General features: G+C 35.3%; 2 protein-coding genes and 1 non-coding gene across 10 annotated transcripts; 2 read left to right on the forward strand and 1 right to left on the reverse strand.

The window, feature by feature from the left end:
- Positions 1–12,033: 12,033 nt before the first annotated feature.
- LOC112742846 (uncharacterized) lies at positions 12,034–12,712 on the forward strand. The gene is made up of 2 exons (XM_025792085.1): positions 12,034–12,523; positions 12,672–12,712. Exons 1-2 carry the CDS (start codon positions 12,034–12,036, stop codon positions 12,710–12,712), a joined length of 531 nt encoding a protein of 176 aa, XP_025647870.1.
- Positions 12,713–17,867: 5,155 nt separating this feature from the next.
- LOC112743609 (uncharacterized) lies at positions 17,868–23,873 on the reverse strand. Of its 8 annotated transcripts, none has more exons than XM_025792885.3 (8): positions 23,585–23,726; positions 22,948–23,097; positions 22,216–22,245; positions 22,022–22,105; positions 20,631–20,839; positions 19,405–19,458; positions 18,466–19,233; positions 17,868–18,119 (listed from the first exon to the last, which is right to left on the reverse strand). In XM_025792885.3, exons 7-8 carry the CDS (start codon positions 19,219–19,221, stop codon positions 18,039–18,041), a joined length of 837 nt encoding a protein of 278 aa, XP_025648670.1. In that variant the 5' UTR covers positions 19,222–19,233; positions 19,405–19,458; positions 20,631–20,839; positions 22,022–22,105; positions 22,216–22,245; positions 22,948–23,097; positions 23,585–23,726; the 3' UTR covers positions 17,868–18,038. The 8 variants fall into 8 exon arrangements, 4 of the variants coding, with proteins under 4 accessions (XP_025648670.1, XP_072070476.1, XP_072070474.1 ...); XM_072214375.1 differs by having other exon boundaries at positions 19,405–19,493; XM_072214373.1 differs by having other exon boundaries at positions 20,631–20,845.
- Positions 23,874–47,328: 23,455 nt separating this feature from the next.
- LOC112746243 (small nucleolar RNA R71) lies at positions 47,329–47,436 on the forward strand. Its single transcript, XR_003174137.1, has one exon. It is a non-coding gene; the product is annotated as a small nucleolar RNA R71 (small nucleolar RNA).
- Positions 47,437–72,089: the final 24,653 nt, after the last annotated feature.

Consider the following 72,089-nt stretch of genomic DNA (forward strand, 5'->3'; position numbering starts at 1 on the left):
TTTTTGAAAAATCCTTTATAAACCTCCTATAGAATCCTGCATGCCCCAGAAAGCTTCTGATTGCCTTAACATTGGCAGGTGGTGGTAATTTTTCAATTACCTCTATTTTTGCTTGATCCACCTCTATTCCCTTGTTTGAGATTTTATGCCCAAGAACAATTCCTTCAGTCACCATGAAGTGACACTTTTCCCAGTTTAAAACTAGGTTGGTTTCTTGGCATCTTTTCAGAACAAGTTTCAGGTGATCAAGACAGGAGATGAATGAGTCTCCATATACTGAGAAGTCATCCATGAAGACTTCCAGAAATTTTTCCACCATATCAGAGAAAATAGAGAGCATGCATCTCTGGAAGGTTGCAGGCGCATTGCATAGCCCAAAGGGCATCCTTCTATAAGCAAACACTCCGGATGGACATGTGAATGCTGTTTTCTCTTGATCCTGGGGATCTACTGCAATCTGGTTATAGCCTGAGTAGCCATCCAAAAAGCAGTAATAATCATGACCTGCTAGTCTTTCTAGCATCTGGTCTATGAATGGTAAAGGAAAATGATCCTTTCTGGTGGCTGTATTGAGCCTTCTGTAGTCAATACACATGCGCCACCCTGTAACTGTTCTTGTAGGAACCAGTTCATTTTTTTCATTATGAATCACTGTCATGCCTCCCTTCTTTGGGACGACTTGAACAGGGCTCACCCAGGGGCTATCAGAAATGGGATAAATAATCCCAGCCTCTAGTAATTTGGTGACCTCTTTCTGCACCACTTCCTTCATGGCTGGATTTAGCCGCCTCTGTGGTTGAACCACTGGTTTGGCATTATCCTCCAATAGGATTTTGTGCATACATCTAGCTGGGCTTATGCCCTTAAGGTCACCTATGGACCACCCAAGAGCTGCCTTGTGTGTCCTTAGCACTTGAATAAGTGCTTCCTCTTCCTGTGAATTTAAAGCAGAGCTTATGATCACTGGAAAAGTGTCACCTTCTCCCAGAAATGCATATTTCAAGGATGGTGGTAGTGGCTTGAGCTCGGGTTTATGAGGTTTTTCCTTTTTCAGAAGAAAGTTCAGAGGCTCTTTTATGTCCTCTGAATCCTCCAATTCAGGCTGAACATCTTTAAAGATGTCTTCCAACTCTGATTCGAGACTCTCAGCCATGTTGATCTCTTCTACCAAAGAGTCAATGAGATCAACTTTCATGCAGTCTGTTGATGTGTCTGGATGCTGCATGGCTTTGACAGTGTTCAACTTAAACTCATCATCATTGACTCTCAGAGTTATTTCCCCCTGTTGAACGTCAATGAGGGATCGTCCAGTTGCTAGGAAGGGTCTTCCTAGAATGAGAGTGGCACGCTTGTGCTCCTCCATTTCCAGCACAACAAAGTCAGTGGGAAAGGCGAATGGCCCAACTCTGACAATCATGTCCTCAATCACGCCTGATGGGTATTTAGTGGAACCATCAGCAAGTTGGAGACATATCCGGGTTGGTTTAACTTCTTCAGTTAAGCCAAGCTTCCTGATGGTGGATGCAGGTATCAGGTTGATGCTTGCCCCAAGATCGCATAAAGCTGTCTTGGTGCAATCACCTTCTAATATGCATGGTATCAGAAAACTCCCAGGGTCTTTAAGCTTTTCAGGAAAGCTTTTCAGAATGACTGCACTGCATTCTTCAGTGAGGAGAACTCTTTCTGTTTCTCTCCACTCCTTTTTATGACTCAAGATCTCTTTCATGAACTTGGCATAAGAAGGTATTTGCTCAAGTGCCTCTGCAAATGGAATCTTCATTTCAAGAGTCCTTAGATAATCTGCAAAGCGAGCAAATTGCTTATCCTGCTCCTCTTTCCGGAGTTTTTGAGGATAAGGTATCTTGGCTTTATATTCCTCAACCTTAGTGGTTAAAGAAGCCTTTTTAGAGGGGTTGTTATTAGCACTTGTGTGTGTCTGATCCCTCACTGGCAATTGAGTGCCAGAGCCAGAAGCTGGAGTGACGTTAGACGCCAGCTCACTGTCTGTTCCTGGCGCCTGAACGCCAGAAATGTGCCCATTTTGGGCGTTCAACGCTGGATTCTGCCCCATTTGGGCGTTCAACGCCAGATTCTTGCCCATTTCTGGCGTTGAACGCCAATCCTGCCTTGTTTCTGGCGCTGAACACCAGTTTTGGGCATGGTCTGGGCGTTCAGCGCCAGCCTTCCACCCATTTTCTGGCGTTTTAGTGCCAGAATTATTTTTCCCTGGGCTCTTACTGTCCTCAGGTGAATCTTTGGTGGGTTGCTCATTTCTTGAATTTTTGATCCCTTGAGGTGGGGTATTTAATGTTTTCCCACTTCTTAATTGAACTGCTTGGCATTCTTCTGCTATTTGCCTTGATAGCTGCTGCTTTGTTTGCTTAAACTGTTCGTCCATCTGTATATTAGCTATCCTTGTCTCTTGTAGCCTGTCCTTGAATTCAGCTAGCTGCTTTGTTAGAAAATCCAATTGCTGATTGAATTCAGCAGCTTGTTTTACAGTACTGAATTCAGCAGTTACTGTTTTAACCTCTTCATTCATGGAAGGGTTGCTGCTTAGATACAGATGCTGATTCCTGGCAACTGTATCAATGAGCTCTTGAGCCTCTTCAATTGTCTTTCTCATATGGATAGATCCACCAGCTAAGTAATCTAGAGACATCTGAGCTCCTTCTGCAAGCCCATAGTAGAAGATGTCTAACTGAACCCACTCTGAAAACATTTCAGAGGGGCATTTTTGTAGCATCTCTCTGTATCTCTCCCAGGCATCATAAAGAGATTCATTATCTCCTTGTTTAAAGCCTTGGATGTCCAGCCTTAGTTGTGTCATCCTTTTTGGGGGAAAATACTGATTCAGGAATTTTTCTGTCAGCTGTTTCCATGTTCTTATGCTGGCCTTAGGTTGGTTATTTAACCACCTCTTAGCTTGATCTTTTACAGCAAATGGAAACAGTAATAGTCTGTAGACATCCTGATCTATTTCCTTATCATGTACTGTGTCAGCAATTTGTAAAAATTGTGCCAGAAACTCTGTAGGTTCTTCCTGTGGAAGACCGGAATACTGACAACTTTGCTGCACCATGATAATGAGCTGAGGATTCAACTCAAAGCTACTAACTCCAATGGAGGGTATGCAGATGCTACTCCCATATGAAGCAGTAGAGGGGTTAGAATATGACCCCAAAGTCCTCCTGGACTGTCCATCTCCACTTATGTCCATGATGGATATATGGATATAACTTGGACTGATTTACCTTTTTATTTATTTTATTTTATAGGAAGTAAATACTTAAATAAAATAAAATAACTAAAAAGAATTTGAATTTTGAAGTTAAAATTTTTTTTTCGAAAGTAAAATAAATTAAAATAAAATAAATAAAAATAGGTGAAGATTTTCGAAAATTAGAGAGAGAGAGAGTTAGTTAGGTAGTTTTGAAAGAGTTAAGAAACAAACAAAAAGTTAGTTAGTTAGTTGAAACAAATTTTGAAAAGATAAGAAGTTAGGAAGTTAGAAAAGATATTTTGAAAAGATATTTTTGAATTTAGTGAGGAGAGAGAAAAACAATAAGATAGTACAAGATTTAAAATTTTTTAGATCTAATGCTCCTTGTTTTTGAAAATTTTGGAGGGAAAACACCAAGGAACACCAAACTTAAAAATTTTAAGATCAAGACACAAGGAAAACTCAAGAACACTTTGAAGACTCACAAGAACACAAGAACATGAAGAAAGAACACCAAACTTAAAATTTTTAGAAAATCAAACCAAAATTTTCGAAAACCAAAGGGAAATCAACAAGAAAACACCAAACTTAAAGTTTGGCACAGGATTTAATAGAAAAATTAATTTTGAAAAAGGTTTTAAAAAATATGATAGCCAATTACCAAGAACATAAACACCACGTTCTAAATAACTGAGCTATAAGTTTAAAGTATTTTAACAAGGGATAAATAATAAAAGACTCTAAACCAAAATGAAAGATTTTTTTCCTAATCTAAGCAACAAAATAATCCGTCAGTTGTTCAAACATGAACAATCCCCGGCAACGGCACCAAAAACTTGGTGCACAAATTGTGAATCACACTTTTCACAACTCGTACCACTGACCAGCAAGTGCACTGGGTCGTCCAAGTAATACCTCACGTGAGTAAGGGTCGAATCCCACGGAGATTGTTGGTTTGAAGCAATCTATGGTTACCTTGTAAATCTTAGTCAGGAAGTCAATTATGTTTATCAGTTGAATTGCAAATAAACAATAGAGCATGGATTAAAGGTTACTTGTTATGCAGTAGTGGAGAATATGTTGGAGTTTTTGGAGATGCTTTGTCTTCTGAATCTCTGCTTTCTTCTGTCTTCTTGTTCACGCACGCACGTCCTCCTATGGCAAGCTGTGTGTTGGTGGATCACCGTTGTCAATGGCTACCTTCCATCCTTCCAGTGAAAACTATGCTCATGCGCTCTGTCACAGCACGGCTAATCACCGGTTGGTTCTCGATCCGGTTGGAATAGGATTTACTATCCTTTTGCGTCTGTCACTAACGCCCAGCCTTCAGGAGTTTGAAGCTCGTCACAGTCATTCAATCCTTGAATCCTACTCGGAATACCACAGACAAGGTTTAGACTTTCCGGATTCTCATGAATGCCGCCATCAGTTCTAGCTTATACCACGGAGATTCTGATTAAGGAATCTAAGAGATACTCATTCAATCGGATATAGAACGGAGGTGGTTGTCAGGCACACGTTCGTGGTTTGAGGAAGGTGATGAATGTCACAGATCATCACCTTCATCACAGTTAAGCGCGAATGAACATCTTAGATAGGAACAAGCGTGTTTGAATGGAAAACAGAAATACTTGCATTAATTCATCGAGACACAGCAGAGCTCCTCACCCCCAACAATGGGGTTTAGAGACTCATGCCGTCAGAGAATACAAAGTTTAGATCTGAAATGTCATGAGATACAAAATAAGTCTCTAAAAGTTGTTTAAATACTAAACTAGTAGCCTAGGTTTACAAAAATTGGATAAACTATGATGGATGATGCAGAAATTCACTTCTGGGGCCCACTTCTGTGTGCTGGGGCCCACTTGGTGTGTGCTGGGGCTGAGACTTAAGCAGTTCACGTGCAGAGGCCATTTGTGGAGTTGAACGCCAGTTTTTATGCCAGTTTGGGCGTTCAACTCCAGCTTTTGATCCTTTTCTGGCACTGGACGCCAGAATTGGGCAAGGGACTGGCGTTGAACGCTAGTTTACGTCATCTATCCTTGTGCAAAGTATGAACTATTATATATTGCTGGAAAGCCCTGGATGTCTACTTTCCAACGCAATTGAAATCACGCCATTTCGAGTTCTGTAGCTCCAGAAAATCCACTTTGAGTGCAGGGAGGTCAGAATCCAACAGCATCAGCAGTCCTTTTTCAGCCTGAATCGGATTTTTGCTCAGCTCCTTTAATTTCAGCCAGAAAAATACCTGAAATTACAGAAAAACACACAACTCATAGTAAAGTCCAGAAATATGAATTTTTCCTAAAAACTAATAGAAATAGACTAAAAACTAACTAAAACATACTCAAAACTATATGAAATTATCCCCAAAAAGCGTATAAAATATCCGCTCATCAACTGCCCTAGTGCTAGTCTTACCTAACCCTGATGTAGTTTTTGAGGTTTATTTTGATGCCTCGAGACAAGGACTGGGTTGCATTTTAATGTAAGACAAGAAGGTAGTGGCATATGCGTCAAGGCAACTAAAGACCCATGAATTCAACTATCCAACCCACAACCTTGAGCTAGCTATGGTAGTATTTGCACTGAAGACATGGAGGCACCACTTGTATGGGGTTGGGTTCCAGGTTTTCTCTGACCATAAAAATTTAAAGTATTTGTTCGACCAGAAGGAACTCAAAATTCGGCAAAGGAGATGGATAGAGTTTCTTAAAGACTATGACTTTGTCCTAGACTATCACATGGGAAAAGGGAACATGGTGGCCGACGCCCTGAGCCGAAAAGTGCTCAAGGCATCATGGTTGGTGATAAAAGAGGCAGAGTTAGTAAAGAACTTCAAAGACATGAACTTACAAGTCACCTTCCCCCCAAGAGGCATACACTTGAGCCACCTGACAATGACAAGTCAATTCAAGGAACAAATAGCCAAAGCGCAGGACTCCGACCCAGGCTTTCAAAAAACCCTACACCTTGTCAAGGAATGGAAGTTGAAAGGCTTCGCCAAAGGAGAAGACGATATGTGGAGATACCAAGGTCGAATCTGTGTCCTAAAGGAAGGCTACCATCAGGAGAAGATTGTGGAAGAAGGCCATAAAGGAGATTTTACCATCCATCCTGGCATGACAAAAATGTACCATGATTTGAAAAAGATATTCTGGTTACTAGGGATGAAGAAGGATTTGGCTATAGTAGTAAATAAATGTCTGGTTTGTCAGAAGGTAAAAATTGAGCACCAGAAACCTCTAAGAGTATTGCAACCCCTTGGCATTCCAGAGTAGAAGTGGGAGGGCATATCGATGGACTTCGTCATAGGACTGCCTCGTACTCAAGCCGGACGTTATGCCATTTGGGTTATTATGGACCGGCTAACAAAGACTGCCCATTTTCCACCAGTCAAGGCGATCGACTCATTGGAAAAACTAGCCATGCTATATATCAAAGAGATTGTAAGTTTTCATGGGGTGCCATCCATCATAGTCTCAGAAAGAGATCCAAGGTTCACATCTAGGTTTTAGAATGCATTACAGAAGGTGTTCGGGACAAGACTGTGCTTAAGCACATCATATCACCCCCAAACGGATGGACAAACAGAAAGGACCATCCAGGCATTGGAAGAGATGTTAAGAGCTTGTGTCCTAAAACAGACCGGAGAAGTGAAAAGGTCACCTACCACAGATCTAGTTTGCTTATAACAATAGTTATCATGCTAGCATCGGGATGGCACCATATGAAGCCCATTACGGGCGAAAATGCCAATCTCCTTTATGTTTGTATGGACTAGAAAAAAGTGAATACTTAAGAGCAAAATTAATAAGACAAACCACAAAGGATATCAAGAAGATAAGGGAAAGAATACGTACCGCCCAAAGTCAACAAAAGAGTATGTAGATAAACGAAGGAAGCCTCTCGAGTATCAAGAGGGTGATCACGTGTTCCTAAAAATCACCCCCACCACCGGGGTAAGAAGGTCTCTTAAGTGAAAAAATTAAGCCTATGGTACCTAGGTCCATTTCAAATCCTTTGACGTATAGGGAAGTCGGCATATCAGATTGTCCTACCTCCAAATATGTCATGATTACACAACGTGTTCAACGTGTCTCAACTCCGAAAATACCAGCACGATCCAAGCCATGTATTGCGATAAGAGGATGTAGCACTTAAGGATGACCTAACTTTTGATCTACCAGCCGTGGAGATCGTAGACAAAAGCGTGAAGCAACTAAGGAACTAGACGATACAGTTGGTAAAAGTGGCAAGGGGTAATGGCAACTCAGAGGCTACACATGGGAAATAGAAGCGGATATAAAACTGAAATTTTCGAACTTGTTTACAGGTAACAATCATTGAGGAGATTTTCTTTCCTTCCCAATAGGAGAGATTTTCCAACAAAACACCTAAGCTATCTAATGACCCTCATCGATCAATTCAAGACGTGGAATTTGGGGACAAATTTTTTTCTTACATGGGTGGTAATGTAACAACCGCCCTTCACCCTTTCTGGAAAATTAAATGTAAAATTTAAAAAAGATAGGCTTAGAATTTTAAATTACGGATAGGAATCTAACAACTGCCCTTCTTTTGAATTTAAAATACTCCAGTCACACCTATCATTAGAAGTATATAAATAGGAGTACACCAATAGGTAGAAGATCACCCCTCTCAAATACTAATCATCTCTCCTCTTTCTACAAAAAATATTCTGTGTACAAACACAAGAGTCAATCTCATAGTCAATAAAGAGGCATTAGAAAAAAAATAAGGAATTATGTTTGTTTAATTTTATGCTTGGCATGTGTTATGTTCTATTTTATTAATTATCATTTATATTGCTGCTATGTGATGCTCTTATACTGTTATCATTATGCATTTTATGGCATTATTTTTCCTTTTCCTTTTCTTTACACGCATGCATCATGTCCATCATCAAAGTTTCTCCCATACGCAAACCCATCATTGTTTAAAACTTTTTTTTATCAAGAGTGCATGCATACTTTTGTAGTTTTGTGATGAATGCTATTCCTATAATTGTTACTACTACCTTATAACAATTTAAGTCAAGAGTACATGTCTTTTTATAAACTTTGTTCGATTATTTAATATGCCCTATTTTTATTATGTGCATTAAAAATATGATACTACATGATCCTTTAGCTTATGTTATTATGTTATTAATATCTGTTTAATTAGAGAGTACATGGCTATCCTGTGCCATATAACTATAGTATCATGAATATGGAATCATTATTTCACATGTCCCTTTTGTCGTTATATGTGTCTATCTTCTTGCATGATTTTCTTCTTGTGTATATCTAAACAACTATATTTATAAATTGAACTGAGGGAATAATCTTTAGGAAAGGTGACCCCAAAGACAAGATATCGATATGATCCTTCAGTAAGAGAAGTTGATCGATCGAGATGATCCTTCGATAAGGGAAGGTGATTGCCAAAATACTTGGGATAAGAACCTTCGGTAAGGAAAGGAGACTCTCATCTTTTATACTAGTTTGAGCTCAATACCTTTCATCAAATCTACAAGTTCAGAAAGGAAAAAGTATAAAGGAAAAAGTATAAAGGAAAATTTTGCTTGTGTTATTAATTTCGAAGTTGCATTCATCTTAAGTTATTATGTTGAGCGTCTATAAGCTATGATTCTTCTGTTTGGCTTGTCAATGTTGATTATGTTATTATTTTTCTTTATATATGCATACCATGCCATATTTTTAAAATGCTATAAGTAGACTGTGGATAGATAGATATGGAGGTGTCACATAGCACTCTACTGAAATTTTTAAGTTCTCACCCTTTCTCTTTCCCATTCGGCCATACTATCTCCAAGAGGAGCATGACACAGTGGATAGAGACGACGAAGCACCTCCTGAGGGTGACGACTTCTGAGTATGATCCCTCAAAGCACGTGGGGTAGTTACGACCACTACTACCATGCTCCAAAATATCTACTTAGGTCGAGATTTTGTAGGAGAAGACCCGCAACTGCCTGTGATAACCTTTCTAGATATGAACACTTTAGCACCCAAGAAACGGTCACCTGAGGTGGTCTACCTCGAATCAATTCTAAGATAGAGAAAAAGGATTCCAACAGCCCTAATGATGGAGGACCCAGAGGAGAAATTAACCTTTAGCGAAAGTCCAAAGGTGGAGTACGTTCTTTATTCTCCCACTTCAGCATCCTATCAGATCTTAGTTCACCCCCACACAGTAAAACCGGATCTTCACTCTGCCAAAAAGTGTTGAAAGAGAATTGCCGGTACCCCGATTCATTGATGAATGAAGGGTCCGACGAAGGATGGGAGTTTCTCGATAAACTTAGTTAGGACGCGTCGGGTTTTTGTTATATATATTTTTGTTAAGCATCTGTATTGTTAAGAACCGTACTCATGGAAACCTTGTTATTTTGTTTGTTTGCTCGAATCTGCTTATGTGTGTCTAATTCCGTCTTTTAATCGCTTATTTATTTTATCCAAATTATCATGCGTATTTCTTTTTTTTCTTACACAATGATTAAGGGATAGCTTGCTTCCCTAAAGAATGATACCCTATTCAAAATCCTCAAAGATAAGATTTTGTCTAGGGTGTTACATAATGTAATTAAAAATTTTAAAATCTCATATTTTTAGTAAACAATCTTTCTTTTTTAAAATTTTTAACTTATATATAAGTCACATATTTTAAGAATACAGAATAGGAGCCATTAAATATGATCAAATTCTGATAAAAACACAGATGATGATGATGATGTAATTGATGACATTATTATAACAGCTTAATGTATCAAAAAGTGAACATATATGTTTATAAAATACATGTGCTTTAATTTTATATATGTACTCAAGTAGATAAATTAATACAAAGATGGAAGTTGATTAGAATTAGAATCGTTCTAACCAAAATTAATTGTTTACGTTGTTATTATATATTAAGTAGAATAGTTGCTAACAATGTAAAATTAATTATAAAAATAATATTTCATATATTTAATATAATTAAAAATTTTAAAATATTATATTTTTAATAAATAATCTTTTTTATAATTTTTTTTAACTTATATATAAAGCCACATATTTTAAGGATACAGAGAAGTCATTAAACATAGTCAAACTCTAATAAAAATTGAGAAAATAATGATAATGTAATTGATGACATTATTATAATAACGCAAGTTAATGTATCTAAAAGAGTACACAAGTTAAGGGATTGAGGTATGAATGCATTAATTATTTTATGATCTCACTCACATCACATATAGGTAAGTGTATTGTTAGCTAGTGGAACAAAACATGGGAAGTGAATTAAAGAGAAAACAAGTGGCAAGTGATAGCAAAGTTATAAGGTGATACTGATATTTATGATATTTTTTGACCCTCTTAAAATTTCACTAGTGTAAACGAAACAAGTCTAGGTGAGATCGAAATCGTTTATTAAAAAAATTGTAAGTTGTTAAATAAAAATATCTGAATAATCATTTATTTTATATAATCTTTTATATAAAACTTTTTTGTTGGTTTATGTAACTTTTTACATAGAATTTTATGATTGTTTTTCGTGGTGGTGAATTTTCTTTTTTAAAATAATAAAATAAAAAACTAGACCCTTTTGTAGAAACTTTATATAAATTAATTATAAAAATAATATTTCATATATTTAATGTAATTAAAAATTTTAAAATCTCATATTTTTAGTAAATAACTTTTTTTTAATTTTTAACTTATATATAAGTCACATATTTTAAGAATAACGAAATAGTAGAGTCATTGAACATGATCAAATTCTGATAAGAACACAAGAGCTAACGATGATGATGATGTGATTAATGACATTATTAAAATAATGTAAGTTAATGTATCTAAAAGAGTGAACAGATATTTCTATAAAATACATGTACTTTAATTTGATATATGTACTCAAGGAGATAAATTAATATATAGAATTTAGTTAGAATTAAAATCATTCTAACCAAAATTAATGGTTTACATTGTTATTATATATTATGTAGAATACTTGCTAACAATGTAAAATTAATTATGCCAATGAGTAATAGCTCAAATGGCATAGTCTCCTCATACTCAATTAAGAAGTTGCGAGTTCGAGTCTCATATCTTTGATAAAAAAAAATGTAAAATTAATTATAAAACTAATATTTCATATATTTAATGTAATTAAAAATTTTAAAATTTTAAATTTTCATATTTTTAGAAAATAACCTTTTCTTTTTATTTTTTAAATTATTAACTTATATATAAGTCATATATTTTAAGGATATATAAACAGTGGAGCCATTGAATATAATCAAACTTTAATAACAATAAAGGAGATAATGATGATGATATAATTGATGATATTATTACAAAAACGCAAATTAATATATCTAAAAGAGTGAACAGGTTAAGGGACTGGCGCATGAATGCATTAATTATTTTATAATCTCACTCACATGATCACAAACATGTAAGTGTATTGTTAGTTAGTGGAACAAAACAAAAAAAAAAAGTGAATTGAAGAGAAAGCAAGTGACAAGTGATGGAAAAGTTATAAAGTGATATTGATATTGATGATATTTTTTAGCACTATCAGAATTTTAGTAGTGCAAATAAAATAAGTTTAGATGGGATCGAAATTGTTTATTTAAAAAAATGTAAGTTGTTAAATAAAATTTATTTGTAAAAAAGTGCCTTAGGGTTTTTTCGTGTGCCTCAGGGTTTTCTCTGCTAGGGTTTATCATTAGCAATCCTTATTTTTCAAAGTCAACGTGTCCACGACAACTCTGTGACAAAGGAGGTTAACACAGCATGGTAGCCAATGCTGCCCCAAATGGAGAACGACAACGGAAGTTCCTAGAGGAAGAAGAGATCATCATAACAGTAGGAGGCGAAGACATCCAAGATGGGATAAGTAGGTGCGAGAAGAGTTTAATTGGGAGATTACTTGCAGACCGGCTGTTTTCAGGAGGCACAGTGGAGGTGGCACTACAAGCAATCTGGAGGCATCCTAAAGGATTTAGAGTGACGGATCATGGAGGTAATCTCTTTCAATTTTACTTTGATGACGAGATGGATGTAACACGAATAGAGAGAGGGGCTCCATGGTTATTCAAAAACTTCATTCTAAATCTTAAAAGGTGGAATGTGCATGATCCAATAACAGATGCTGATTTCACTTATGTGCCAATATGGATACAATTTTGGGGGTTGCCAGAACACTACAAAACAAGAGAATTGGGTAGAAAAATTAGGAGTGCAATGGGAGAAGTATTGGATGTAAACCTTTTCCAAGTTAGAGGTAGAGAAAACTGAATTGTTAAAGCAAGGATCAATCTTGATATAACAAAACCGCTGCGGCGTCTCACACAAATAGTAGGCCCCAATAACAAAGTCATTGAGGTGGCACTCAAATACGAACGTATTGGAACTTTTTGCAATTATTGCAGATACTTGGGACATGAAACAAGGAACTGCAGAAAACAGTTGAACAATTCCTTACGGGGAGATGTGGGAGAAGAAGGTCGGGGGAGTGGCTAAAATCAGAACAGGTTGGTAGGAGAGAGCAAGGTTCAAAAGAAAATGATAATTCTAAAACCTTCTCAGCTGATGAAAGGAGTCAAAGGAAGGAGAAACTACCCACCCCAGTGAGCCTACTTAAGGAGATGACAGAATTATCAATGGATGAGATCAGAGGTAAAAAGGCTGAGGATGACATCAAAGAGGGCTCAAACCAAAACAAGGAAAAAGCCACCCAAAGTGGAGCCGTGCTAGAAATCTCGGATGAAAACAGTAGTGCAGGGAATCACTGCCAAAAAAAGAGGATTGACGGAGGAGCAGTCGAAGGCTTGGAAGGGATGGAAAATTGGGAATTCTGTGAAGGTAGCAATCAAAGCGAACAGCCAAGCATGAGAAAGACTAAGCTGAAACAATTAGCAAGAAAGCAGCTGATAAATGTCACAGGCAAGAAGCGAAGAAATCAGGAGTATAAAGGGAGTGAAAGCAAGAAGAAAGTGTGCCAGGAGGAATCAAAAGATGCTGCCAATGGGGAGGGTGCCACCCAACAAAAGGCGCCCGAAGACCTATCAAGATGATGATGCGGAACTGTCGGGGTATGGGAAATCCCCTGACAGTTCACAGCATGCAAGGGATTCGCAAATCCCATTCTCCCGAGGTAATGTTCTTATGTGAGACAAAAAATATTGCCTCGACGGTCACAGAAAAGTGTAAGAAGGTGGGCTTTCAGAAGTTTTTTTGTGTGAATCCCAGAGGCACTGCAGGGGATTAGCATTGGCTTGGAAAAATGAAGCAGATATCGTGGTTCAGCACAGTGAAAAATTCCTAATTCATTTTCTATGGACTGACCGGTCACTTAAAAAATAATGGGAAGTGGCTTCAGTTCACCTTCACAGTGATGATAATCGTAGGACTGCTCAGTACGAAGTGATTATGGAGAAGGTCAGAAGAGGAAGTCCTTATTTCATGGTCATAGGTGACTTTAATGCAATAATAGCTCATCATGAAAAAGAGAGGGGGGGGGGAGAATGAAATCGGCATCTTCTATTGAGGCGTTTAACAATTTTATTAGTGGTGGAAATTTGGTGAATTTAGGATATGTGGGGAGCAAATTCACTTGGAGCAATAAGCAATATGATGGAGAACTTATTCGAGAAAGATTAAATAGATGCTTAACTTCAACTCAGATGAGACTAGACTACCCAAATGCACAAATCACCCATCTAGAAGATACAGGATCAGACCACCGCCCTCTTTTGCTTCAGTCAGACAGCGAAGAGAGAAGAGCTAAAAGAAGGTTTCATTTTCAAGAAAGGTGGTGCGAGTAGAAAGAAGTTATAAGGATTGTAAAGGAAGCATGGTAGCTGCAAACAGATGGCTTACCAATGTATAAGTTAAGTTGCAAACTAAAAAAATGCAGACATTTGCTTGTTGAGTGGCAGCGGAGTAATAACCACAATTCACAAAAAAGAATTACTGAGATAAGAGAACAGCTGGAAGTGGAGAAGGCTAAAGGGGAGTCGGCAGAGAAGAGGAGAATTCAACTTTTAGAGGCCGAATTAACAGATACCTACAAACTAGAGGAGAGATACTGGAAGGAGAAATCTAGGGTACAATGGCTACAATGGGGGGACCAGAATACAAAATTTTTGATGCAAAATTTCAGAACAGAAACCGAAAAAATAAGATACATAGACTCCGAGACAACTCAGGTTCCTACAAAGCTGATCCGGAAGGCATGGCACATATTGCTCAAGTATACTTCAGTGAGCTTTTCTCCACTTCTAATCCAAGAAGGGCTACAGAGGAATTGGAGGAGATGGGAAGGATAGTGGATGAGGGGACTCACAGGAGGCTTACAAAGAGGGTCACAGAAGAGGAAATCAAGAAAGCTACCTTCTCAATCAACCCTTTTTCAGCCCCGGGTGATGATGGTTTCACAGGTAAATTCTTCCAGTTCTTTTGGAATATCATAAAAAAAGATGTGGTAGATGCGGTTTCAAGTTTCTTTTGTGGTGGGATAATGTTAAGGAGTTTCAATCATACCCATATCTGTTTAATTCCTAAGATTTCACATGCAGACACTATGTCACAGATTAAACCAATCAGTTTGAGCAGTATTTTTTATAAAATTATTTCGAAAGTACTGGTTCACCGTATGCAAGGAGTTTTAAACAGGGTGATTAGTGAAAATCAAAATGCTTTTGTTAAAGGTCGACTAATTAGTGATAATACCCTAATTGCTCATGAGCTGATGTATTTTTTAAAAAATAAGAGAGGCGGTGATTATAAAGTAGCTTTGAAGATTGATATGAGCAAAGCGTATGATAGGGTAGAGTGGTTCTTTATTTGGGAAGTAATGAATAAGTTGGGTTTCTACAATCAGTGGATTAGGTGGATGAAGAAGTGTGTAACTACTGTATCCTACTCTGTTACTGTGGATGGTCAACCACATGGTTTTTTCAAACCATGCAGGGGGTTGCGACAAGGCGACCCTCTTTCTCCCTATCTTTTTCTTATTTGTGCAGAAGGGCTCTCCTATCTGCTCCACAGAGGAGAACAGAGATTAGAAATCTCAGGATTGAGGATTAACAGTAGATGCCCGGCAATCAGCCACCTGTTATTCGCGGACGACTCGATTCTATTTTGCAAAGCAAACGAAAATGCATGCCAAAATCTGATTCAAGTGCTACAAAATTACAATGAGCTAAGTGGACAGCAAATAAATCTTAATAAATCATCCTGTTTTTTCAGCAAAAACACCCCCGCAAGTCAGAGACGATCTAGCGCAGAGAATGGATATTCCCCATGTTGGTGTCTAAGACAAATATTTGGGATTGCTTGCGGTTATACAACGGTCTAAGAAGAGCACCTTCAACTATATCAAAGATAAAGTAGAAAAAAGATTGCAAAACTGGAAAAGATCATTGCTCTCGATAAGCAGAAGAGAAGTACTTGTCAAGGCAGTAGCAACAGCTGTTCCACTTTATACTTTGAGTTGTTTCAGATTACATGATTCCTTATTAGAGGAAGTTCAAAGGAAGATAATAAATTTTTGGTGGGGGCAAAAGGGTTCAGAAAGAAAACAGTGGTGGATTAAATGGGATGTTATTAGTAGAGAGAAGAACCAAGGAGGTCTGGGATTTAAGGATTTAAAAGCATTTAATTTAGCCATGCTAGCCAAACAAGGATGGAGAATAGCCACTAAACCTGATTCACTAGTCAGTAAGCTTTACAAAGGAAGATATTTTAGGTATTATATTTTCTTGAAAGCTGAGACAGGTCACAATTCATCCTGGGCTTGGAGGAGCCTACTTGAAGGGAAGAAGGTTTTGGAGAAAGATTTGCTATGGAAAATTGGTCGGGGGAACTCAGTGCGAATTCTTGAAGACCCTTGGATCAAAAATTCATTACCTATTTCTATTATACAAAATCAGATCCCTAATACTCAACTAGAATGGGTCAATCAACTCATTAACAACAACAGGCAATGGGATGAACACACAATAACAGCAAACTTTGATCCAGATATTGCAATTAGAATATTACAGACAGAAATCGAATAAGGAGAGGATAGACTAACCTGGGCCAGAGAAGCATTCGGGATATACTCAGTAGCCACGGGCTACAAAATTGTGTACTACATTTTTCACCCACCCATGGAGCCATTACCAGAAGTGTGCAGAGATAGAAGATGTGGAAAGCCCTTTGGAGCCTGCGATGCGCCCCAAAAATAAAATTTTTTATTTGGAAAGCTTGCCATGATGGAATTGCTGTGAGAGGAAGACTGAATCAAAGATTCCACAGCATTCCAAATGTCTGCCCTAGGTGTGAGGAAGAGGGAGAATCAGTCAATCATTGCTTAATCCAGTGCCACCTCGCAAACCAAACATGGCAGCTTTCACTGGTTAGCCACTTAGGCCAAGCATTAGGAACTCAGCCGTTCTGGAAGTGGTGGTCCCATGTGGTACACCAGTCGAACCAAACGACACAGGGGATTAAGAATGTGGTGCTCGCAGCAGTTTTGTGCTGGGTGAACTGGAGAGCCAGGAACTTAAAGATCTTTGAGAACAATATTGTTTCTCCTCAACGAGTCCTCGAACAAGCCATGAAGTTGTCACTGGAGGTCCAAACAAGAACAAGGATTTAGCGTGGATTTTCCTTTCTTTCTTCTCTTTCTTATTTCCTTTCTTTCTCTTCAAGTATTTTATTAAAATCTTTCCTTAGTTATAAAGATTTTTTGGGAGGCCCCCAATTCAAAAATTGACTTTTAATGTCCAAGATAGGACCGAATAACTCTTTGTATTCATTTTGCTAGTTTAATGAATATCTTTTTACTTTTGAAAAAAAATATATGAACAATCATTTATCTTATATAATCTTTTATATAAAACTTTTTTGTTGGTTTATGTAACTTTTTTACATAGGATTTTATGATTTTTTTTTGTGTGCTGAATTTTCTTTTTTAAATTAATAAAATAAAAAACTAGACCCTTTTATATAAATTTTATATAAAATTAATTATAAAAATAATATTTCATATATTTAATGTAATTAAAACACTACAAAAAAAAGGGGTTAAAACGGCGGTTATTTTGGGGAATTATGGCGGTTTGAACCGCCATTATTACCGAAACTGGCGCCCCAAAAAAACGCCGTTATTCTGGGCGCCATTCTGGTTATTACGGCGGTTTTTAGAAAACCGCCACAATTACCTGAGGATAATACGGCGGTTCTCTGAGGGTTAAAATGGTGGTTTTTAACCGCCATTATTTCCGTATAAAATGGCAGTTTCTAAATTGTTTAAAATGGCGGCTATAACCGCCGTTTTTCCCAGGATGTTGTGGCATCATTTCTGTTTAAAATTGCGGTTTTTAACCGCCGTTTTTACCATTATAATCGCCATTTTTACCAGATTATAATGGCATCTTGTGTTTAAAATGGCAGTTTTGAACCGCCATTTTTACCAGCGTATAATGGCATTGTTTTCATTTAAAATGGGGGTTTCTAACCGCCGTTTGTACCTAATTATGATGACAATTTTATGCTTTTTAAAATAAGATTGAAACTACCAATTTAAAGTGATATTTTCGAAACTCACTTAAAAATCTCGTAATAACCAAAAGGCATAATTATAAATCAAACATCAATAGATGATTTTTAATTCATACATGATCCCAAAGTCATAATCCAAGTCATAATTGAAATGTCATAATCCAAAAACAAAGTATCAAAGTAACATTTTTCAATTACGTCTTAACATATAATTCTTAATATATGTCTTAACATATCAAGTAAGGTCATGCTTCCTTATTGCTTGCTCCAGAAGACCTACTTCCTAACTCTTTTGGTGATGGAATCTCACTCTCCTGATCCAATCCCTACAACAAAAATATAACTATTATGAGCACAAGAAATGCAAGAAAATGGCATATATTGATATATATATTTATCATGTCTAATTACATAGCATTGATACAATAATGAAACCAATTTAAAATTATAGAGCCAACTAACCACTTGAAAACATTTAAAATACAAGGCCAGTCCAATCATTCAGAAATTCAGTCTTTAATTGATGCTCTAAATCTCTAATACATAAATTGATGCTCTAAATCTCTAATACATAAAGTAAGGTTACATTTGTAAAACAATCCATTATGTTTACTTTTCAATAATATATCAGAGATCATCTAGGGAGTAAAAAAAATCATATCAATTTCTCACCACAAATTTAGATGTCTTGCATCTTTTGCATTCTTGCAAATCTTCATCCTCCCCCCAATATAACATGCAATCATTAGGGCAAGCAGGTATCTTGGTATAATTAAGCCCTAGTTTGTTTATGGTTTTCTTGGCCTCATAGAATGTATTTGAAATCTTCGCATTTCCAAAAGCATCTTTTATTAACTTAAGAATTTCGGTCATGGCTTTGTCGCTTATTCTGTATAAGCACTTTATGTGATACAGACTAATCAAGAAAGACAATTTTGAATACTTTGTGCACCCTTCATACAATTGTTCACTACCATCTTTCAACAACTTGTAAAATTCTACATTTTCTCCATTGTACTCTTCATTTTCTGCATCTTCTATGTTGTCTTCATCTCCATCTCCATCTTCAATCAAGTCAGGTCCAGCAACTCCAAACGCGTCATTGAGCATTGTTACCATTGGATGTTGAGATGTCGAATCATCTTGTACAATTTGACTAGTTTGATGAGCTTGTGACCCAACTCCAACTGCTTCTTCACCATGCCAATACCAAACTTTGTAGTTTTCTGGAAATGGCTTGACTATTAAATGTTCAAAAACTTTCTCTCTTGTTTGCCACTTGCCAAAACCACACACCGGACAAGGGCATTTAATCTGACAACCCCTGAGAGATCGATGCTCAAAAGCGAAATCCAAAAACTTGTTTAAACCATCTTTATACTCGTGCGTGTTTCGTGGTTTTCCAATCCATGACTTATCGATTGACATGACTAAGAGGGACTACAAAGAAGAATTTTAAAAAATCTATTCATTAAAAATCTCTCTCTCTCTCTCTCTCTCACATATTAACTAGGCAACTAACTAGTATATATCAGTAAGCGCTACTATAAAAAGAAATTATTGTATATACAAATTAGATATCAAACAAATACTTAAAGAAATTATAATTACCTCTTTCAAATGATGATTTTGTTGCTGTAACAGTGGCTTTGTGAACTTTTCCTTCTGAAATAGTTGTATATATGCAAATTAATTTTTTTCTACAAGATAAAAAGAAACAAAAAATAAATAGAGCAAATATATTATTCTCAAATTATAATTTATAAAAAAAATTCATATAAAACGTGTATTATATTAACTAACTAATTAGTTTTACATTTCATGCTTGATTACAATCCAGCGACATACAAATAGATATAGGCCCCACCTATATATATTTACATGATTTGGATAACATCACATACGTATACATTACAAATAGAGCTATATTCCATCCCTAATATGAATAAGAAATTAAAGGACACACTCTTATATAACTCCAAGACCAATTATGCACCTTGATACATATCTTCAATAATGACAAACAGCTACAAATAATAATAATAATAAATAGTAATAATAAAACAGAAAAAGACTCAAATGCACTAATAAAGTATATGTGTCGGCTAAAATAACTTACTAAATATATGGTAATTAATTTTAGTGTACACTTAATATTTTTGGTCAAATTTATTTTGTCAAAAAGATATAAAAATATTAAGTGTATATTAAAATTAACCACTATATATATATATATATATATATATATATATACTTACTAAAAAAAATTGTTTGGGAAAAAATGAATTTTGTCAAAATTTTTCACAATAATATGGCATAGCATTTACTCTAAAATGAAAATGTAAATTCTTCAATTTCTCCTCTTAAATGAATTTGTAAATTCTTCTATTTCTCCTCTTGCAATTGCAATGTGTAAATTAATATGGCGAAATGTCTAAACCAATAATCATGTGAAAAGCTACCTATATTAATATGGTGAACATACACTAATTACTTGAAAGAATAATGACAGAACTTTAAAAAAAAGCTTTGATCTATCTAGAACTAATTTTTTTTCCCTTAAAGTTAAAACTAACAATTGTATATGAGCTAGCACTTTAATGCGAAATAAAATACAATAATACTATCATGAATATAACTCCACTGATGCTGCATCTGATGCCTATGCATGATGATAGTCAAATGAGTTATTTTACTCTGTTACACATAAAATTATATTTCCACAGAGTGAAGGATTCTCTAGTATGGAAAGAACACTCTTATGTATCTTGCATGCATCCAATGTGGTAAATACATCCCCATTCTAAAATGATAAAATACAACACCAGAAAAGTAACCTGATGTGGCCTGCTAGTTGCAGCTGCTAGGCGAGTTATGGAAATGGAACTTGTGTTGGACGCGAAAATTGCAGAACTCTTGGCAATCTTTTCTAATGGAAGTAATAATCTTTTCTTTATATCTTCAGATTCCACAATGGCTTCTATGATAAAATCAGCCTGATGGAAGTCTTCCAAATTTGATGTAAAGCACAGCCTTTACAAAGCATCTGCACCTTCAGACCGTACATAAGGAGTACTTAAACTATTATGCGGATCAAGGCATTTGAAGGACAAAAAGTTCTTAATTTTTCAAGAAATTTGACAAAAACATCACAATTAAATAGAAATCAATTTTGAACCAAAAAAAAAAATCCTAAATTGGTCTGTAAATTGATTATTTTAGTCTCAAGTCTTTGTTTATCAGTTGTTAGTACATAAATCTTCAAATTATGAGAAAAATCGATTCATAAACATTGAAAAAAAAAAAGAAAGAAAACATAATCCCACTCCAAACCACCAAAATTTAAATTAAGAGTTACCTCACGATTTAAAAGTTTTAGGACTAAGCACTAATCAGGACCAAAGTGACCATTCAACAGAACCATAAAATATTATCATTAACTACACACAAATTCTCTTCAAGTAATTTAATATAATCACCAACAATATTATTCAAGAAGCTTGCGGTCAGCCAATTTGAGGGACCACTTAGGTTTAAATACCAAAGTGTGGGTTATTTCATATCACTTTCTTGGGATTTTTTATGGAAAAAGAGAGGAATCTAAGTTTACAATTTTTTTACAGAATATGCAGAGAAAATAAAGAACAAAATAGCTGCAATCCACAAAAAAGCTATCATTGTAGGTAGTATATAATTAATTAGGTTATAGCTAAATAATTAGACTCTTCATAATTAGTTGTACAATGAAATTGTGTGAGGCAATACAATCATTTATACAATTCTGCATAGTATTAGTTGACAGGTACATGCCGTGCAGCAGTAACCAATCTTTCAAAATGTACACAATGATCTAGGACTAGAACATTAACAAAAAGAAGTGAAAACCAGCAATACCAATTATCAAGTTTTTATTTTCCAGAACCACAGTCCACGAATTATTAGAAGCAATAGCAAAAGGAAAAAAGAGTAAGTCACATAAAAAAATTTTTGGATGACTAGACTAGTAGTTTTTCTTTGTTTTTACTTTATATTTGAATTAATATTAGCCAATTATCTTCTATTTTACACTAAAAGAAGAAACCTTCACACGAGAAACAATAAGAAAGCATTAACAGCATAGAAAACCAGCAATTCAATTATCACATAGCAAATGAATTGTAAAAACAAAGTTGAATATGGAATTAACGGAAATATATTGATGAAAGTAGAATCAGATTGAAAATATTACCCTAAGCGACCAGAATTCAAAAGAGAATAAGTTTCCAGATCTGGGAATCACTGAAGCCCCCCTCCAGTCTTCGAGACTAACGACCTATGAAGAAGAAAACCCACGGAACAGGAAGAAAGAAGATTACAGAGAGATAAAGCTATAATTAGTTTTATAAAATTGAAGATAAATGTGATTAAGAAATTCTTCCATACCCCTTTTAATTCAATTTCAAATGCTTGCACCTGATATCAATACAAAATTAGTCATATAATTAGTCATATCAAAATCCTAGTAAACAACAGAGTCTAGAGTATACATATTGTGAACAGCTCAATCAATCACTATATATATATATATATATATATATATATATATATAGGTGGATCAATTTACACTTGCCACAAATGCCATAAAATTCAAAAAGGATTAAAAAAAATAAAAGATTATGGGGCATAGTGAAATTCATTTCAAATCAACTCAAAGTAAAAAAATGATAATCTCTCTTATCCTAACAGATGCATTTAGATACAGAACAAAAAATGCAGTAGTTACTTAAATACTAAGGAAAAGACAAACAAACAAATAAAATTAGTCATTTTCTAATTCCTTCTCAGAAAAGATAATATGAGCTTAATTACTATGCAGGGACTGTGAATTTTACACTACCATCCGATAACATGTTTGCAATTTTTATACTTCAACCGAAATTGCATGCAAAATTAAATCCAATCCCATTCAAACAGTATATAACTTGAAAATTGAATCAAAATATTCAGAAGCTGAAAATTATATAACATCTAACGGCTACATATTCAAACTTCAAGGCATAAATGAACGAGAACAAGGAAGAGATATAATTATTATTAATACCATTATCAAACAGCAGAAACAAAAGAAGAGTATGTGAAGAAATTATACTTTTAAATGTAGTTTACTTTTAATACCTATCAAACGTCAATAGAATGCTTCAACACAAGACCTGATTGCGGAGCTGCAGAGAAACAAAAATCCCCAAAAAAGAGAGGTCAAACAGTGACTTGAGCGATCTGACTATCTAGCTTTCACGGCCTCTCTGGTACCATGTTTTTGATTTTCTACAAACAAACAAAAAAGAGAGGTCAAACAGTGACAATAATTAATTAATTAATAATTATTAATTGTTGTGAATAAATAACTAGCATGGAAATTGGAAAATCAGGATTTGACGAAACTTCAAATAATTAGGGATTTTAAATTACAATTTTAAATAATTAGGGATTTTAAAAAATGACAATGATTAACCGACACAAGATATCGGTGAAAACGACGACGATTGCAAAAACTGCGCAACACAGTGAAAATTCAAACGAAAAGAAGAAGAAGAAGAAAAGTTGCACTAGTGGATCTGGACTGAGTTAGGTTGCATGGAGGTGAAGGATGAGAGAAATGGAGAAAGGAAACTGGGTGTGCAGTGTAGAGATCTATGACTGACTCATGCCTTGATCGAAGAAACCAAAAATTTCAGTTTCGATTTCGCCTTCTCTAAAGAATTTGAGAGGGAGCTGCAGAGAAACAAATCAATAACTTGAGAGGGAGAGGTACCTAGATCAGAGAAATGGTAACTGGCGGAGAGAGGAGAAGCCAGAGAGGGAACAACGGCGTTGTCGGAGAGCTTCTTTACACGGAGGAGACGAAGGAGAGAAAAGGGAGATCGAGAGCGCCGTTACTGTGTTTCGTTTAATGAAGCTAGGGTTGCAATGCTTTTGTTTTATATATGTGTGAAAATGACGGTTCAAAACCGCCATAATCACCTGAACCGCCACCAAAATACAAAGTTAATTATGGCAGCAACTAATAATGCCATAATAACCGGGTATTATGGCGGTTCTTTAAAACCGCCGTAATGTCAATGCCATTTTAAACTCTTTTTTTTTGTAGTGAAGTTTTAAAATTTTATATTTTTAGTAAACGGCTTTTTTTTTTTTAATTTTTAACTTATATATAAGTCACATATTTTAAGAATACAAAAATAGTAGAGTCATTAAACATGATCAAACTCTGGTAAGAACACAAGAGTTAATGATGATGATGATGTAATTAATGACATTATTATAACCATGTAAGTTAATATATCTAAAAAAATGAAATGGTATGTGTATAAAATACAGGTACTTTAATTTGATATATGTACTCAAGTAGATAAATAATATATAGATAAAATTTAATTAAAATCGTTCTAACCAAAATTAATGGTTTATATTGTTATTATATATTAAGTAGAATACTTGTTAACAATGTAAAATTAATTATAAAACTAATATTTTATATATTTAATGTAATTAAAAATTTTAAAATTTTAAAATTTTATATTTTTAGTAAATAACCTTTTTTTTAATTATTAACTTATATATAAGTCATATATTTTAAGGATATATAAACAGTGGAGCCATTAAATATGATCAAATTCTAATAACAATAAAAAAGATGACGGTAATGATATAATTGATGATATTATTATAAAAACGCAAATTAATATATCTAAAAGAGTGAACAGGTTGAGAGACTGGCGCATGAATGCATTAATTATTTTATAATCTCACTCACATGATCACAAATATGTAAGTGTATTGTTAGTTAGTGGAACAAAACAAAAAAAGTGAATTGAAGAGAAAGCAAGTGACAAGTGATGGAAAAGTTATAGGGTGATATTGATATTGATGATATTTTTTAGCCCTATCAGAATTTTAGTAGTACAAACAAAACAAGTTTAGATGGATCGAAATCGTTTATTTAAAAAAATGTAAGTTGTTAAATAAAAATATATGAACAATCATTTATCTTATATAATCTTTTATATAAAACTTTTTTGTTGGTTTATGTAACTTTTTTACATAGGATTTTATGATTTTTTTTGGTGTGCTGAATTTTCTTTTTTAAATTAATAAAATAAAAAACTAGACCTTTTTATAGAAATTTTATATAAAATTAATTATAAAAATAATATTTCATATATTTAATGTAATTAAAAATTTTAAAATTTTATATTTTTAGTAAACAACTTTTTTTTTAATTTTTAACTTATATATAAGTATATAAGTCACATATTTTAAGAATACAAAATAGTAAAATTATTGAACATGATCAAACTCTGGTAAGAACACAAGAGTTAATGATGATGATGATGTAATTAATGACATTATTATAACAATGTAAGTTAATATATCTAAAAAATAAAATGGTATGTGTATAAAATACATGTACTTTAATTTGATATATGTACTCAAGTAGACAAATTAATATATAGATAAAATTTAATTAGAATCGTTCTAACCAAAATTAATGCTTTGTTATTATTATATATTAAGTAGAATACTTGCTAATAATGTAAAATTATTTATAAAAAATAAGAGAAAGTACAGGGAGTCAATAAAATATTTCATATAATGTATCTAAAAGAGTGAATAGGTTAAGGGACTGGGGTATGAGTGCATTAATTATTATATGATCTCACTTACATAGTCAGATACATATAAGTGTATTGTTAGACAGTAGAGGTGGAACAAAACAAGAGAAGTGAATTGAAGAGAAAGCAAGTGGCAAGTGATGGCAAAGTTATAAGATGATATTAATATTGATGATATTTTTTTACCCTCTCAGAATTTCAGTAGTGCAAACAAAACAAGTTTAGGTGGGATAGAAATCGTTTATTTAAAAAAAACGTAAGTTGTTAAATAAAAATATATAAATAATCATTTAGTTTATATAATCTTTTATATAAATATTTTTTTGTTTATATAAGGATTTTATGATTTTTTTCTCATGCTGAATTTTCTTTTTTAAATTAATATATATATATATATATATATATATATATATATATATATATATATATAGCTTCCCTTTTAGGGTTTATTTAGGAATCCTTCTGTACCTTTAATATATTTCTCCCCTCCTCACTAACTCGTACTATAATTGTAAAGTAAAGGGTATTCAGCCGGGTAGAAATCCAAAACTAATACTTTTTATTAAAAGGACTATTTTGAAAATTTATTATAATATTGAAGATGATTTTAAAAATAAAAAAATTAACGATTTTAAATTTTTGTAAAAATTTTGAGGCAAAATAATACTTATCTATCTTATAAATTTCAAGCTTATTTAATTTCAATTTCATTTTTTTTTGTGGACCGCTAATCGCTAATACACAATTTCAATATTAAAAGTATATATGAAAATAATGACTAAATATTCTAGACGGGCTTAAAGAATATGATTAGTTTCTTCAGCTAGCGTGAACGCAATCATGTCTTTTTGTGTTTCCATTGCTTAGAAATTATTCGATAACATTCAATTGGAGCATAAATTAAAGACCCACTAATAAGTTGTTGCATAAGAAAGTGTAGAACATGCAATATGTAATAATGGTGGAAGGTTTGAATGGAAGCACCATTGATATTATAATGATCACTTCATACACTTCACATTAAAGTGATACTTTGATATTGCTTCCTATCTAATTCGGCTACCGATTAGGACATCCCGGCCGGCCATTGTGGAATCATATATCCCTTTGGGCCCTATGCATCTTACGTGAGAGTTCGTGACACATTTCTTGACCCAATAACATGATACTTCATATGTGACATAAAATTGTTTATAAATTCAATTTAATTTTGGAAAAGTTTCACAGAGCGGTCCTCAAAGAGCATATGAATGTTTTACGGTTTTTTTTTTTTTTTAAACAAAAAACAAAACACAACAAGATGGAGCAGATAGAAAGTATAAAGTTATTAGGTAATAAAATAAAAAATTAAATTACAGTTATTTCTGACATTGCCATCAACAACTAGAAGAATCAAAATTAGTCCACCCTTTGTAACTCCGAATCGACTTGTTAATAACCTCCACAACACCTGCTTCTTAATTCTTGAATATCTTGTCATTCCTTTCTAGTCAAGTATTCCAGATAATAGCACAAAAACCGATCAACCACCTATCGCGTTCATCCTTCCTAGCTGGAGCCCTATCCAACTCTTGATGAAGTGTTGCTTAATTGTTCTTGGAACAGACCATAGTTTTTTATAGGCGAACAACCAAGTACACTATGCCAAGTAAACTCACAACCCAGAAACAAATGGTAATCATGCTCAGAATCCTTTTTACACAACACACAATCAGTATCGTTTTGACCAACAATACCAAATCTACTTAATCTGTCCTTAGTATTAACCCTGCCAACTAACACAAACTAGGTGAACAACTCCATTCTTGGTGGAACCAACCTCCTCCAAATGGAACAAGTGAAGCGATAGCTGAAAATGTCCTCCTGGAATGTTTCAGCCTGCAAAACCTGCACAAAAAAGTTAGTAGAATAAATGCCCGATCTATCAAATTTTCACACTATATCATGTCCTCTTTCTCGGATGCTAAATTGATGATTGTAGCACCCCATAAAGCTGATTCACTAATTCCAACTCCCATTAGAATAGTTCCCTTCTCCATTGAAAATTCCATATCCACTCGAACCCATCCCAGAATCCACAATCCCTAATGATAGATCCGGTTTGGTTTGAAACCGAGAAAAGCCATGGAAAGATGTCCTTTAGCACACCACAAGCCAACCAATTATCCTCCCAGAATCGAATTCTTCTTCCATCCCCTACTTCTAAAGACAATCCTCTGACCATCTTATTCCTCACCTGCTGATCTTTTATTTGTAGCAGACAAACATTCCTCCATAGACCTCTTCTTTCAGGTATAGGCTGACTAGAGAGTGGAATATTTGAGTTCATGTCATTGCAAGAGCACATAATTTTCTTCCATAATGGACAATTTTCTTTCAAAAACCGCCACCACCACTTAAATAATAGTGTTGCATTCTGAACAACTGCATCACCCACTCCCAAACCTCCTAGCCATTTTGGAGCTTGCATAATTTTCCACTTTACCAAAGGTACCCCGTGCTTGCCATCCTCTCTACTCCACAAGAACTTCCTCTGCAAGGAGATCAACTTCTCTACTACTGCTCTGGGCATCTTAGATAAGCTGAGGTAGTAAACTGATAGGCTATTAAGCACGTATTTGATAAGGATTAGTTTACCAGCTTTATTGAGCATTTTGGCTTTCCACAAACCGAGCTTCTCTTTTACTTTGTCAATTATTGGCTTCCAAGTCTTGACTAATCTCGGATTCACTTTTAGAGAAAAACCTAGATATTTGACTGGTAGCGAAGCTTCGTTGCACATTAGCACTCTACACATCCTTTGTCACCACTTCTGCTCATAATTAACCGAAATCAAGCTAGATTTATCAAAATTAATACTCAGGCCGGACATTATCTCAAAACACCACAGCAGCCGCTTGTAGTTCCTGACAGCCTCCTCTTGTGGAAAAAATAATATGGTGTCGTCCACAGTCAATAAATCAATTTTTAATTAAAAAAATTATAAATTTAAATCTAATATTAAAATAAGATAGAACACTTCAAAAACAAGAATTTTGACACTAATTTTAAAGAATTTGGCCCAAAATTTGACCGTACGGGCCAAATCGATTGGACCGGGCCCGTGGGCCCAACCGAACCCATAACATAAATGGACAGAAGCCCATCTCCTTCCCCATTCAGCAAAGAAACACGCTGAACAACCTTGGAGAGAGGAGAGCTTCCTAACCCTCACCACCACTTTAATCCACCATAACTTCTTCGTTCGAGCTCCGATCGCCGCACCGTTTGCGGCCATGCATCCAGCGCGTCGAGCTCTATGTTTCTATCGGATCAATTTCATGGGTAAGCCAGAATTTCACCTCATATTCTCTAACCCCTTTTGATCTTCAAAAATTGAGTCTTTATAATGAGATTTTGTCGAATTTGGTAGTTTAGGTTCGATTTAGCTTGCGGAGCTTATCGGACTTGAGTTGTTTTATTTGTGGGTGCGGTAAGGATCACTAACCTTAGCCCATTCTTAATTTTATTATGTGAATTCTGAATTTTGAATGTATATATTTATAATATGTGTGAACTAGGTATATATATATGTATTGGAATTGAATTGTGGACATTTGGAGGCTTGGTGGAGGATTGGTGCTAAGGTTTTGGTGATTTTTGAAACTTGTGAGGCTGTTTGTGTGGCTTAAGTGGCTGCCTTGGACCAAACGTGGAAATCGGTCAAGGTATGGTTTAGGTTTCGTGCATTTAATATGTAATGCTCTGTGAAAACTTAGGCTATACAACCTTAGGATAAGTTTGAATGTAAAGGAGTGTTTAATGCTTAGTATCCTTGTTGTTGAATTGCATTATGAGTTGTGTTTTGGGTTGAGTAATTATTTTGGATGATTGTAATAGGATGTGAATTAATGAGTTTATGATTATGAACTTGTTGAAAGGAATACATGAATGTCTTGGATAGATGGATGACAAATTTGTTGATATATTTGCAAAGTTGATATATGATATTGTGGAGTTGAATTATGGTAGTTATGGGAGGATTATTGTGGTAATGGTAATGTGATGTTGAGCTGATTTTAGTGCATGAAACATTAGGTTGAAACTGAATTTTTAAGGAAATGAGGTTTTGAAGCTTTTGTGAAATTTGATTTTTGGCCAAACTTCGACGACTCATAACTTGGCTTCCGGATCCCTAAATGGTTTCAAACTGGTTTTGTATGAAAATTGTGTCCGTGAAGTTTACACCGTTCAAAGAACAAAGGAAAAATATTTTAAGACGAAAAAGTTATGCGTACCGGAAGTTTAGGGTTTAAAATGGCAAAGCTACAGTTCAGACTTCGTAAATTTTTTTGGAAAATCGTGCATCCACGCGTACGCGTGGAATGAGGGCTTATATGCGTACGCGTAACCAGGGGATGTGTACACGTCCTGAGCTAAACGCCTACCCACGCGTACGCGTGGCCTTGTTTTCTACGAAACTAGATTTTGAATTTTTAAACCAAATTTTAAACTTCTAAATCTCTATTTTTATCCTTTTAGTCTCAAATCATAGTATGAGGTCTAATATTAGGATGGAGATAGGAAATCGGGATAACTTGGTGGTGAAGTAAAATAGGAAAATTGATGAAGCAAATATGAAAATGGGTATTATTGGAGTATATATGATATTATGGCATGTATGATATGCTTTTGCAAAGTTTATAATGGTTATGAATATTATTGTGGCATTATATACTCATTTGATCTGAGATATGAGTTTCTCTGGGTAAAGTACCATGGCCTGTCACCACGTGTTCCAGGTTGATACTCGATACTCTGTTGACCCTACGACGTAAGATGTGATCGGGCACTCTAAATTCCCAGGAAGGTTGACCCCATTGAACAATTTATAACATGAGAAAAAGCTATGCATAGACTCTTGGGGATGCGCGTCGGGGGACAGTCCAAAGGTTTAGCAAACTGGACTTGTCGGGTTGGCTTAATAACCGACAGATAAGACTCATCAGCCATAGGACAGGCATACATCATGTGCATTTGATTTGTTTTGTTTGCTATGCATTAATTGAGATTGCTTAACTGGATATATATTATGCTAATTGTATACTTGTTACTTGCACTACCTGCTTTCTACTTGTGCTTGAACTTGTCTGTTTGTTTGTCTTTGCTAAAACATTGGTGATGGAGGAACGGAGGAGAGGTGGATAGGTTTAAAGTTGAAGTTAGGCTTAGGTTGGGTTTGGAGTTCCTTAGAACACCTACCCCTTTATGGTTTCTGTTTAAAACTTTAAGGCTTTAATCTGAATGTTGGCATTCTAGGATTGCCTCTGATATTCCCAGGACCTTATATATTATATGCGTGACACCTCTACCATACTGAGAACCTCTGGTTCTCACCCCATACTGTGTTGTTATTTTCAGATGCAGGTCGAGAGGCTCCTCACTAGGCATTTGGACTCTGAAGCGGAGTAATCTCTGGGTTTATTTTGTTGTATAACTTTATTAATATGTACTTAGCTTTCTCTCCAAGAAACTTGTTTATTTTGTCCCTCTTAGAGGTTTAAGGAGAGTTAAGGCTTTATTCTGTATGTTGGGTATTTTGGGATACTTGTATATGTATGTAAATATTCTCTGGCCAGCCTTAGCTTCGTAGGCTGAGTCAGGGGCTAGTTATGCTGTATTCTTGGCTCTCTATTCACTCTTTTGCTTATTCATATCTATGATCTTTAGGTTTCTTAGCACGCAAGTAATTCTGTATCCTGAGCGTTGTGCTTCTTATTTTGCGATTTCGCTTTACCCATTTTTCAAGGCTCCTAGTATATTATATTTTCCACTATTATACATATTTTAGTTTACTGATTAGAGGCCTGTAACACCACACTACCTCTGTTCTACGACTTAAGTGTAAAGCTCTGTGTAGTAGGGTGTTACATTATAGTATCAGAGCAGTTCGTTCCTATAGAGCTTGATGACAGACTGACTATGCTTTTGTGCATTCTCTGTGTATGTGTCTATATGCTACTAGGATATCTAACTGATATATGTGGCATAAACGTTCATGAGCATGCATTTGGAGCTTAAAGCACTAGACTTGCTATATTGAGACTTATCAACTTGATATCACTTGTTTGGTATGTATAGGGACCAGATGTCGACTCGCGGATGCGGTTGCGGGGGAGGTAGAGGCAGATTAGGAAATGCTACTCCTGAAGGAACAGGGAATAATCCTAAACCTGTAGACTTTATGGCTGCCTGGGAACAATGGCCCAGCTATGCAGGCGACAGCCGAAGCTCTGAGAAACCAGATAAACAATGGGAACTATGGGAATAACAATGAAGATGGTCCTATGACACTTGCCACATTCCTGAAGGTTCATCCTCTGACCTTCAGAGGAACCTCGAACCCTACTGATGCAGACAACTGGATTCAAGCCATAGAGCGAGCATTACAGGCTCAGCAGATTCCTGAAGAATAGTGGGTTGAATTTGGAACCTATCAGCTGCAAGGTGAGGCTCAGCATTGGTGGCAGGGCACGCGGCATATTCTACAACCTGATGGGGTTGTAATTTCTTGGGAATTATTCCGAGTAGAGTTCTACAAGAAGTATTTTCCCAATTCAGTTAGAAATGCCAAGGAACTTGAATTGATGCAATTGGAGCAAAGGCAGATGACTGTTACAGAGTGCACCAGTAAGTTTGAGGAATTATGTCGGTTCTCTCGCATCTGTCAAGGTGCCCCAAAGGATTTTGCTGAATGGAAGTGCATCAAGTATGAGGGAGATCTCCGGAGTGATATTCTGAGCTCCGTTGCACCCATGGAGATCAGAGTGTTCTCCGAACTTGTAAATGAAAGTAGGGTGGCTGAAGAATGTGTAAGGAAAGCGGCAACAGAGAAAAGGATGCATGAGAATGCCTTTCCCAAGGACTCAGGGGAGAAACTTTGCACCTAGAGGCAGGAATTTCAAGCGTGAAGGCTTTGTTCCACGACAGAATCAAGGTCAGGGTAACTTCAGGAAGCTGAATAATAATGCTAATCAGAGAAGAAGGTATGGAAAGCAGCCACAGTAGGATTTGAGTTGTCAGAGGTGCGAAAAGCATCATCAAGGAGTTCCATGCAGATTGGGTATAGGAGTGTGCTACTTTTGCGGACAACCCGGGCACCTAGCTTGGAGTTGCCCAGAAAAGAAAAAGTATGAGACTGGCAGAGTGCAGCAACCAGGGATAGTATATACTACTTCTACAGCAGGCGCTGAGGGGTTAGAGACACTGATTAGAGGTAATTGTGAGATGGCTGGTAATGTTTTAAATGCCTTATTCGATTCGGAAGCAACACATTCGTTTATTGCATTTGAGAAGGCTGATGAGTTAGGATTGAAAATAGTGGTCCTGTGGTATGATTTAAAGGTGTATAATGCTACCCATGAAGCTATGGTGACTAGGTTAGAATGTCCACAAGTTCCGTTTCGAATACAACAACGTGAATTCGTACATCATCTAATTTGTCTGCCGATGACTGGTCTTGATCTCATTCTTGGGTTGGACTGGTTATCCAAGAATCATGTTCTGCTTGGCTGTTCTAAAAAAATCAGTATGCTTTATGCCAGAAGACACAGAAGGGCCGGTTGTGGCGAATAGCTATTACCTGAATTCTATGATGGTGAATTGTTCTGGGGCTGAATGTCAGGGTATTATGTTGTTAACTGCGGGTGTTTTGCATGATGATCAAAGATTGGAGCAAATTTCAGTTGTGTGTGAGTTCCCAGAGGTGTTTCTGGACGATATTGCCGAATTTTCACCCAACCGAGAGGTTGAATTCGCTATTGAGTTGGTGCCTGGAGCCGGTCCAATCTTGAGTGCTCCTTATAGGATGTCACCTCTAGAAATGGCCGAGCTGAAGTCTTAGCTAGAAGATCTGTTGGGTAAAAACTTTATCCGGCCGAGTGTTTCTCCGTGGGGAGCGCCAGTGTTACTGGTGAAGAAGAAAGACGGGAGTATGCGCTTATGTGTTGATTATCGGCAGCTGAATAAGATTACTGTGAAGAATAAATACCCGTTGCCAAGAATTGACGACCTGATGGACCAGTTACAGGGAGTCGGTGTGTTCTCTAAGATTGATTTATGATCCGGATACCACCAGATAAGGGTCAGAGATGAGGATATTCCCAAAACTGCTTTCAGAACACGCTATGGTCACTATGAATACACAGTGATGTCCTTCGGATTGACTAATTCTCCGGCGATATTCATGGATTACATAAATAGAATTTTCCAACCATATCTGGATAAGTTTGTTGTTGTATTCATCAATGACATTCTTATTTACTCTAAGACAAAAGATGAGCATACGGATCACTTACGAACTGTGCTGCAAATCTTGAAAGATAGGAAGTTGTATGCCAAGTTAGCTAAGTGTGAGTTTTGGAAAGCTAAAGTAAAATTTCTAGGCCACGTGGTGAGTAAGCAAGGAATAGCAGTAGATCCTACTAAGGTTGAAGCAGTGATGAATTGGGAGCAACCAACTTCAGTGACGGAGATCAAGAGTTTCCTAGGTTTGGCGGGTTATTATCAGAGATTCATTAAAGGGTTTTCACAGCTCGCTTTGCCTTTGACCAAGCTGACTTGGGGCGCGTGGAAGTCCCATTTTTTTAATGAGATTGGAAGCGTGTTAGTTGTTTTGGGTTTGGGCAACTTGGTTACATGGTTACATGAATGTGTAGCAGGCCCGTTAGACATACCCCTATTTGGTAGTAGCAAATTATTCTTCGTATAGTCATGATACTTTCTTTTTTTATTTAATAGCAACAAATATTTCTATATTTTATTCATATTTTGTTCTTGATAGTTGATTCTTTCTAAACATAACCAAATCAGCATTAAACACCATTAATGGTCCTAAAACTTTAAAGTTCTTTCAATCGAATCACAAATTGAGATCAATTCTTAATCAATCAACTAAATGTTTGTCATCACAATAAATAATATAATCTTTTTCCAAACTCAAAACTCATATATATTATTAATTGAGCAATAATATAGCCCGCTTAGCACTTTTGTTTCGAACATAGTGCTATGCAAGCATGGATATTACAAACTGCATTATTTCCTAAAATAAAAATGCCATCAACAAAAATAAGTATATATAGATTCTCAAATTATCATTTTTTTTATAAATAAAGAATGATCAAACCTTGTGTTATAGGAGCTCCCAAAAGTAGCAAGAGTTGAAGAAAGATTTATAAACCATGTTTTAGGAGCTTATTTTAGTCTATAAAGTGACTTATGTAACTTGTGAGTCTAAGTCCCATCAATTTGATGAAATTCAGGAATCTAATATAAATTACTTTATGTAGTTATGCAGATTACCAATAAAGAATACATTGTTAAAATTAAACCGAAGAATCTACCACTTATGTCAAAGGAATAGTTAAAACAACACAAATCGTAGTAGAATTAATAATAGGAGCAAAACCTGTCAAAATCAATCCCTTCTATGTGATGATTTCTTGCTTTTGAAACCAATCTAGCCTTGTACTAATTTAGCCTTTGTCCACGATAATAATTTTGTTCAACCCATTTTATTGTTAATGAATTGCAGGACATTTAGTTGTATGTTGCTTTTTTTTCCATAGATGTTGGGTACTTTTCAACAGTCAATTATTCCGCTTTTTATTTTTAATATGTTGATTAGATTGGTGTAATATGAGAAAATGAGTGTTTGAACGTGTAATGCACAGATTTGGGATTTGTAACAATTTTTTCAAAGAAATCATGACATATGATTTAAGTAAAATCATTAATAATGATGTCATTGAAGTGGAGGAGAGAGAGAAGTTCTAGGAATCGTTGGATCTCTAATCAACGGCGGAGAGGAGATGAAGAAGTTGGTAGTACTGATATGGTGTGGGAACCACACACCATCAATGGAGAGAGACACAGATAGCCCAAAAACTGTTGGATTATTCATCAACGGCTGAGACCTCTTTAATAAATCAGCAGTGCCGATTTGATAGAAGTAGCCAAGTGTCGCGCATGCAACAGATTGTTGTGTGGTCCGTGACCTCAAACACTACCAAAAAAAACTTGTATAAAACGACATAAATAAAATTGCAGTTGTATAAATTCCCCATAATATTTGTCAATCAAGTCTGTTTTTTTGGCTACCATAATTTATCTGATGGCTAATGGCGATTTTGGTGATATTGGCGGTTTTAACCGCTATTAACTATTCACTAATTAAAAACATTAACTCTTTTCCAAAATTTTTAAACACCAAGCTAAGTGTGAGCGACATTTGTGACAATGACATCAACAATGCTTCTCCTCTAGTTGCAATCTTCTTCGGCAACAATATTTTCTAGCGGTGATCTCTTCCACCAACGATTCTCTTCCATTAATGAGATCTGTTTTGTAAGTATTTCCTACGGCATCGAGTTGTGTTCTATGACCTCTTTATCTCCATCGAGCTTCTTTGAGCATTTAAGTTAGTATACAAATTTGCATTATTTTCTTCTGTTTACTCATGTTTAGTAAATATGCCATGTTCTATGCTAACAATAGGTTTTTGATTTTGTTGATTGTTAAAAAAAAATTGGAGGTCAGATATTCACTAAATTTATTCTAATTTTGTGTATATGTTTGTTATATAACATTATGTTTGAGCTCCCTCCTCTGTTCTATTCTTTTTCCTTCTTTTTATTGAAAGAAAACAATGAACAAATGAAATTTTGGCTTCAATTGATTTTATTTTTCATTTTCTCAAATTCTTGATGGACCTACATAGTTTGATTGAATTTCAATTTTGTTTTGGTTTCGATTGAATTTCAATGCTGTTATTGTTATTGTCTTTGAACTTAATTTCTGCTATCAATTTCTATAAATGACCGCATCTTTATTCATTATTATTTTTTGGTTTTGAAATGTGAATTAATGAAAGCTTTGTTTAGTTTTGAAATGTTTAATGATAGATGTGTGGTGCCTGTTTTATGTAATGTAATATATTAGTAAGTATGTGGCTTGGAAAGAGGGATGGGATTTTCATTGTTCAATTTAGTTATGTTGATATTAAGTATTATCCTTGTCAAAGAAAAAGTACTCTACAAGTTAAGAAAAAAATCCGAGGTCAACTTTTTGGCATAAATTTTGGGTGAAAAAATTGTTCTCTCTTCTCTTTTGTCTGAGTGGTACTGAACTGTGAAAACATTATGTTGATCTCCATGTTTAATAGTTTGGGGGATCCCGAATCCCAACTTGATCTTGTGAGGATCTTAATCTAGATCAAAATAACTTATTTTGACTTGTCATTTTCCATAGCTAAAACCGAACAAGTACAACACTTCATAGCAAGGAAAATTTAATAGCAACCATATGATTTATCTGATCCATATTTCACTACTAGAAATAGGGCTTTTTCAGACGAAAATTTTGACAAAATTTATTCCGTCTGAATGATTTTTTAATTTCGGACAAATTTTGGACAAATTTGAGACAAATGTTGAACAACTTTTAGTGGAGGTTTTGGAATAATATATTCTATCCTAAATTTATTTGAATTTTGTCCCAAATTTTGGCACCAAATTTTTTTTGGATGGCGCCAAAATTTTTATACAGGTTAGCAACAAATTTTGGACAAAAACTATAATTTGTCCGTATTCCATTTGAATATGCGCAATAATTATAACTTCAGATGGATTTGGAACACATTTTGATAAATGTTAATTCTATTCTAAATTTTTCTATAATTAGTGTTAAATGCTTTTACTATAGCTAACTCTTCGAAGTAGCCAAAATTTTTTCCCACAAATTTGGGACGAAAATAACATCATTTGTAAATTCCGTTTGAAAGTGCATCAGTTTTCAAACGGATTTCAAATGTTTATTAAAAAATTTTAACATTTAGTATAAAAATATTGTTTATATTTTAAATTCGTCTATGATTTGTCCGAAATATTTTTACTATTCTAATATAAAGTTTCTTTTTCCTAAAATAACCTTAATTATATGTAACTTATAAAAGGTACATTCTTTTGTTCCTAAGACTCAATTCTAAAACCTTTTGATCAAAATATGAAATAATCATCATACTAATTAACATCTCATTTATTATTGATTCAGGCAAGCACGTATGCCCAACATGCAGTCTTTCTTCTTCTTTGTCTTTTGTTGATAGAAGCTTCCCCACTTAAGGAGATTGAGGTGCAAGCTTCCTCTAGTACAAGCTCGATCGGATTCGATTTTCTATCTCTTCAAGCCCGAATGTAGAAAGTTAGTCAAGTATGAAATTAGACTTAGTAGTTATAGGAGACTGAAGCCTAAGAGAAGAGGAAGTCAGAAATTGATAGTCTTTTCTCTTAGAGCAAAAGTTCGTACTTGAGAATCAAAGTCAGACTCAGTCTTTGGAATCCCTTAAAGCAAGTTTAAAGGCTTACATACAGCTCTATTATTTGATGAAGTTGAAATTGAGCTTTGCCTGTCTATTCACTGATCAGGGGACTATCAATGAAGATTCTCCTTTAGCACCTAGAGGAAATTCCATAGGCTAGACTTTCCATTTGTGAGATTGAGTCATGTTAGTATTCAAAGAAGAAGTAGAAAGATGTAGGGAAAATAATCCATATCTTTATTAACTTCTCTGAATGTAAGGCTTGTAGTTGAAAAAAGTACCTCTAACTATCACTTTAAGCTGTCAATATTAACTAAATTTGGATTAATAGGTACATTAGTGCTTATCGTCTTTTATAGCAACTAAATTTTTTTGCCTTTACAAAATTAGTTTAATATGTTTTAACATTATTCATATATTAGTAACATTATTTTTTGATCCACACAAAAATATAGAATAAAATAAAATAAAAATAAAACCAAATAAAATTCGATAGAATACATATACGCTAGATAACACTCATATTTTTTGTTATTTTGAAGAACATTTTTGTTTTCAAATTTATCCTTTCATTTTTTTGTTAGATTTAATCATATTTATGAGTATTTTTTTATTCTTTTATTTTTATTATATTTAATATTAAATTTCTGATACAAATTGTTATATACCATGGTATATACTATATTAAGATTTTATATATACATGTAAGTGCAGCTTCATATATTAATTTATCTATTGATTAAATAATTGTGTCACACATATAAGAATTATATAAACACCGTAAAGAATTTGGAAAAAATTTTACTGGGGATCTTAATTGGAACCTATCGACATGTGTACTAGAAGTCTCTGGTACGTGTTGTAAGATGGATAAGGGACTTGTGAGTCAAGATGGTTGTTAGATTGTCTGACTGGAGCAATGGAGGGTGGGTACTTACAAAAATATTCTGACGCTCAAGTTAGAATAAATCTAGGAAGTATATGTGTGTAGAATGAGTAACGTAACTGAAGTGTCTCTGGCTCCACTTTATATAGTTCGAGATAGCTTCTTATTTTATCCTTTAATATAAAAAGGATATTTGGTTTTGAATGTTAATTTTACTAAATATTTATCTTTTAAGATTATTATGTACAAAAATTTTAAGAAAATAATTTAATTCAAATATTTTAAAATTAATATTAGATATAATATTTTTAAGTATCTATCTTTTAGATATAATACTCCATAACATATTAAGTATGTTTTAGTTGTAACCCTATCTTTTTTTTTAATTTGTTAGTAAAAATAAGATATAATTTTAATTTTAAAATTTTTCTATGTAGTTTACAGCCACTTATTTATTTTGCACCAAACATCCAAACTTTATTCAAAACTACCCGTTTTGTTTAAGAGAATTTCAATTTTTTATCTCCCTCTCCCTATTCCTATCACAGCTAGGTTACAGAGCCAAAAATCCGACCTTTTTTTAGAACCGCTTTTTGGTTTAAAAGTTAGTTCTTGATCTCCTTCTCCCTCCTATCACAGCTAGGTTACAGAGGCTCTAACCCAACTTTTTATTCAGAACCGCCTTTTGGTTTCAAGGTCAGTTCTTGATCTCCTTCTCCCTCCTTTTGCGTGCTCTGCCCCCTGCCTGTGGCCACCACTGATCTTTCAGGTCGAACTCTAGTCAGCCTCCGACCTCACACCTCAGGCAACCTCTACACTCGTGCTTCCCGCTGAAGGCTACAACCCTTACTCGCTCACATTGCATTACTTTCTGTCTATGGCCACCTTTAAACCTCTGGTCTCAGACCTCCACCACTCCAGCCTCCAATCTCGCACCTTAGACAACCTCCACCATCGTGATTCGCACTCCTAGATAACAGCTCTCACTCGCTCACACTGCTTTGCCTCCTGCATGTGGCCGCCTCCTCCGGTCTCAGAACTCACACCACCACCAGCCTCAGACGACACCTTACCTAAGGCAACTTCCACCCTCGTGCTTCGCTAGATTACTATTGCCTCCTTCTTCTCTTTGTGCGTTCTCTGCCAGGTTCTAATTTTTGTGAGTAGTGATTGTTACTCAACTTTGTTCATTGTTAATTTGCTTGTTAATTTTTGTGCGACCTCTGCCAGCTTTTTTTTTTCAAATAAAAATTTTGGACCAAAATAAACTTTATGACAAGGCATTCTAGTTTCAACATGGTGTTTTTTCTTGGGCCATATCACTATCCTTAATTAAGGTAGGGAACCATGGATGAAAAAGAGAAAGTTGCATTGTGTGATTGGAATGATATAGATATGATTTTTAGAGACAAACAAGATTTTTCAAGTCTTAAACTATGCATGCTTGTGTTGTATCTATCGGAATCAAGAAACAACATGGATATCCATTTTGCCTGCAAAAGTTGGTAGCATGCTATGCTGTTTAATTTTGTTGGTGATGCAAGTGCCCTTCAATTCTCAAATTGAATCTTAAATCTATCAAAAAATCTCCCTTTGTTAAAATTGCATTACGGTGATTTATTTCCGCTGCTGTCTTTTGCTACATTAGAGTCACAAGAAGAAAGGGACATGGTGATGATGATGACTATTGTACTGATAGCAGCAAGTGAAAATAAATATATAGTGAGTGAATTTTATTTTCAGAGATTTATAGGACAAGCTAATAAGTTGGTTTGAACTTTGAACTTTCAAGTTATATCCCTACATAGTATATAGTATTATTGATTAGCTAGTGTGATATAGTTCAATATACATACTTAATATATATATGCATTATTGTCGTTGTGAATATAATATTCCTAACAACTCTTCTTCTCTCTACCACTACTAATTATTAGTTTAAGAGCTTGAATATTAAGATTTGTTAGTTTATAATTGATAACACTCTTCTTATCGGTTTGATTTGTGTTTTTTTTTTCTTTTTATTTATGCATGCTTTCCTGTTTTTAATGTCAATTTCAATATTTCAATATTTATTTGCAAGTAACCAAATAATTCAATGTGTGTATATGCTGAGACTGAGATTGAGAAGATGCATCTATGTAGATTGTGTATCATTCATCATTTATATAAAAAAATAAAAACTAAAGATGTTGCTATATCTAGATATATGGATCCGTATGTAAATGATGTTGCTAGATATATTGTGCTATTCAATATTCATTTGGTAATTGATGCACGAAATTGTGATCTCAGGCAACGGCGTCAAAAACTCTGTACGCACGTCTTAATAAATTGTTTTTCATTCACAACTTCGATACAACTAACCAGCAAGTACACTGAGTCGTCCAAGTAATAAACCTTACGTGAGTAAGGGTCGATCCCACGGAGATTGTTGGTATGAAGCAAGCTATGGTCACCTTGTAAATCTCAGTCAGGCGGATATCAAAAGGTTATGGAGTTTTCGAAATTAAATAATAAGTAAACATAAAATAAGGATAGAAACACTTATGTAATTCATTGGTGAGAATTTCAGATAAGCGTATAGAGATGCTTTCGTTCCTCTGAATCTCTGCTTTTCCGCTGTCTTCATCCAATCAGTCTTACTCCTTTCCATGGCTGGCTTTATGTAAGGGCATCACCGTTGTCAATGGCTACATCCCATCCTCTTGTGAAAATGGTCCAAATGCTCTGTCACAGCACGGCTAATCATCTGAGGTTCTCGATCATACTGGAATAGGATTCACCCTCCTTTTGCGTCTGTCACTACGCCCAGCACTCGCGAGTTTGAAGCTCGTCACAGTCATTTAATCCCAGAATCCTACTCGGAATACCACAGACAAGGTTTAGACTTTTCGGATTCTCATGAATGCCGCCATCAATCTAGCTTACACCACGAAGATTCTGATTAAGAGATCTAAGAGATAATCATTCAATCGAAGGTAGAACGGAAGTGGTTGTCAGGCACGCGTTCATGGGGAATGATGATGATTGTCACGTTCATCACATTCAGGTTGAAGTGCGAATGAATATCTTAGAAGCGGAATAAGTTGAATTTTATAGAAAAACAGTAGTACTTTGCATTAATTTTTGAGGAACAGCAGAGCTCCACACCTTAATCTATGGAGTGTAGAAACTCTACCGTTAAAAATACATAAGTGAATAGAGGGTAAGCATGGCCGAGTGGCCAGCCTCCCATGGAGGTCTAGAGATCTAAAAATGATCAAAAGATGATCAAAAGATGTCTAATACAATAATAAAAAGTCCTATTTATAATAAACTAGCTACTAGGGTTTACAGAAGTAAGTAATTGATGCATAAATCCACTTCTGGGGCCCACTTGGTGTGTGCTTGGGCTGAGCTTGAAGTCTACACGTGGAGAGGTCATTCGTGGAGTTGAACGCCAGCTTTTGTGCCATTTTGGGCGTTGAACTCCGCTTTGCAACTTGTTTCTGGCGCTGGATGCCAGAATTGGGCAGAGAGCTGGCGTTGAACGCCAGTTTGCATTGTCTAAACTTGAGAAAAGTATAGACTATTATATATTTCTGGAAATCCCTGGATGTCTACTTTCCAACTCAATTGGAAGTGCGCCATTTTGAGTTCTTTAGCTCCAGAAAATCCACTTTGAGTGCAGGAAGGTCAGAATCCAACAGCATCAGCAGTCCTTCTTCAACCTCTGAATCTGATTTTTGCTCAAGTCCCTCAATTTCAGCCAGAAAATACCTGAAATCACAGAAAAACACACAAACTCATAGTAAAGTCCAGAAATGTGAATTTAACATAAAAACTAATGAAAACATCCCTAAAAGTAACTAGATTCTACTAAAAACATACTAAAAACAATGCCAAAAAGCGTATAAATTATCCGCTCATCACAACACCAAACTTAAATTGTTGCTTGTCCCCAAGCAACTGAAAATCAAATAGGATAAAAAGAAGAGAATATACTATAAATTCCAAACTATCAATGAAACATAGCTCCAATAAGATGAGCGGGACTTGTAGCTTTTTGCCTCTTGAATAGTTTTGGCATCTCACTTTATCCATTGAGGTTCAGAATGATTGGCATCTATAGGAACTCAGAGTTCAGATAGTGTTATTGATTCTCCTAGTTCAGTATGATGATTCTTGAACACAACTATTTTATGAGTCTTGGCCGTGGCCCTAAGCACTTTGTTTTCCAGTATTACCACCAGATACATAAATGCCACAGACACATAATTGGGTGAACCTTTTCAGATTGTGACTCAGCTTTGCTAAAGTCCCCAATTAGAGGTGTCCAGGGTTCTTAAGCACACTCTTTTTTTGCTTTGGACCTTGACTTTAACCGCTCAGTCTCAAGTTTTCACTTGACACCTTCACGCCACAAGCACATGGTTAGGGACAGCTTGGTTTAGCCGCTTAGGCCAGGATTGTATTCCTTTAGGCCCTCCTATCCACTGATGCTCAAAGCCTTGGGATCCTTTTTATTTACCCTTGCCTTTTGGTTTTAAGGGTTACTGGCTTTTTGCTCTTGCCTCTTGGTTTTAAGAGCTTTTGGCTTTTTCTGCTTGCGTTTTCTTTCTATTTTTTTTTTCGCTTATATTTTTTTTCTTCTTTTTTTTTTCTGCAAGCTTTGTTCTTTGCTGCTTTTTCTTGCTTCAAGAATCATTTTTATGATTTTTCAGATTATCAAATAACATGTCTCCTTGTCATCATTCTTTCAAGAGCCAACATATTTAACATTCATGAACAACAACTTCAAAACATATATGCACTGTTCAAGCATTCATTCAGAAAACAAGAAGCGTTGTCACCACATCAATATAACTAAACTAAGTTCAAGGATAAATTCGAAACTCATGTACTTCTTGTTCTTTTGAATTAAAACATTTTTCATTTAAGAGAGGTGATGGATTCATAGGACATTCATAACTTTAAGACAAAGTTACTAACTACTAATGATCATGTAATGAAGACACAAACATAGATAAGCACTTTAACATAGAGAAAATGAAAACAGAGAATGTAAGAACAAGGAATGAGTCCACCTTAGTGATGGTGGCATTTTCTTCTTGAGGAACCAATGATGTCCTTGAGCTCTTCTATGTCTCTTCCTTGTCTTTGTTGCTCCTCCCTCATTACTTTTTGATCTTCTCTGATTTCATGAAGGATGATGGAGTGCTCTTGATGTTCCACCCTTAGTTGTCCCATGTTGGAACTTAATTCTCCTAGGGAGGTGTTGATTTGCTCCCAATAGTTTTGTGGAGGAAAATGCATTTGAGGCATCTCTGGGATCTCATGGTGATGAGCTTCCTGTGCCTCTTGAGCTCCATGAATGGGCTCTCTTGCTTGCTCCATCTTTTTCTTAGTGATGGGCTTCTCTTCCTCAATGTGAATGTCTCCTTCTATGAAAGCTCCAGCTGAGTAACATAGATGGCAAATAAGATGAGGAAAAGAAAGCCTTGCTCCAGGGGAGGGCTTTTCGGCTATTTTGTAGAGTTCAAGGGAGATGACTTCATGAACTTCTACTTCCTCTCCAATCATGATGCTATGGATCATGATGGCCCGATCCACAGTAACTTCAGATCGGTTGCTAGTGGGGATGATGGAGTGTTGGATGAACTCCAACCATCCTCTAGCCACAGGCTTGAGGTCCAGTCTTCTTAGCCGAACCGGATTGCCTTTGGAGTCAATCTTCCATTGAGCTCCTTCCACACATGTGTCCATGAGGACTTGGTTCAACCTTTGATTAAAGTTGACCCTTCTAGTGTAGGGGCGTTCATCTCCTTGCATCATAGGCAAGTTAAACGCCAACCTCACATTTTTCGGACTAAAATCTAAGTATTTCCCCCGAACCATTGTAATATAATTCTTTGGATTCGGGTTCTTACTTTGATCATGGTTCCTAGTGATCCATGCATTGGCATAGAACTCTTGAACCATTAGGATGCCGACTTATTGGATGGGGTTTGTTAGAACTTCCCAACCTCTTCTTTGGATTTCATGTCGGATCTCCGGATACTCATTTCTCTTGAGTTTAAAAGGGACCTCGGGGATCACCTTCTTCTTGGCCACAACATCATAGAAGTGGTCTTGATGGGCTTTGGAGATAAATCTTTCCATCTTCCATGACTCGGAGGTGGAAGCTTTTGTCTTCCCTTTCCCTTTTCTAGAGGATTCTCCGGTCTTAGGTGCCATCAATGGTAATGGAAAAACAAAAAGCTTATGCTTGGGTGGGAAATTGATTTTGAATTTTGAAGGGAGGTGGAGTTTATGAGGTAGGTTTACGGGGAAGAGTGGATGGATGTGAGTGGTGATGGGTTTTGGGGAAGAGTGTTTATTGGGAAGAGAGGATGATTGAGAAGAGAGAAGAGAGTGAGTGGAGGTAGGTGGGGATCCTGTGGGGTCCACAGATCCTGAGGTGTTCAAGGATTTACAACCTTGCACCAAATTAGGCATGCAAAATGCCCTTGCACACAACTCTGGGTGTTCAGCGCCAGATTGGTGCTTGTTCTGGGCGTTGAACGCCCATTTGTTGCCCATTTCTGGCGTTGAATGCCAAAACCATGCTTGTTCTGGGCGTTCAGCGCCAGCTCTTCTCCAGGGTGCATTTCTGGCGTTCAAACGCCCAGATGCTGCCCATTTCTGGCGTTCAGCGCCAGAACCATGCTCTGTTCTGGCGTTGAACGCCCAAAACATGCTTCTTACTGGTGTTTAAACGCCAGTAAGGTCTTCCTCCAGGGTGTGATTTTTCTTCTGCTGTTTTTGATTCTGTTTTCAATTTTTATATTTATTTTGTGACTCCACATGATCATGAACCTAATAAAACATGAAAAACAATGAAAATTAGATAAATAAACATTGGGTTGCCTCCCAACAAGTGCTTCTTTAATGTCAATAGCTTGACAGTGGGCTCTCATGGAGCCTCACAGATGTGCAGAGCTTTGTTGAGACCTCCCAACACCAAACTTAGAGTTTGGATATGGGGGTTTGACACCAAACTTAGAGTTTGGTTGTGGCCTCCCAACACCAAACTTAGAGTTTGACTGTGGGGGCTTTGTTTGACTCTGCTTTGAGAGAAGCTTTTTATGCTTCCTCTCCATGGATGCAGAGAGAGATCCTTGAGTTGTAAACACAAGGTTGTCCTTATTTATTTGAAGGATCAATTCTCCTCTGTCCACATCAATCACAGCTCTTGCTATGGCTAGGAAAGGTCTTCCAAGGATGATGAATTCATCCTCATCCTTCCCAGTATCTAGGACTATGAAATCAGCAGGGATGTAAAGGCCTTCAACCTTTACTAACACGTCCTCTACTTGTCCATAGGCCTGTTTTCTTGAATTTTCTGCCATCTCTAACGAGATTTTAGTGGCTTGCACCCAAAAGATTCCCAGTTTCTTTATTACAGAGAGGGGCATGAGGTTTATCCCTGAACCAAGGTCACATAGAGCCTTTTCAAAGATCATGTTGCCTATGGTACAAGGTATTACGAACTTTCCAGGATCCTGTTTCTTTTGAGGCAATCTCAGTTGATCCAGATCACTCAGTTCATTGGTGAACAAGGGAGGTTCATCTTCCCAAGTCTCAATACCAAATAATTTGGCATTCAGCTTCATGATTGCACCAAGAAACTTGGCAGCTTGCTCTTCAGTAACATCCTCATTCTCTTCAGAAGAGGAATACTCATCAGAGCTCATGAATGGCATAAGGAGGTTTAATGGAATCTCTATGGTCTCTAGATGAGCCTCAGATTCCTTTGGTTCCTCAGAGGGAAACTCCTTATTGATCACTGGACGTCCTAGGAGGTCTTCCTCCTTGGGATTCACGTCCTCTCCTTCCCTTACAGGTTCGGCCATGGTGATTAATTCAATGGCCTTGCACTCTCCTTTTGGATTTTCTTCTGTATTGCTTGGGAGAGTACTAGGAGGGATTTCAGTGATCCTTTTACTCAGCTGGCCCACTTGTGCTTCCAAATTTCTAATGGAAGACATTGTTTCATTCATGAAACTCACTGTGGCCTTAGATAGATCAGAGACTAAGTTTGCTAAATTAGAGGTATTTTGTTCAGAGTTCTCTGTCTGTTGCTGAGTGGATGATGGAAAAGGCTTGCTATTGCTAAACATGTATCTTCCACCATTATTAAAGCCTTGTTGAGGCTTTTGTTGATCCTTCCATGAGAGATTTGGATGATTTCTCCATGATGGATTATAGGTGTTTCCATAAGGTTCACCTAAGTAATTTACCTCTGCTATTGCAGGGTTCTCAGGATCATAAGCTTCTTCTTTAGAAGATGCCTCTTGAGTACTGTTGGATGTAGCTTGCATTCCATTCAGACTCTGAGAAATCATATTGACTTGCTGAGTCAATATTTTGTTCTGAGCCAATATGGCATTCAGAGTATCAATTTCAAGAACTCCCTTCTTCATAGGCGTCCCATTACTTACAGGATTCCTCTCAGAAGTGTACATGAACTGGTTATTAGCAACCATGTCGATGAGTTCTTGAGCTTCTGCAGGCGTTTTCTTTAGGTGAATGGATCCACCTGCAGAAGTATCCAATGACATCTTTGATAGCTCAGATAAACCATCATAGAATATATCCAGGATGGTCCATTCTGAAAGCATGTCAGAAGGACACTTTTTGGTCAGCTGCTTGTATCTTTCCCAAGCTTCATAGAGGGATTCACCTTCCTTCTGTCTGAAGGTCTGAACATCCACTCTAAGCTTGCTCAGCTTTTGAGGAGGAAAGAACTTGGCTAAGAAAGCCGTGACCAGCTTGTCCCAATAGTTCAGGCTATCTCTGGGTTGAGAATCCAACCACACTCTAGCTCTGTCTCTTACAGCAAAAGGGAAAAGCATGAGCCTGTAGACTTCAGGATCTACTCCATTAGTCTTAACAGTATCACATATCTGCAAGAATTCAGTTAAGAACTGAAAAAGGATCTTCAGATGGAAGTCCATGAAACTTGCAGTTCTGCTGCATCAGAGAAACTAATTGAGGTTTCAGCTCAAAGTTGTTTGCTCCAATGGCAGGAATGGAGATACTTCTTCCATGTAAATTGGAATTTGGTGCAATAAAGTCACCAAGCATCCTCCTTGCATTATTATTATTTTCAGCTGCCATCTCCTCTTCCTGTTCGAAAATTTCTATAAGGTTGTCTCTGGATTGTTGTAATTTAGCTTCTCTTAGTTTTCTCCTCAGAGTCCTTTCAAGTTCTGGATCAGCTTCAACAAGAATGCCTTTTTCCTTGTTCCTGCTCATAAGAAAGAGAAGAGAACAAGAAAAGAAGAGGAATCTTCTATGTCACAGTAAAGAGGTTCCTTATTGTTAGTAGAAGAAGCAAAGGAATAGGGGTGAAGAAGAATGAAGAATCCAAACATAGGGGTAAGGATAGGAGCAGTGATGTGAGATGAAGAGAAGTATTAGTAGATGAATAAATAATTAGAAGGAGATGAGGGAGAAGGATTTTCGAAAATTAATTTTGAAAAAGGGTTAGTGATTTTCGAAAATAGTTTTTTTTTTTTGAAAAAGGTTAGTAGTTTTCGAAAATTAAAATAAAAAATTAAAATAATTAGTTAATTAAAAAGAAATTTTGAAAAAGAGGGAGATATTTTCGAAAATTAGAGAGAGAGAGAGAGTTAGTTAGGTGGTTTTGAAAAAGATAAGAAACAAACAAAAAGTTAGTTAGTTAGTTGAAACAAATTTTGAAAAGATAAGAAGTTAGGAAGTTAGAAAAGATATTTTGAAATCAAATTTTTGAAAAAGATAAGAATAGAAGATATTTTTGAAAAGATATGATTGAAAGTAGTTTTGAAAAAGATTTGATTTTTAAAATCACAATTAATGACTTGATTCACAAGAAATCACAAGATATGATTCTAGAACTTAAAGTTTGAATCTTTCTTAACAAGTAAGTAACAAACTTGAAATTTTTGAATCAAAACATTAATTGATGATGTTATTTTCGAAAACTATGTGATAAAGATAAGAAAAAGATTTTTCGAAAAATATTTTTAAAATTTTCGAAAATAACTAAGAAAAATGAAAAAGATTTTATTTTTGAAAAAGATTTTGAAAAAGATAAGATTTTTAAATTGAAAATTTGATTTGACTCATAAAAACAACTAGATTTTAAAATTTTTTTAAAAAGTCAAATCTAATTTTCGAAATTTTAAGAGAGAAAAAGGGGAAGATATTTTTTTTATTTTTGAATTTTTAATGATGAGAGAGAAAAACACTAAAAATGCTCAATGCATGGAAATTTTAGATCAAAACAATGAATGCATGCAAAAATGCTATGAATGTCAAGATGAACACCAAGAACACTATGAAGATCATGATGAACATCAAGAACATATTTTTGAAAAAAATTTTAATGCAAAGAAAACATGTAAGACACCAAACTTAGAAATCTTTCATGTTTAGACACTATGAATGCAAAAATGCACATGAAAAACAAGAAAAGATGCAAAACAAGAAAACATCAAGATCAAACAAGAAGACTTACCAAGAACAACTTGAAGATCATGAAGAACACTATGAATGCATGAATTTTCGAAAAAATGCAAGATGAACATGCAATTGACACCAAACTTATAACATGACATATGACTCAAACAAGAAACACAAAATGTTTTTGATTTTTTATGATTTTCTAATTTTTTGTGTTTTTATTTTATATTTTTCGAAAATTAGTGTGAAAAAGAAAAATAAGGATTCCAAAATTTTTAATATGAATTCCAGGAATCTTATGCTCTTTAATCTAAAGCTCCAATCAAAGGGTCAGGCATGGCTTAATAGCCAGCCAACCTTTAGTATATAACTCAGACATGACACGCCTAACATGCCCTATCCAGAAAAACTGGACATGGCTTTACAGCCAGCCATGCTTCAACATGCTTCATGAAACACTAGAATTCATTCTTAAAAATTCTGAAGAAAAATATATTTTTGAAAACATTTTTTTTTAATTTTTTTTCGAAAACAGATAAGAGATGTTTGAAAGATTTTTGAAAAATTTTTGAAAATAAAACAAAAAGAAAATTATCTAATCTGAGCAACAAGATGAACCGTCAGTTGTCCAAACTCGAACAATCCCCGGCAACGGCGCCAAAAACTTGGTGTTGTTGCCGGATCAAAATTTGGCACTGATGTTACCGGACCAAAAGCTTGCCGAAAACTCGAACAATCCCCGGCAACGGCGCCAAAAACTTGATGCACGAAATTGTGATCTCAGGCAACGGCGTCAAAAACTCTGTACGCACGTCTTAATAAATTGTTTTTCATTCACAACTTCGATACAACTAACCAGCAAGTGCACTGGGTCATCCAAGTAATAAACCTTACGTGAGTAAGGGTCGATCCCACGGAGATTGTTGGTATGAAGCAAGCTATGGTCACCTTGTAAATCTCAGTCAGGCGGATATCAAAAGGTTATGGAGTTTTCGAAATTAAATAATAAGTAAACATAAAATAAGGATAGAAACACTTATGTAATTCATTGGTGAGAATTTCAGATAAGCGTATAGAGATGCTTTCGTTCCTCTGAATCTCTGCTTTTCCGCTGTCTTCATCCAATCAGTCTTACTCCTTTCCATGGCTGGCTTTATGTAAGGGCATCACCGTTGTCAATGGCTACATCCCATCCTCTTGTGAAAATGGTCCAAATGCTCTGTTACAGCACGGCTAATCATCTGAGGTTCTCGATCATACTGGAATAGGATTCACCCTCCTTTTGCGTCTGTCACTACGCCCAGCACTCGCGAGTTTGAAGCTCGTCACAGTCATTCAATCCCAGAATCCTACTCGGAATACCACAGACAAGGTTTAGACTTTCCGGATTCTCATGAATGCCGCCATCAATCTAGCTTACACCACGAAGATTCTGATTAAGAGATCTAAGAGATAATCATTCAATCGAAGGTAGAACGGAAGTGGTTGTTAGGCACGCGTTCATGGGGAATGATGATGATTGTCACGTTCATCACATTCAGGTTGAAGTGCGAATGAATATCTTAGAAGCGGAATAAGTTGAATTGAATAGAAAAACAGTAGTACTTTGCATTAATCTTTGAGGAACAGCAGAGCTCCACACCTTAATCTATGAAGTGTAGAAACTCTACCGTTAAAAATACATAAGTGAATAGAGGGTAAGCATGGCCGAGTGGCCAGCCTCCCATGGAGGTCTAGAGATCTAAAAATGATCAAAAGATGATCAAAAGATGTCTAATACAATAATAAAAAGTCCTATTTATAATAAACTAGCTACTAGGGTTTACAGAAGTAAGTAATTGATGCATAAATCCACTTCTGGGGCCCACTTGGTGTGTGCTTGGGCTGAGCTTGAAGTCTACACGTGGAGAGGTCATTCTTGGAGTTGAACGCCAGCTTTTGTGCCATTTTGGGCGTTGAACTCCACTTTGCAACTTGTTTCTGGCGCTGGACGCCAGAATTGGGCAGAGAGCTGGCGTTGAACGCCAGTTTGCATTGTCTAAACTTAAGAAAAGTATAGACTATTATATATTTCTGGAAAGCCCTGGATGTCTACTTTCCAACTCAATTGGAAGCGCACCATTTTGAGTTCTTTAGCTCCAGAAAATCCACTTTGAGTGCAGGAAGGTCAGAATCCAACAGCATCAGCAGTCCTTCTTCAACCTCTGAATCTGATTTTTGCTCAAGTCCCTCAATTTCAGCCAAAAAATACCTGAAATCACAGAAAAAAATACAAACTCATAGTAAAGTCCAGAAATCTGAATTTAACATAAAAACTAATGAAAACATCCCTAAAAGTAACTAGATTCTACTAAAAACACACTAAAAACAATGCCAAAAAGCGTATAAATTATCCGCTCATCAGTAATCTCCACAGTTCAAGACTGAAATCTAATCTAAAGTGATTGGCAATGCTACAGATTGCTAACAAGATTCTTAAACATTCTTCTAAATAACAAGTTTAAAAATTGATATAATATTAATATGTTAGAGTAGTCTTAAAATTGTACCTTCTTTCTTTGAAATAATTAAGATGTTTAAAAAGTTTAGCTTAATAAATCTTGTATCCATCAAGATTTTATGATTTTGATAAAGGAAAAAGGAGTTAATTAACGACTTTAATTTGCTATTTTTTATAGTCAATGATTCAATGTGTTCTTTACTTGTAGAAGTTTTTATAGGCAATAAATAACAAATAATTAATAGGAATTGAAGTGGTGCCTGTGGTCCTGCTTTTTTTTTTTTTTTCAGTCATATGGTGCGTGTGGTCCTTATACAATCTCAAGATTTGTGAACCCTTCGTGAATTGTTTGAGTTTGTCCAAGATGCAGGCCAAATATCCATTTACACTTTCTAGCAAAGGTCGGTGGTCCTAAGATCATGCTTTGAACATTTTTTTTTAGCTTTTGGTTTAGGTTCTTTTGGTTTAGACCTCTCTTCAAAGTTGGGTTCCAAAGATTGCTTAGAGATATCCAAATACAATCTAAATATTGAACAAGAATTTTACATGTGGAAAGAAAAGGCAAAGGAGAAAGAAATGATCAATGAAGAGCAAAATGTTAAGTTGAATGATGCTGGCACAAGTTAAAAGATCAAAGACGTCAACTAAAAGCTCAACAGAAAAAAATTTGTTCTACTAAAAAGACACTCCATATTTTGTATAAAAAAGTTGAATCTCTCACTTTCTTTAACTTTGTCTGTTCTTGCGAAAGATGAGCTTGGGACAGGCTTTAGTGATGATGAGCATGATAACACGAGTGATTGATGTCTAGAGTATATGTTTTTTCTAATTTAGATTAAGGAATTTTTAGGTGAATTGGTTAGTACATTTTATTTTATTCATGATTTGTGACCTTTCTAAAGGCATTCTTTGTTTTAGTTTAATTTTTTTATATTTTAGTTTGATTACATTTATGGACAAAAATATTTTAATAATAAATATTTTTGTTAACTCTTTTATGGTAATTAACTTTTTCATGACTTTATTATGTGTTTATAATTTCAATGATGTAATATGAAAATTTTGTTTATTATAATGGTCTTAATATAGAAAGTAGACCGCATACACTCTATTTTCTAAAATATTTATATATTAAATAGCAAATTATTTTGTATGAAAATTGTTTGAAATATTATATTAAATTTGTGCGAAATAATATTTTGTTTTGTATGAGATTTGTTTTAAATACGTAAATTATATTAAAGTAAATTTTTCTAAAATTTAATCGAAAAGAAATATTTGATTTGTCTAAAATTTGTTCGAAAAAAATTTGTTATATCGACTAAATTTATTAGAAATTTGTCTGAAATGAAGTATCTTTTTTGTTTGAAATTTGTCTAAAATGAAATATTTTTACGTTTGAAATATGTCTGAAATACATTGTCTTTATATTGGCTAATTTATCTAAAATTCGTCTAAAATATATCATAATAGTTAGAAATCTAGTAGATAAATACCTATCCAAAATCTGTCTCAAAATTGTTTGAAAAAATTTTCGAACGAAATTTCAGACAAAATGTAAATTAGCAACAAGGGTTTTTGGGACAAAAAAAATTCGTCTCAATTTTGTCTCAAAATTCATCCAAAAAATACTGATTTAAAGTAGTGATTTTAGTTTTTTTTATATTTCCATTAATGATTATTTTAATATAGGATCAAATCAAAGTAACAAATGAATTTTGTGCAGAGTATATGAGAAGAACAAATCACAATCTCAACAAATTGCAACTACAAACTACTACTACCAGAGTGTATGTTAATGTTTAGAAATGCTTAATTTCTTATACTACAATCTCAAAAAGTTGCAACTACAAACTACTACTACGAGGTATAACATGTGTGTACACAATTTATCTTAATGTTTGAAAAAAGATTAAGAGTGATTAGCGCTTGAAATTTAGAGATGCTTAGTTTCTTCAAGCTTAATAATATTTTAAAGCGATCCTATTCTACCTTAAAATTTATGATGTTTGTTGTATAAGTTCATATTTATAAAATATCAAAATTCATTTTTCTCCTACCTGTCTCTGTATACCGAATTATCTTGTCTTCTATGATACTTTTTATTAATGGATGCTTGGCACTTTGAAATTAGTAAATGTGGTTGGTTATCTTCTTTGTTTTGTTACATTCAGATTGACATTCAAGGAATAATTTAATCCAATAATTGTAGATGTATGGAAGATTTATAAATTGGTTTATTTCCTTTCATCTAACTCATGGTATAGTCTTCTTCCATATGAAATATGGGATGCGTTCAAGTGATAAGTCATCAGACGTTTTGTGGGCCAAGGCTGATTGGCCACAAGATGGGTAGGCAGGTTCAGAATCTACTCCTACTCCTACATGTGTTTTGCCTTGTGTTGATCTTGGAAACAAAGGTTCACACCTTGGGCTCGATGGAGTAACTGTTGGTGTAGGTTCTTCAGTTTGGCCTAGCAATGACTTTACTAGTGGTGGAGCATTATGAGTTAATGGATTTGCTGGTATCGGTACCTTTAGATTAGGTTAGGAAATTCAACAAGATTTTGGAGATGTTGATCCACCTGCAACTATGGAGAACGTAAGTACAAAGGCTTTGTCTAGTCATTTGATGAGACCTTTCTTCTTCGTTGGCTCAAGCAATACACACTTTTATTTGTGGGAGGTTAGAAATTATTATCTTGTTAATTGTTATACATATATGATAGATATATCTGTATGCACATGTATTTGTATAGAATCAAGTGTAGTGATAGCTTTCTCTCTTCTATCATATGGTATCTTATTGGCATGTTACAATTCCAGCATCATGTATATATATTCAAACAATTCTTCTATCACTCGAAAGGAAGCTGTAATGTGAGACAACAGTTTGTAGGATTATGCCAGTAGATTCTTTCGAAAATAGGCCCCCTCTTTTAATTATTTTATTTGAAAACTGAAGATAAGAATTAAACTTATTCTCATTCTATTTAGATTCTTCTAAGTATTGTTGTAACATTTGAAAGATAGCAATGCGTGTTAATGGCTACAAGTGGGATTGACACTTGCTAATATCAAGATTTAATGTTTGCTTAAAAAAAGTGACATTCTATATAAATTTAATTAATAATAATATGTAAAAATTTTAATTATTTCAATTTATTAAGTTTGGACAGAGATGGACAACCACTTTGCGTCAATGTTATTTGAAAGTATTTTTGTGCATTTTCAATTAAGCCAATAATTGCATTCTTACTTGATGCAAAGCTTCTAAATTCAGAGAAGGTTTACACTTGTATTTATCATGATGAATGGATCTTCTTGTATTTTGTAATCTTGAAAGCGCATTGAATGTTATGGTTTTGATTATCTATTACTGATTGGTTGATGAACATATGATTTTTGTTATGATTGGTGAGTTGGGTCTCATAAATCGACAATAGTTGAGGTAGAATAGGCTTTTCTCCTCCTCACCTGCTAAATAAAACTATGCTAGTGCTATATCAATTTAATTTGTTACATTGCGGATAAACATAAGTTTGGATGGTTTATCATGGTTGTTATTTTAACAATATTCCATATGTTATGGTTTATTAATTAAGTAGAGACTTTCCCCGTCACTACAAAAGGTAGCATAAGTACTACAGCTTCTTTTTGAGGCAAGCTTGGCTCAGGCAATACCAAACGAGATTGGGAAAAGGAAAAAGTAAGTCCTAGTAATTACAAGATGAACATGCTGTCAATGGTTCACTTCATTATGAGAATACATTATAAAGGCCCTTGAGCTTTAGAATGAATCTGAGTCTTCTTCTGTACAAACAAAAAGAAATAAACAGGATTAAGGCTTCAAGAAATCAGTCACTGCTAAATGTCTTTGTATGTCAGTGGTGATACATGACTAAGTTTGAATTAGTTTCAACTTTTTTTTTCCTTTTCTCTTTAATAGTTTTGTTTCTAATTGATGTTTCCTTCATTCTTCCAAAAAATAGTTAGTAGGAATTTTTGAAATAATTTCTAATTTTTGGTATGTTCAAAAGGACAATGAAAAGGGTGCCACTCGAAAAGTGTCCAAAGACAAGTCAGCCTTCAATGTGGTTCCCAGGCAAGAGGATCAATCCGCTGCTTCGACTAGTTTCCTACATTGGTAAGATTCCGGAGTAATTGGCTGCAATGTTCTTTATTTATTCTTTTTTATCATGTTTTCAAATTATACTTTGGTGGTAGGAATCGGATCAAGAGAGTGAGATTTTATCGGCAAAAGAGTTAGAAAGTAGATCTTTTGGAGCGAGTAACAGAGGAATGTGATATTTTTATGATGAAGATTTGATGTATTAAGAGCTACATGTTAAGACATTTATAATTAAAAAAAGGGTTAAGTATTTTTTTTGTCCTTAAGGTTTGAGGTCAAAATCAAAATCGTCCTCGACTTTTTTTTTGTTATTAAAATCATCCTCAACGTTACAAAACGTTATAAAATCGTTCTTTTTTACTTTAATTTTATTTTTTTACCAAATTAACCTTAATAATTAATATAAATAATAAAAATAACATTAAAAAGTAAAAACAACCCCCCACCTACACCCCACTCCCATATCCCTTCCCTTCTCTCCCCATCCCCTTCCTCATACCTCCCCCCAACTTAGAAGAACCTAAGCTTCCTTGAAAGCCATGGCAAACACGACTTCAGCCGCAGCAGCCATGCTACTATCAAGATCAACCTCATCATCGTCCAAAGAAACCCTAGCAACTTCAGCAGGATACTTCTCTTCATCAATGCCCTACACATCAATGGCGACGCTATCAGCTTCCGCGCTATTTCCCACCATCACTCTCGACCTCACACAACCACCACAATGCACTCCAACTTCACCATATGATCCCTCCTCCCGGTGTTACCTTCCCTCTCCCATTGCATGCAGTCACTCCTCCACATCAGCTTATAGCAGGGCACCCGTTCTTAATATATATGGATGATTCTGCTTTGTAGCTTAATATATATGCAGTTACTTCTCCTTTGTAGCTTCATATGGACCATCAAGATGATATACATAATATATATGGATGATTCTGCTTGGATTTATCCATGTTAAACAAACAAACCAGGACCACAAATCTTCACAAGAAAACAATAACATCAAAAAAGGAAATACATCACATTGATAAAAGAAAAAAATAACAGCAGAATCAATACATGATTATGTGATGACCAATTCAATCCCAAAGCTGCAATGACCACTAAAACCACAAACCAGCATCATCTTATGACTTAAATAGAGGGAAAACTTAAAAACCTAATTCCTCATAAACCAAATTATATCAGTGTCATCTTCTACAGGCACATAGTAAATATTTATTTAATTACTATCCAAGATAGTTTCTTAAAGGTGTTTGATTTGAATTACAAGTAATCGATACAAGAAATTACGAAATATGAATTACAACTAAAACCTAAATCCGAGAATTCTGAACTTCCATCATCATCATCATCAATGTAAGCATCATCGTCATCATAGATCTCAATGTCATCGTCCTCCTCATTATTTACATTAGGAACCTGGAGGTCAGCTACTTGAAGTTGTATCATATCAACAACTCCTGATGTAGATGCTAATGATGGTGGAAACTCAGTTTCTGAAATGATCCTAGCATGTGGAGGTTCATTGATGATTTGCATCATCTACCTCTTTCTCTTATCTAAAAGGACCATAGAAATAGTGAAATCTCATTCAATTAATACAATTTAATGAACTAAATGATGAATTTTATGGTACATTACTTTGAAATGAGTTTTGTTTGAATTTCAGGTGAAAAGAGCAACAAAAGAAGAAGGAAACAAGAAAGAAGAGCTGGGCGTGTGAGCTGGGCGTGGCATGCCAGCAATTGGGCGTGGCACGCCAGTTAACAATTCCAGAAGAGAACCTATGGAGCTTTACTATGGGCGTGACACGCCAAGGCCAGGCGTGGCACGCCAACTATAAATTCCAGAGAAGCATTCTTGGAGCTTTACTATGGGCGTGACACGCCAAGGCCAGGTATGGCACGCCAAATATACATTCCAGAGAGCATTCTTGAAGACCCACAAGAGGCGTGGCACCCCAGGCTGGGCGTGGCACGCCAACCCCACCATCTACAAGGGGCGTGGCATGCCAGATCAAAGGCGTGGCACGCCCGTTCAAGTAAGCAGAGGGGAGTGAAATGTTCAACACAATGGGTGCGCCACTTGATGTTTGGGGTGTGGTACGCCAACCTTGTTCATATTCTGGGTGTGCCACTTGAGTTCGAGGCGTGGCACGCCAAGCTTAAAGAGGCTCAACACCATAAAGGGTGTGCCACTTGAGATCGAAGGCATGACACGCCTGTTCATTGGTCCAGAGAGGAAGAATGCAGCCACAACAAGGGTGTGCCACTTAAAATCGAAGGCATGACACGCTAGCACAAGCCTCCAAACAAGAAGATCAATGGGTGTGTCACTTTGGATTTTAGGCATGGCACGCCAAGGCACAATGATAATGGGCGTGCCACTTGAACACTGGGCGTGGCTCGCCAGTCTACTAAACCAGAAGGGCTTACTCATGCTTTATCAAGGGTGTGGCATGCCAGACCTGGGCGTGGCACGCCAGCACAACTTTCCAGAGAAGAGGATGAAGAGTTTATTGGGGCGTGGCATGCCAGACTTGGGCGTGGCATGCCAGTTCAATTTACCAGAGAAGGAAAATGAAGAACTTGACATGGACGTGGCATGCCAGGTATATTTTCCAGGGAGGAGGAAGAGAGAAGCCACAATGGGCATGCCACTTGAGCTCAAAGGCGTGGCACGCCAGGCTAGTTGAACAAAGGAGGTGTGCCACTTGGAAGCCAGGCGTGACACGCCGCTCACACGCCAGGCACATGGTTCATTTTAATGAGTTTTCCTTTTCTTTTCAAATGTAATTTTCTTTTCTTTTTTGTAATTTTTATTTTCTAGTGATAGGAGTAGTATAAATACCCCCTAAGAGTACTGAAAAGGGGGTTGGATTGGTTGGTTAGTTTTACTTTTACACTTCACTTCATCTTCTTCCATCTTTTGTACTTTTCTCTAAGCTATGAGTAACTAAACTCCCTCTCATTGGGAGAGGGAGCTCTGTTGTACTTGATGGATTAGTGATAGTGAATTTCTTCTTCTCTTCATCTCTTTTTGATTTTCTAGAAGGAATTTCGTTCTTCATGCTTAGTGTTCAATCATATTGGAAAAGAGGTTGAATGCAAAATGGGTTTCATGGGAACCTTAGAAAAGAAAACATGAAACCATGCTTGAAATCCCTTCTCACACCTGGGTAGATATGGGTTTTGGAATTTGGATATGGTGACATAAAATCTACCCACTATTTGGATCTATGAGGATGTGTGGTAAAATCAGGGACCAAACTTATCTCTCTTCATGAGCAATTAGACCAAGGAATTGGCTGATTATCAAGATTTGAGAGATTGAATCACCAAGGAATTGGGGTTCAATCAATTATGATTGCCAAGAGGTCAATGAGTTGCATGATTGAAGAAGAGATTATCTAGATCTAATCCAAAGAGAGCAACATCTCCTAATCCCAATGAATTTCCCCTATTCTTATCTTCCCCATTCTTTATAGCTTTCTTTAATTTCTGACATTACCCATTCCCCATTTACAATTCAATCATTTATGTTCCAACACTTTACATTGTTTTCATTTACTTTTTTGTACTTTATTTCTTTCCTTTACTTTTAAGTCATTTACAATTCTGCTATTTAGAATTCTGCACTTATCAATCTCTATTGATTAGCTTGACTAAAATCACCTATTAACTAAAGTTGCTCAATCAATCAATCTCTGTGGGATTTGACCTCACTCATAGTGAGTTATTACTTGACGATAATTTGGTGCGCTTGTCGAAGAACAGATTCATTATATATTGATATAGTGAGCAATATCCGGTCATCATTCATCATTCTGATACACCTCAGTTTTAGACTCATTTTATGCCTCTTCCATTATTTTTCGCAGTTTACATTTAATCACAACCTTCCAATTAGACTTACAGCCCTGTGGATATGGCATGTAATACACTTGTCTAGCTTTTTGTGCAAGGATGAATGGATCGTAACTCCCATATCTCCTAGTAGGTAATACTTCAGTTATTTTGTAGTCTTTGTGTCTACGTGTTCCTCGAGGCCTGGTAGGGTCATACCACTCACAGTAAAACAAGTTGACTCTCAAACTAACAAGACTTGGATATTCAACAATCAAAATCTCTTTAAGAGTACCATACTAGTTAGATGCATCATTCTCTCCATCACCTTTAACATATATACCTGTATTATCTATCTTCTTTCCATATGCATGCTCAGGAGTATGAAGTCTATACCGTTGACCTTGAACATACCAACACTCGTTGCCCTAGTTTTTGGACCAAATGCTAAACTCGATAGATGAGGACAAGTTATGCCATTACCGAAATTTTTAACCTGATTTTGTCAAACAAAATATAGTATTTAAAAAAACAAGATTTACTTTGACATATTTTAGTATAGTCAACAAAATGTAATAACTTACATGTTCATGGAACCATGATGGAAAGTTGGATAAAGAATTATTGCTCCCATGGATTTGCTCGTATTGACTTCTAAATTTATTGAATTTAGGACAATTCAACAAGATATGTAAGTGAGCGGCTTTCATTTCCATACTAGTCAACCACTTGTCTTTGTTGGCTCCCCCAGGAACACTCGGTTGATCAAAAATAGAAAGGGTAGGCTCAGATGAACTTTCACCACCATCATCATTCCGATTCAGCCTTGTTCTCTTAGGCATTATGTGTGGCTCAAAGTAATAAGAACAATAACTTGATGTCTCTTTAGCCAGGTATGCTTGACAAATTGAACCCTCTACTCTAGCCCGATTCTTCATCGATCTCTTATACGTGCCTATTTCATGCTCAAATAGATACATCCACCTCTACTGAGCTGGTCCACAAACACGTGCCTCATATGCCAAGTGAATTGGTAGATGCTCTATTACGTCAAAAAAAGCAGGAGGAAAAATTCTTTCTAACTTGCACAAAATAATAGGAATATTAGCTTCCATTTGTACAAGATCGCTAACTCGAAGAGTAGATGAACAAAGGTCCCTAAAATATTGACTTATTTTGGTCAACGGTTTCTACACGTAGTCCAGCAACTCTTTGAAGGCTAACAGAAGCAAACACTCCATAAATACATGACAATCATGAGTTTTCATCCCAAACAATTTTTCTCCCCTGACATCGACACACCTTTGTAAATTTGAAACATATCCATCTGGCATTTTCAACTCTTATACCCATTTACAAATATTTTTTCGTTGTTGGAGTGTCAAGACATAGTTGCCCTTAGGCTTTGCCCAATGACCTTCACGTACTTGCACCAAATTCAAATCCGGTCGCCTACAAAGTATAGCCATGTCTAACCTTGCCTTTTCATTCTTCTCAATATGCATTAAATCCAAACAATGACGAACCAAATGATCTTTCCAATATGGGAGATCCCAAATATACCCCTTTTGGTCCAATTGTGTTCCACCCCATATCCGCTCAATCGCACTTATCCTGCTATGTCAACTATTTTAGGATCTAACTCTTTTCCAGACCTATTCGCCGCTAAGCCTAATAGGAGGTTATTCATCCTCCTCAACATTCTTCTTAAAACCAACTTTATTATGCCTATAAGGATGACCTTTAGGTAAATATCTCCTATGACAGTCAAACCACGAATTCTTTCTGCCATAATCTAACCAAAAGGCCTTGGTATCCTCCATGCATATTGGACACGCTAATCTTCCCCCCGTGCTCCAACCAGACAAAATTCCATAAGCAGAAAAATCGTTAATGGTCCATATTAATGCAGACTTTAACTGAAAATTCCTTTTGCTATGAATGTCATATGTTAGGACGCCTTCATCCCACAACTCTTTAAATTCATCTATCAATGGTTGAAGATAAACATCAATTTTTGCTTTGGAATTTTCTTTTCCAGGTATGATGCACGTTAGGAATAAGAAAGGATCTTTCATACACATATGAGGTGGAAAGTTATAAAGGGTGACTATAACAGGCCAGCAAGAGTACGGTGTGCTAAAATGAACATTAGGAGAAAACCCATCAGAACAAAGTCCAAGTCTAACATTACACGGTTCGCTTGCAAAATGAAGATGCTTGGTATCAAAATGTTTCCATGCTTCACCATGAGAAGGATGTGTCATCACGTCGTCGTTTCTGCAATTTTGGTGATGCCACAACATATGACGGGCAGTACTCATTGATGTATTCAACCTTTGTAGTCTTGGAATCAATGGCAAATAATGCATTCTTTTATATGGAACCTCTTTATTTTTACCCTTCCTAGGCTTAAATATCTGCTCCCCACAAAATTTACATTGTCTAAGATCTTTGTCCTCTTTGTAATATATCATACAACCATTGACACAACAATCTATCTTAACCTCCTTAAACCTAAGCTGGGAAACAATTTTCTTAGCTTCATAGTAATTAGCAGAAATTTCATTTGGAGTTGTTTGCATTTCTCTAAACAAAGTTGCCCACTGGTCAAAAGATCCCTGGGATTGGTTTTCCTCTGATTTTATACTCAGCATCCTACTAGCAAGTGACAATCGTGAATGGATACAATTTTCCCACAAAGGTTTACTAACTGAATCTAAGAGGTTATAAAATCTCTTAGCATCTCGATTTGGTTCCTCCACTGCTGGTTGCAAAGCATCAACAACCATCTCATGATAACGATCAAAACTTTCTTTCCATGTAACACCACCTAATGCAAAGCTACTTTCAATGTCTTCATCTATCCTAATCTGATTCTCTGTGGTTATCTCGTCTCCATGCTCTATCCAAACTCAATAATTAGGTTTAAATCCAGGAGTATATAGATCAATCTTAATGTCGATCAACTGTTTAAATCTCCCACATTGACATCTGGCACATGGACACCTAACTAAACCTCCTCTGAGAAATTCATGAGTTCTAGTACAGACATTCACAAATTTATTTACCCCTTTAACAAAACTGGGTTTAAGACCTCGCCTTTGGTCATACGTTCTATCATACATCCAACTTCAGTTCTAGTTTTCCATTATTAATGATTTTAATTTCCTACATATCAAATGGATAATATTCAATTTTTAAATTTTTTTTGTTCAACGACAAACCACAACAAATAAAGTCTTATCATAAATATAATTTATACTTTCACCATGAATAGTTCACCCAAACAAACATAGATAAGTAAGTATAGATAAGCATGCATAATAATTTAATAGAGATAATAAAGACAAACATAAATTAAACTCAATAGTTTAACAGAGATAAATAAATAAATAAGTAGAAGGTTAAACCTTGAATAGCTTCTTTGGGAGTCTTAAACTCTACCAATACTTGAGATAGTGTAAATGGATGCCACTGCAACTTTGATAATACTTGTGACTATGTCAACCCTACCAAAAAAATATATATAGGCACATCAACACTAAAAATAATACATAAAAATCTTATCATGAAAACCTTGTAGTTTGCATAAGATATTTTATTTTTTATAATTTATTTTTAATTATTAATATTAAATTTATAATTTTAAAAATAAAAATATAAAATTAATTTCTTAAACTCAATAGAAAAATAGCTAAAAAATACAATAGTATCTATTGAATCACTAGTATATACTAAAATCAATCAATAATATAAAATATATATTAAAAAAACTTCTCTTTCATTTATGGGTTTCAGTTCCTTGCACACATCAAACAAATTTTATTGACTAGAAGTAATACAAGCACAACCTCAATTAGTAACTATGAATTAAGGTAACGAAACATAAGATGTTAATAAATTAGTAACTATGAATTATCTAATTTACAATTTTTCTGTAAAGGAAATGTTTAAGCGAACTTTTTGATTGATTCAGCACCATGTTATACATCTCAACAAGAGACTTACATTTGATCCATCAGCTCTTGCTCAGACAAAGCCCCTGCTTTGTCGATCTTGTTACTAAGAACCAACAGGGAAATACCATTTAAAGAATGCTTAGCATACTAGTGTACATAGATAATCTACAAGAATTTCTACAATGAATAGGAGAATAAAAAAAAGAGAGAGATCATATAGATCTCAATTTAAGTATCAATCTTTCTTTTTTTTCTATTATTCCTATCAATTGTCAATATAATATAAAAAATGATTCCTCAAGAGACGAAGACAAAAATTACAATGTTTGTGGTTGGAACTTGAAAGCATGCATGTATTTACAGAGATATTAAGAACAATTAAATCTTATTGAGCTCAAAGCTTAACAGACAGCATGAAATCAAATTATGAGGAGAACAAACAAAACAAGAACAAATAATACCAGTTTGTAATATTTTTTGGCCTAAACATTCTTGCTGGTGGTACATCAAAGAAAAACTAAAGCTGGAGAATATATTTTTATTTTGGAATCATAATTCTGAAAAAGCCAAATTGAATAACAGCAAATATACGCACACATTTATATATATATATATAAATCAAAGAAAAAAAATACAAAAAGGGGCTGGCACAATTTATCAAGTCTTGTTAATAATGAGAAAGACAAATAAAAATTATATAGGAGATTAATGCATTTTACTTTTTAATTGTTAAATGTCAAAGGAGTTGTACTATAGAGAGCCAAATTTAAATTGATGAGTTGTTAGCTTCAGTTAGGACCACATCACCTCATTCAGCTTTTGAAAACTTAATTAATTTTTTCAATCAAATCATTTAACTAATTAACAGAATCATATTCTCAAACCAATACACTAGATGCTAAAACAATTTCTACCACAACCATAAAACAAAGAGAAGAAGACAGAATTGGGCGATTATTGGTCCTTTGGAAGCATTGGCATCCCCACTCAGCCATAAATCAGCCGTAAATCAAGTCACTTGTATAAGAAAGTAGTAGTCTTATGTTCAAATCTATAATCAAACTTAATTTATAAGTTATATAAGCAAATATGATTCATGTTTATAAACAAATTTCATAAATAATATAACCAAAGTGCAAAAAATCCAAGTATCTGCAGAGAATGTTTTATTTTTTTTTAACGCTAACTATAAATTATAATCAGGCAATAACCAATTTTTACCAGCAAGAATAGTAAATTACTATATCATTTTCAGGCAATAACTAATTCACCTTTTTGTCTTTTCCACACAAGTCAACAAAGCAAAGCCTTATGCTGATAGAAGTTACACAAACAGCTTCCACTCACTTTCCTATTTTCACACACAGACACTTTTAGTGTTTGCTAATAATCTTGTATTAACAGAACATTGCTTGAATTGAAGCAGCATTGCATCAATCCTGTATTTAAATTTGTCAAAAAGATAACTTTAAAATTATAATTATATTATTAATAATAGATATCTATGTATTATTGATTTGTATGAAAATATATGATGTAAAAATTTTAAAATCACCTATTTAAAGTAATAGAATAGATGATATATGACAGAAAGATATAGAAATTGGATAATAATAATATATTTGTCATATTTATATTGAGCTTGAAAATATGAATGATAGTTTAATCTGATTATTAGATATTAATATATAAAATTTAGAATGGTTAATGCCTTTAATAATAGTTAATATATTATCTTTACAATTAATAATTTTAGTTAATAATTTTTAAATTATATTTTAATTAAATTTATAAAAACAAATAAGTATATGAATTTGTTGTTATATAAAGGAGAAATTAACTATCTTATATGTATTCTAATTGAAAAGAGTAATGACACATAACCAATAAAATTTATTATTTTTTTAATACTTTGCTTACACTTTTTTTTTACTACTTGGTTTACACTTTAAACACTAAATATTAATTTTGTTATAAAATTTTAATAGTATAAGAAAATATCGATTCAAAGTATTAATTCCTAACATTTCTCTAAAATTAAGCACAAAGGGGCATTGTTTTATATATAATCGTAATACATTAAGGCTACCTTTTCATTGAATTTTTTTAATAAAAAATTATATAATATAATTTTTATTATTATTTAATTATTAAATTTAAATTTTGACTTATAATTTAATTTGTTACATATTTTTATTTTAATCACGAGTTATTATTTACTGAATATTTTATGAATAATATATTTTTAACATATCTGAAAAGTCATTTTTATTCACAATGACATAGAAGTGAACAAAAGAAAAAGATATTTTTCAAATTCTTCACTTTCCATATTCCTTTCTCAGTTTTTCTATTTTCTATCTCTCCTTTATTTCCTTCTTTATTTGCTGTAAAACTGGAAAAAAAATAAGTATTTCCTCAAACTTATAATCTAATGAGAATTACTCAAACACCTCATAAATGAATTCCAACTATTAATCACATATATTAATAATGTATTCTTAGAAAATTACACACATTTCTTCATTAGCCTAATTATTCCAATAAAAAAAGTAGCAGTTGACATGTATAGTTACCTAACACAGTCATTGATACAACAACACAATCAACACTTTTTTTCTACTCAAACATATATGCTTAAGTAATACAAATCAACATTCAAACACATGCTAACATCTTTGTGCACACAAAAACAAAAAATAAATAATAAATGAAATGTAATGCCTTAAAGCATAAATCAATAAAATCATATAAACCATCGACTACTTCAGTTGCCAATGGCTCATACCTAGTGAATAACTATTTTCTTTTAGTTCTTTGAATCAATAATGTAACACCCTAATATTCAAATCCTTATGCTCGAGTCATAAGTCAATGATATTACGATGGTACGACTCTCAGGTGGATTTTTAATAAATAAATATAGGTAATTTCGAAAGGAGTATTAATCGAGAAGCCTGAAAAGAGTAGAAATAAAATCGGGAAGACGTATCTCTCACGTTTCGACAACAAAAGATAAACCGTGAAGCCGAAAACGATATACGGACAAGGCGTAGAGGAGATTAAGAGATAGATAACAGATAGATATATATAACATAAGTAAATAGCTACTAGTCACGACCCGCGAAGTTTAGGTCGGCTAGAGTACATTATGAAATTAGTTGACAACAGTATATCCTAATCTCTCCCGAAGGAAACATGAGAGCCTCTATAGGCAAATTCAAAGAGTTCAATACATAATATAAACTTTCCAAAACAAAGGTGGAGAGATTCTAATCAAAACACAAAGTAGAGGAAATAAAGATCTTCGCTGTCTCTCAGACGACCCACAACTCACTTCTGAGCACCTGGACCTGTATCTGAAAAACAAGAGATATATACGGAATGAGAACCCCGGGCCCATGGGTTCCCAGTACGGTAAAAGTGCCAAATAAATTCAATGTACTGCAACAAAAACTCACTAAGCATCCTAAACTTCTTCACCAATTATTCATCCTAGGTTCTCGCTAATCCATGAATAGGCAACTGTCATAAGGGAGCGCTAAATTCAATTCATGTTTCACATGTTTCCCAACTCGCTGACTCTTCCACGAATCAGACTCAGAATCATAAGCAAAACCATCACCAGTTGTTCTACCTCAGCAGTTCTATATCAATACATCATCATGCAATCGCATCATCAATTCATCCCATCAAGAACAGCCCTCACACCCATCGACACCAGCATGAGGGGCCTCTCAGTTGTACAAACACAAGCAATACAGGCAAGTAATACACAAACATGATACAAGTAGAACAAGTAGCATATAGTCAGGTAACATGGCATATATGATGTAGAAATCCAAGACAAATGGCAAACCCAAACAATTCAAACATATGCAAATGATGAATGCCTGCCCTATGGCTGATGATATCATCTGTCGGTTATATAGCCAACCCGACATGTCCTGGTAGCTAACCATTGGAAAGAAACACCCCTTGCGGAGCAAGTAGGTTTGAGCTACAACCCCCTTGCTACTGCCCGCTCAACCCAGAGCCAGTGAAATAATCACTACTGCGGCTACTACCCAGGTGGGTGTCTAAAAGCTCAACCTGGAGCGAGTAGATTCACCACTACTGCCGCTACTACCCAGGCGTCGCAATCTCTGACCTGGAGCAAGTGCGACGAACCACAACCCTTGCTATTATCCAGGTATCTCAAGCATTGGCCCGGAGCAAGTGGGACGAACCACAACCCTTGCTATTGCCCAGGCATCTCAAACATATATTCATTCAATCTCAATTCATATTATCAAAATTCATTGTTACCAAATCTCAAACATTAACTTGGAGCAAGTGGGACGAACCACAACCCTTGCTACTACCCAAGTATCACAAATAAACATTTATTCATAATCACCCTTCATTATTATCAATCCTCAGACAATGACCCGGAGCAAGCGGGACGAACCACGACCCTTGCTACTACCCAGGTATCACAAATACACATTTATTCAAAACCCCACGATTAAACTCGTTTATCATAATCCTCCTTTCCCGTCTCATACCCGGAGCAAGTGGACAACGCCACTGCCTACTACCCGGGGTCGCACATCACATTTCAATATTTTTTCATTATTATCCATTTAACATATTCATTCATTAATCATATATGCATTTATACTCAGTCATAAACAATAATGGCTTTGCCGTAACCCGGCAATAACTCAGCCATCCGGCTCATGGTCCAATCAAGAACGGGCTATTTATCAATAAATATAGCCCTCCGGCTCATGGCATACACGGTACTTCCACCGTCATCCTCCATATCTCATATAATCATCTTTGATCATCATTGATCATAACTTTTCCCCTTGCTTCACTCGCAAGTTACCACATCCCCTAGCTCATTGCTAGGCATATCAGAATGATTTAATACATAAGAGGTGAGATCGGAGGCTTAGAAGTATGAGATTTGGCTTTTAAAACTCAAAAATCAACTTTGGCATGAAAACAGGACCACGCGTACGCGCACTCCACGCGCACGCGTGGATGGCCACAAAACTCATCGACGAGCAAGCGTCATACGCGCGGACGCGCGGGTTGAAAAATAGCCAAACGACGCGCAAGCGTCAGCCACGCGTATGCGTGGGTGCTCTTGCGCCCCAGGCACAAAACTGGCACAACTCTGGCATAACTCTCGGGAAAATAGCTGGGCATTTGGTGCAGCGCATCGACGCGCCCGCGTACACCACGCGCACGCGTGGATAGTGCCTTCTTGAAGAACGACGCGTACGCGCTAAGTGCGCCTACGCGAGGAGGGTCATTCTGCTAAAAATTTTCTAAGTTAAAAGCTGCAGAATTTACAGATTCAACCCCCAATCTTCCGACGGACATAACTTTCTCATTTTAAATCATTTTTCACCCGTTCTTCAAACGGCATGGACATCCCGGATCCAATTTCATTTCTAAACAGATTTGGCACAAAACAGAGATCTGTAGTCCAAGTTATGTCCCGTCAAAGTATGCCCAAAAACCATGTTTTCATACAAAACCACTAGGTGCCATTTTCAAAACAAGCCATTTTCAACTCTTTTCAAAATCAACCAAAACATGCCAATTTCAACACTTTTTTAAATCAATCAAAATGTACCAAAATCCACATCAAGCCATCCTCAACTCACACATTGACACTTTACCAAAAGTTTCCAAAACCACATCTAACCATTTTAACACTTCTCGATCAAATGGCTAAAGGACAAACACAATATCATGTCATACATCCTTCCTCATCCCAATTTCCAATAATACCATTTCCAATCAACCATCATTATACATAATCAATATCATACTCACTATCACGTGATTTCACCCACAAATCAACCTTAATCATTTCCCAAGCATATATCACAACATACATATCTCTAATGCATCATCATACCATCAAGGCATCAATAATCATAATCACATATATGATCACATAATATATCTCAACCAAACCAAACATACCTCGTCTACATAATTTCACCCAAAATTACCAAATTCCACACTTCAACTTCTCAAACCTTATTATTCAATAACCAACCTAATCATTCATATATTCATTATCTGAAATTCATCCAATCACTTGTGCCATCATACAATGCACACATCGACTTACCTTTCTTACCTCTTTCCAGCCTCCGGCCCAAAATTCACGGCCTCCGGCCTAATTTTCACAATTTAAATGCATAAATCACAAATCAATACTCATTACCCAGTACATCAAATTCTCAATACACCAAGCATACAAGGTCACACAATTCTCAACCCAATCATTAATTCACATTACATACCAACTATGCATATTAGCACCAACCATTTACACAATCCAAACTTAATCCTAGGGGCATCTAGCCTAGGAATTCTCATCACAACACACGGTACTTAAATGAAACTTAAACCGTACCTCTTGTAGCCAAACCAATTGAGCCTCTTCTTTAGAATTCTTCACCAACCTTAGCTCCAAGCCTTACCAAAGCTCCTCAAGCAATACCAATCTCCCAATTGTGCACCAACATCACCAAATACACTAACATAACCAATGTCACATACATACATCAACCTAGGGCTCATAAAAATGACAAATCACAAGGGTTTGAGCACTTCTTACCTCAGGCCATATGAAGTAGGGATAGAACCCACTTAGAATCCATGTTGGAGTATCCCTAAACACCCAAAATCACAAGATTTCAACACTAACTACCCAAAAACGTGTAACAGTGGGGAATTTAGAAAACTGGGCAGAGATGAATGAAATACTTACCACCAAACTTAGATAAAATTGTAGAGGATGAGAAGAGCAACGCGTGGTCGCAAACGGCTCGTCAATCGGAGCTCCGTAGCTCAAGTTATGGTGGTTTGAAGATCAAAGAGAGTTAGGTTTTCTCTCTTCTCTTCTCTCTTCTCAAATCAGCGCCCCAACCCTTCTTTTTAGGGTAAAATGAGCTGAAATGCTCACAACTAATGTTTATATATGTTGGGTCTTGGGCCCACTTAGGCCCGGTTCACTTATTTTTTCCCATTGGCCCAATTTTGGGCCAAAACCTTTATGATTAGCACTCTAAATCGCACTTTAAATATTTCTACCTTCCCTAATTATAATTCCTCATTTCTTAATCTTATTTACCCATAATCAATTTCCTCAGTTGTAGTACCAGACAGATCTCAGCCGGTACTGCCGGTCAAAATTCCACTGCGCACTTTTACGCAGAAAACTATATTTTCCGACTCGGAAAAATTCACTGAATCCAAATATCGTATTTAAATTATCAAATTCCAATTGCCAAATCTTCCAACCATATTCGCTCCTATTTAACTTATTATTTACTAAATTTCGGTTAGACCGGGTATTACAAATAATTTTGCTGATTTTTTCTTCTATAGCTTTTATAAACTGATAGCATCTTTGAAATTTTTTCGAAAAAAAATTCCCTCATCCTCTGCTAATCCATCAAATTATTCTTGATGGGAACCATTTAGGGGGACTATCTATGATATCACATGAGCAACATAGGTTAAGAACAATAATTTTCCTTAACTCTTTGACAATAGTAATTGAATATGAGCTTGTTTGATCTAAGAGCTTCTGAATTTTTGGGCCATGATATTTTTAGTAATACCTACAAATATTAAGAAATTATCACAGATTAAGAAGGCAAATAGGTGCACCAAAAGAAAAAAAAGAATTACTTATGAGATTTTTATACTGCTAACTCACCAAATGAAACTCGTGCCATAATTTCAAAGCCAAAGCCTCTTAAAAAAGACTATATGAAATAATGTGAAATTAAGGCAGCTTTTTAACAATAACAAAAAAAAAGAGAGAAAGAAAAAAGAGAGTGGTGAGGGAACCAAAGCTTCTGCCTCATCAATTCCAATCTTGTTTCATGAACTTTTTGCTTCTTTAGCTCTGCATATTCAATAGAAGATATAGAACTCTATCACAAAATATATTACTCTAGCAAAAAAGATACACAGTTCATTGATGTTGCAGCATAGAAGAAAATTACCCATTAACTCTAGCACAAAAAATACAAAGTTAATTGATCTTGAAACATAGAAGAAAACTACCAATTAAATTTTGGACAATTATGTTAACGTAATTCTAATCAGACTCTTATAAGAAAACATAAAGAAGCAAATTTCGGCATCTGTTTTTTTTACACATTTGTCAGTCCTCTCCTTCAGCTTTACCTGCTGTTTTTCTACAAAGAATTAGAGACTTGAAATTTTAGTTGCAGGTGAATCACCACCCCAAATCCTCCATGTTTAAGAAATGACATAAGACATGAAAAAAAATAAAAAGATCAGCAATATATTTAACAAACAAAAATACGGTAAGCTATCCAGTAACAAAATATTAGGAACAATTTTTAATTGTAGGTCAATCACAATGCCAGACGTTCAATGTATAACCCATAGGCTTAAACACACTCCACAACGATTTTAGAGCTCCACTGGC

Source organism: Arachis hypogaea, chromosome 14, assembly GCF_003086295.3.
Source record: "Arachis hypogaea cultivar Tifrunner chromosome 14, arahy.Tifrunner.gnm2.J5K5, whole genome shotgun sequence".
In the NCBI taxonomy this organism is placed as follows: domain Eukaryota; kingdom Viridiplantae; phylum Streptophyta; class Magnoliopsida; order Fabales; family Fabaceae; genus Arachis; species Arachis hypogaea.

Coding starts and splice junctions, on each gene's coding strand:
- LOC112742846 (XM_025792085.1), top strand. CDS start 12,034: ATGGTAGCCAATGCTGCCCCAAATGGAGAACGACAACGGAAGTTCCTA. Junction 12,524..12,671: donor AAACCTTTTCCAAGTTAGAG/GTAGAGAAAACT, acceptor CAATTATTGCAG/ATACTTGGGACATGAAACAA.
- LOC112743609 (XM_025792885.3), bottom strand. CDS start 19,221: ATGTCAATCGATAAGTCATGGATTGGAAAACCACGAAACACGCACGAG. Junction 18,120..18,465: donor GCAAGACATCTAAATTTGTG/GTGAGAAATTGA, acceptor TTTTTGTTGTAG/GGATTGGATCAGGAGAGTGA.